Source organism: Opisthocomus hoazin, chromosome 3 (genome assembly GCF_030867145.1).
Source record: "Opisthocomus hoazin isolate bOpiHoa1 chromosome 3, bOpiHoa1.hap1, whole genome shotgun sequence".
NCBI lineage: Eukaryota > Metazoa > Chordata > Aves > Opisthocomiformes > Opisthocomidae > Opisthocomus > Opisthocomus hoazin.
In genome coordinates this window covers 526,625-594,604 of record NC_134416.1, presented here as the reverse complement: position 1 = coordinate 594,604, position 67,980 = coordinate 526,625, and the positions used below count along the sequence as shown (strand labels likewise).

Sequence of the window (67,980 nt, the reverse complement as noted above, 5' to 3'; positions counted from 1 at the left end):
CACGGGCGGCCTGGCCCTGCCCGGGGGGGGGGCCAAATCCTGCCCGCAAGGTGCCCGGGGCGGAGGGGGCTCCCCACGAGGAGGAGCCCCGCGGCCGGGGCCCGAGCCGAGCTGTGCCGAGCTGTGCCAAACCAGACCCAGCTCTGCCGGGCCGGGCCGTGCCGTGCCATGCCAACCCATGCTGTGCCATGCCATGCTGTGCCAAACCAAACTTGGCTCTGCCATGCTGTGCCGTGCTGTGCCATGCCAACCCATGCAGCGTGTGCCAGACCCAGCTCTGCCATGCCATTCCATGCCATGCCATGCCATGCTGTGCCATGCCAACCCATGCTGTGCCATACCACGCTGTGCTATGCCATGCCATGCCAAACCATGCCATGCCATGCCGTGCCAACCCACGCAGTGTGTGCCAGCCCAGCTCTGCCATGCCATGCCGTGCCGTGCCGTGCCATACCACGCTGTGCTCTGTGCCATGCCGTGCCACACCATGCAGTGTGTGTGCCAGCCCAGCTCTGCCATGCCATGCCATGCCAAACCAGACCTAGCTCTACCAGACATTGCCATGCCGTGCCATGCTGTGCCATGCCGTGCCAACCCATGCAGTGTGTGCCAGCCCCAGCTCTGCCATGCCATGCCATGCCGTGCCATGCCGTGCCATGCAGTGCATGCCAGACCCAGCTCTGCCATTCAATACCATGCAGTGCCATGCCATGCTGTGCTGTGCCAAACCATATGGTGTGTGCCAGACCCAGCTCTGCCATGCCATGCCGTGCCAAACCATGCAGTGCATGCCAACCCAGCTCTGCCATGCCGTTCCATGCCATTCCATGCCATGCTGTGCTGTGCCAAAGCATGCAGTGTGTGCCAGACCCAGCTCTGCTGTTCTGTGCTGTGCCATGCTGTGCCGTGCCATGCTGTGCCGTGCCGTGCTGTGCCATGCAGTGCATGCCAGCCCAGCTCTGCCATGCCATTCCATGCCATTCTATGCCATGCTGTGCTGTGCCAAACCATGCAGCACGTGCCAGACCCAACTCTCCCATGCCATGCCGTGCCATGCCAAACCAGACCCAGCTCTGCCATGCCGTGCCATGCCAACCCATGCAGTGTGTGCCAGACCCAGCTCTGCCATGCCATGCCGTGCCATGCCGTGCCAAACCATGCAGTGCATGCCAACCCAGCTCTGCCATACTGTTCCATGCCATTCCATGCCATGCTGTGCTGTGCCAAAGCATGCAGTGTGTGCCAGACCCAGCTCTGCTATGCTGTGCCATGCCATGCTGTGCCGTGCCGTGCTGTGCCATGCCGTGCCAAACCATGCAGCATGTGCCAGACCCAGCTCTGCCATGCCATGCCATGCCATTCCATGCCAAACCAGACCCAGCTCTACCACGCATTGTCATGCCATGCCTTGCTGTGCTGTGCTGTGCCAACCCATGCAGTGTGTGCCAGACCCGGCTCTGCCATGCCATGCCATGCCATGCCATGCCATGCCATGCCATACTATACCATGCCATACCATACCATGCCATGCCGTGCCAACCCATGCAGTCTGTGCCAGACCCGGCTCTGCCATACCATACCATGCCATACCATGCCATGCCAAACCCCACAGTGTGTGCCAGCCCAGCTCTGCCATACCGTTCCGTGCCATTCCATGCCACGCTGTGCTCCGCCGCGCCGTGCCAACCCGTGCAGCGTGTGCCAGACCGAGCTCTGCCGTGCCGTGCCGTGCCGTGCTGTGCCTGGTGGCCCGGCAGAGCCCGGTCCCGGTGCGTGGGGCTGGGGGCTGCCCACCCCCGGGGCTGGGGGCTGCCCGCTGCCCGCTGCCCTGCAGGAGTTCAAGAGGGAGCTGTACCAGTGCAAGGTGGACGTGGAGAGCCTGCGGCACCAGGCGGGCCCGGGGGGTGCGGGGCAGGGGGACCCCCCGGCCCCGCTCAGCGACTTCCGCCGGCGCTGGGACCGCCTCGAGGAGGAGATCGTGGGCCGCCAGGTGGGCAGGGGTCCCCGGGGTGCCCTGGCAGGGCTGGGTGGGCACAGCTGGCCGGGGCACGGGGGCATGGGGGTCTGGGAGGCGGTGGTGGCACCCAAGCTGGCAACCGGGTCTGCCACCGGCACCAGGCAAGAGCCACAGTGCACGGGGCGCTGGGTGGGCGATGCGGGCGCTGGGTGCACTGTGCCATGCGGTGCTTGGGGCACTGTGGGCGCGTGGGGCCATGCGGGTGCTGGGTGCACGGTGCTGGGTGGGTGCGTGGGGCACTGTGGGCGCGTGGGGCCGTGCGGGTGCTGGGTGCATGGTGCTGGGTGGGTGCGTGGGGCACTGTGGGCACTGGGTGTTTGGGTTGGGTGGGTGCCTGGGACCATGCAGGTGCTGGGTGCGTGGTGCTGGGTGGGTGTGTGGGACCATGTGGGCACTGGGTGTGTGGTCCCTGGGGCACTGTGGGCGCGTGGGGCCATGCGGGTGCCGGGTGCACGGGGCTGGGTGGGTGCGTGGGGCACTGTGGGCACTGGGTGTTTGGGTTGGGTGGGCGCGTGGGACCATGCAGGTGCTGGGTGCGTGGGGCTGGGTGGGTGCGTGGGGCTGGGTGGGCACATGGGTGCAGACACTGGGTGCATGGTGCTGGGTGGGTGCGTGGGGCACTGTGGGCACTGGGTGTGTGGTCCCTGGGGCACTGTGGGCGCGTGGGACCATGTGGGCACTGGGGCACTGTGGGCGCGTGGGGCCATGCGGGTGCTGGGTGTTTGGGTTGGGTGGGCACGTGGGACCATGTGGGTGTTGGGTGCGTGGGGCTGGGTGGGCGCGTGGGACCATGCGGGTGCTGGGTGCATGGTGCTGGGTGGGTGCGTGGTGCTGGGTGGGTGCGTGGGGCCATGCAGGTGCTGGGTGCACGGTGCTGGGTGGGTGCGTGGGGCACTGTGGGCACTGGGTGTGTGGTCCCTGGGGCACTGTGGGCGCGTGGGACCATGCGGATGCTGGGTGCACGGTGCTGGGTGGGCGTGTGGGGCTGGGTGGGCTCATGGGTGCAGACACTGGGTGCGTGGTGCTGGGTGGGCGCGTGGGACCATGTGGGTGCTGGGTGCATGGTGCTGGGTGGGTGCGTGGGACCATGTGGGCACTGGGTGTGTGGTCCCTGGGGCACTGTGGGCGCGTGGGACCATGTGGGCGCTGGGTGCACGGTGCTGGGTGGGCGCGTGGGGCACTGTGGGCGCGTGGGGCCATGTGGGCGCGTGTGGCCGTGCGGGTGCTGGGTGCGTGGAGCTGGGTGGGCGCGTGGGGCACTGTGGGCACGTGGCGGGGTCCCCCGCCGCTCTCCCCGACCGGCGCCGGCGTCGCCGCGGGCAGCACCAGCTGGAGGCGGCGCTGCTGGGGCTGGGGCAGTTCCAGCACCAGCTGGAGGAGCTGCTGGCGTGGCTGCGCCGCGCGGGGCGAGCAGCTGCGGGGCCCGACGCCGCTGCGCCCCGACCTGCAGAGCTGCGAGATCGAGCTGGCCAAGCACAAGGTGAGCGCGGCCGCGGGACCCCCGTGGCGTGGGGACGTGCCCCGGGGTCTCGCCGCGGGGACCCGGCATGGGGGGTCCCGGTCGCGGTCGCGGTCGCGGGGTGCTGCCCGCCATCGAGCCCCCGCGGTGACGGCAGCCGGGTCGGGCAGGCTGCGGCTTGGGGCGGGCGGCGTGAGAACGCGTCCCCTCCCGCGGTGACAGCATGGAAGGAATGAGGTGTCCCCACGCCTGGCGGGAGGCAGCCGAGGCCGCAGCCGGCCCCGAGCCGCTTCCCCGTGCCCGGGCACGCTCGCGCTGGCGCGGGCGAGCTGCGGCGAGCTGCACGCTGGCGACCGGCCCGCCGCGGCGCATTCGGTGCCAACGCTGCGGAGCAGAGCCAGGCTGGCGGCCCTGGGTGCCACCCCCGTGTCCCCAGCCCCCGGGGCGCGGGGCTCCGCACGGCATCGCCGTGACAGCGGCGCGGTGCCCGCAGGTGCTGCGGAACGACGTGATGTCGCACGCCCGCACGGTGCAGTCGGTCAGCGAGGCTGGGCAGGGGCTGCTGCTCGGCAGCGCCGGCGACAGCGCGGAGGGGCTGCGGCGCAGCCTGCAGCAGCTCGCCCAGCGCTGGGACCTGGTGCGCAGCCAGACCGAGAGCCGGCAGCTGGAGCTGGAGAACAACCTCAGCCAGGTGCGGGGCCGCCGCCGCGGTGCTGAGCCCCCCGTGCCGGGTGCCGAGCCCCCCGTGCCGGGCGCCGAGCCCCCCGTGCCGCCCGCAGGTGCAGGACATCACGCTGGAGATGACGGAGCTGCTGCAGTGGCTGGAGCAGGTGGAGCTGCAGCTCTGCTTCTCCAAGCCGGCGTGGGGCCACCCCGAGACCACCAAGGAGGAGCTCGCCGCCCACCTGGTGAGCAGCGGGGCCGTGCCGGACCCCCACGCTGCCCCAAACCCACCCAGGCGCCGCGGCGCTTCCCTGCGTCCCCCCACCGCGTCCCCTCTCGTCCCGTCCCGGTCCCGCCGCGGCCGGTGACGCTGGGACCCCCGCGGCCCCTCGGCAGGAGCTGTGCAGGGAGATGGAGGCCAAGCAGGCGGCGTACGGCGGCGTGCGGGAGCGGCTGCGGCGGCTGCTGGGCTCCTGCCGCAGCGGCCGGCCCTGCAGCACCGAGCACAGCCTCCGCATCCTGGAGCAGAAGTGGGACAGCGTCCACGCCGAGGTCCAGGAGAGGAAGGTGCGCGGGGCGGCGCGGGGCTTGCCGCCGGCACGGGGGGTGCTGAGCCTGCGCCGTCTCGGCGTTCCGCCCGCGCCCGCGCCCGCCCGCGCCAGCGCGTCCGCCCGCCCGCAGGAGCGCCTGGCCGAGGGGCTGACGGTCACCACCGAGTTCCACGGCACCGCGCAGGAGCTGCTGCGCTGGGTGGCTCACGCCGAGGAGCTCCTCGGCTCGCCCGCGCCGCCCAGCTTCGTCCTCGACACCGTCACCGCGCAGATCCAGGAGCACAAGGCAAGCGTCCGCGCGCCGGCCGGGGGCTGGGGTCAACGAATCACAGAATCACAGAACGTTCAGGGTTGGAAGGGACCTCTGGGGTCACCCAGCCCAGCCCCCTGCCCAAGCAGGGTCACCCAGAGCAGGGGGCACAGCACCGCGGCCAGGCGGGGCTGGAATATCTCCAGAGAAGGAGACTCCACAGCCTCCCTGGGCAGCCTGGGCCAGGGCTCCGTCACCCTCAGAGGGAAGAAGTTCTTCCTCGGGTTCAGCTGGAGCTTCCTCTGCTCCAGTTTGTGCCCGTTGCCCCTTGTCCTGTCGCTGGGCACCACTGGAAAGAGCTTGGCCCCATCCTCCTGACCCCCACCCTGCAAATATTTGTAGGCATTTATAAGGTCCCCTCTCAGCCTTCTCTTCTCCAGGCTGAACAAGCCCAGCTCCCTCAGCCTCTCCTCGTAGGGGAGATGCTCCAGTCCCCTCCTCATCCTCGCAGCCCTCCGCTGGACTCTCTCCAGTAGCTCCTCATCATTCTTGAACTGGGGAGCCCAGAACTGGACCCTCTCCAGTAGCTCCTCATCTTTCTTGAACTGGGGAGCCCAGAGCTGGACCCTCTCCAGTAGCTCTTCATCTTTCTTGAACTGGGGGGCCCAGAACTGGACCCTCTCCAGTAGCTCCTCATCTTTCTGGAACTGGGGAGCCGAGAACTGGACCCTCTCCAGTAGCTCCTCATCTTTCTTGAACTGGGGGGCCCAGAACTGGACCCTCTCCAGTAGCTCCTCATCTTTCTTGAACTGGGGAGCCGAGAACTGGACCCTCTCCAGTAGCTCCTCATCTTTCTGGAACTGGGGAGCCCAGAACTGGACACTCTCCAGTAGCTCCTCATCATTCTTGAACTGGGGAGCCCAGAACTGGACCCTCTCCAGTAGCTCCTCATCTTTCTTGAACTGGGGGGCCCAGAACTGGACCCTCTCCAGCAGCTCCTCATCTTTTTCCATCCCAGCCTGTCCTGGTGCCTGGGGTTGTTCCTCCCCAGGTGCAGGACCCTGCCCTTGCCCTGGTTGAACCTCATGAGGTTCCTCTCTGCTCAATTCTCCAGCCTGTCCAGGTCTCACTGGATGGCAGCACAGCCTGCCGGGGTGTCCACCGCTCCTCCCAGTTCTGTGTCACCAGCGACACAGGGGTCTGCCCGGGGGGTCCCGCGTGGCAGCGGTGGCAGTGCCGGCAGGGGACATCCCCCCGCAGCCGCAGCGCGGCGTCGCTCACCGCGGCGGCCGGGCGCGGCGGCTCTGCACCGCGTGCCACCGCAGGCTGCTCCTCGCGGCTCCGCGTCCGCCCCCAGCCGCCTCCGCTCCCCGCAGGCGCTGGAGAAGGAGGCGAGCACCCGCGGCGAGACGCTGAGCGGGCTGGAGGCCGCGGCCGCGCGCCTGCAGGACTTCAGCCGGAAGCGGGACGGCGCGGCCATCCAGAACCTGGTGCTGACGGCCAGGGAGCGGCTGGGCAAGGTGCTGCAGCGGGCGTCGGAGCGCGGCGCGGCGCTGGAGGAGGCCCGCAAGCGCACCAAGCAGGTACCGGCGCCGCGGGACGCGCGTCCTGCGGGAGCGTGACGCCGTGGACCCGCGGTTCGCCCCGCGGCGACGCGCGGGCCGCGCAGCTCCGCTCGTCGCCCGCGTCGCCGCGGCCCCTGCGTGGGGCTCATGGCCCCCCGCGTCCCCCTCCCCTCCGCCGCAGTTCTGCGAGTCGCGGCGGCTGCTCCTGGACTGGATGGAAGAGGTGGAGCAGGGCCTGGAGGGGCCGCAGGACGCGGCCACGAGCCAGGAGGAGATCAAGTGCCAGCTGGCTGAGCACAAGGTGGGGGCTCGCCCCGCGCCGTGCCCAGACGGGGGTCCCGGTGGGGCGGCTGGGCAGTGGGGTGCAGAGCTGGGGGGCGGCGGGGCGGGACGGCGGTGCCCCGATGCGCTCGCTGCGCTCCGACACCGTTCCGGGGCGGGGGGAGCCACGGCTGAGGGGCATCGGCACCACGAGCGGCCCCGCGGTGGGGCGCGGGTGGGCTCACGCCCGCTGCCCGCAGGCGTTCCAGAAGGTGCTGCGCTCGAAGCGGCCGGTGTACGAGGCCACGCTGCGGAGCGGGCGGGCGCTGCGCGAGGGGGCCCGGCTCCCCGAGGACCTGCAGCCGCTGGAGGAGCTGCTGGGGGAGCTGAAGGAGCGCTGGGACGCGCTCTGCAGCCGGGCGGTGGAGAGGTGCGGGGCGGCCCGGGGCGGGGTAGGGTGGGATGGGGTGGGATGGGATGGAAGGAGATAAGGTGTGATGGAATGGGATGGGATGGGGTGGAATGGGATGGGATGGGATGGGATGGAAGGAGATAAGGTGGGATGGAATGGGGTAGGGTGGGTTGGAATGTGGGATGGGATGGGATGGGATGGGATGGGATGGGATGGGATGGGGTAAGGTGGGATGGGGTAAGGTGGGATGGAATGGGGTAGGGTGGGATGGGGTGGGATGGGATGGAAGGAGATAAGGTGTGATGGAATGGGATGGGATGGGGTGGAATGGGATGGGATGGGATGGAAGGAGATAAGGTGGGATGGAATGGGGTAGGGTGGGTTGGAATGTGGGATGGGATGGGATGGGATGGGATGGGGTAAGGTGGGATGGGGTAAGGTGGGATGGAATGGGGTAGGGTGGGATGGGGTGGGATGGGATGGAAGGAGATAAGGTGTGATGGAATGGGATGGGATGGGGTGGAATGGGATGGGATGGGATGGAAGGAGATAAGGTGGGATGGAATGGGGTAGGGTGGGTTGGAATGTGGGATGGGATGGGATGGGATGGGATGGGGTAAGGTGGGATGGAATGGGATGGGATGGGATGGGGTGGAAGGAGATAAGGTGGGATGGAATGGGGTAGGGTGGGATGGGATGGGATGGGATGGAAGGAGATAAGGTGTGATGGAATGGGATGGGATGGGGTGGAATGGGATGGGATGGGATGGGATGGAAGGAGATAAGGTGGGATGGAATGGGGTAGGGTGGGTTGGAATGTGGGATGGGATGGGATGGGATGGGATGGGATGGGATGGCGTAAGGGGGGATGGAATGGGATGGGATGGGGTGGAAGGAGATAAGGTGGGATGGAATGGGGTAGGGTGGGATGGGATGGGATGGGATGGGATGGAAGGAGATAAGGTGGGATGGAATGGGGTAGGGTGGGATGGAATGGTATGGGATGGGGTGGGATGGGGTAAGGTGGGATGGAGTGGGATAGGGTGGGATGGAATGGAATAGGGTGGGATGGAAGGAGATATGGTGGGATGGAATGGGATGGGATGGGATGGGATGGGATGGGATGGGATGGGATGGGATGGGATGGGATGGGATGGGATGGGGTAAGGTGGGATGGAATGGGGTAGGGTGGGATGGAATGGGATGGGATGGGATGGGGTAAGGTGGGATGGGATGGGGTAGGGTGGGATGGAATGGGATGGGAGGGGATGGGATGGGGTAAGGTGGGATGGAGCTGGATAGGGTGGGATGGAATGGGGTAGGATGGGATGGGGTGGGGTTGGATGGAGTGGGGTAGGGTGGGATGGAATGGGGTAGGATGGGATGGGATGGGACAGGATGGGGTGGGGTAGGATGGGATGGGATGGGGAGGGGATGGGGAGGGGATGGGATGGGACAGGACGGGGTGGGGTAGGATGGATGCTTCTCTTCTGCTTGCCATGTGGGTCCCGGGCTTGGGGCACGGGGCACTGCCCTTCCTCCCTGGGCGTCCCGCTCCCCGCTTCAGGACCCCCTGCCCCAGCTCTGCCGGGCTCCGGCCCCTCGGGGTGCAGCCAGGACCCGTCCCTGGCAGTGACAGAGCCCGGGCGCTCCCCGCAGGCAGCACAAGCTGGAGGAGAACCTGCTCTTCTCGGGCAAGTTCACGGACGCGCTGCAGGCCCTCCTGGACTGGCTGTACCGGGCTGAGCCGCAGCTGAGCGAGGACGTGCCCGTCGGAGGGGACCGGGACCTGGTCGGAGACCTGATGGACAAGCACAAGGTGGGTGTCCCCCGCCGCAGGGAGGTCCCTGGGGAGCCCCGGGCTCTGCCCTGGTGGCCCGTGCCCACCCTGGGGCAGGGCAGCAGCCGGGCGCAGGACGGGGCTTTCGCCTGCGCTGCCAGCGCTCGGGGCAGCGCTGGGGCTCCCCGGGTACCCCACTGCTGCGAGGGGGTCTGGGGTCTGCGGGGACCCCCCGGCGTCTCCCACCCCGTCCTGCCCTCTCGCCAGGTCTTCCAGAAGGAGCTGGGCAAGCGCGCCAGCTGCATCAAGATGCTGAAGCGCTCGGTGCGGGACCTGACGCGCGGCAGCAGCAGCGTCGACTCGCAGTGGCTGCAGCAGCAGATGGAGGAGCTCAGCGCCCGCTGGGACCTGGTCTGCAAGCTCTCCGTCTCCAAGCAGGCCCGGCTGGAGGCTGCGCTGCGGCAGGTGAGAGCCCGCGAACCGGGGGGCAACGGGGGGCGACGGGTGGCCCAGGGCCTCCCTGCGTGGAAAGGTCGGGGTCTGCAGCCAGAGCATCCTCTGGAAGCATCTTCTGGAAGCATCTTCTGGAAGCATCTTCTGGAAGCATCCTGGGGAAGCATCCTAGGGAAGCATCTTCTGGAAGCATCTTCTGGAAGCATCCTAGGGAAGCATCCTAGGGAAGCATCCTAGGGAAGCATCTTCTGGAAGCATCCTGGGGAAGCATCTTCTGGAAGCATCTTCTGGAAGCATATTCTGGAAGCATCCTAGGGAAGCATCTTCTGGAAGCATCTTCTGGAAGCATCCTGGGGAAGCATCTTCTGGAAGCATCTTCTGGAAGCATCTTCTGGAAGCATCCTGGGGAAGCATCTTCTGGAAGCATCTTCTGGAAGCATCTTCTGGAAGCATCCTGGGGAAGCATCTTCTGGAAGCATCTTCTGGAAGCATCTTCTGGAAGCATCCTGGGGAAGCATCCTAGGGAAGCATCTTCTGGAAGCATCCTAGGGAAGCATCCTAGGAAAGCATCCTAGGGAAGCATCTTCTGGAAGCATCCTGGGGAAGCATCTTCTGGAAGCATCTTCTGGAAGCATCCTAGGGAAGCATATTCTGGAAGCATCCTAGGGAAGCATCTTCTGGAAGCATCTTCTGGAAGCATCCTGGGGAAGCATCTTCGGGAAGCATCTTCTGGAAGCATCCTAGGGAAGCATCCTAGGGAAGCATCTTCTGGAAGCATCCTAGGGAAGCATCTTCTGGAAGCATCTTCTGGAAGCATCTTCTGGAATCATCCTGGGGAAGCATCCTAGGGAAGCATCTTCTGGAAGCATCCTAGGGAAGCATCTTCTGGAAGCATCTTCTGGAAGCATCTTCTGGAAGCATCCTAGGGAAGCATCTTCTGGAAGCATCTTCTGGAAGCATCTTCTGGAAGCATCCTAGGGAAGCATCTTCTGGAAGCATCTTCTGGAAGCATCCTGGGGAAGCATCTTCTGGAAGCATCTTCTGGAAGCATCTTCTGGAAGCATCCTGGGGAAGCATCTTCTGGAAGCATCTTCTGGAAGCATCTTCTGGAAGCATCCTAGGGAAGCACTGGCTGCAGGAGGACAGAGGCGAGGCTGGTGGGGGGCTGGAGAACAGCGATGAGGAGCGACTGAGAGAGCTGGGGCTGCTCAGGCTGGAGCAGAGGAGGCTGAGGGGAGACCTTCTCGCTCTCTCCAGCTCCCTGAGAGGAGGGGGCAGGGAGGGGGGGTTGGGCTCTGCTCCCCAGGAACCAGCGCCAGGACGAGAGGCGATGACCTCGAGCTGCGTCAGGGGAGGTTCAGATGGGAGATGGGGACAAATGTCTTTCCTGGGAGAGGGTGCCCAGGGCAGTGGGGGAGTCCCCAGCCCTGGGGGGGTTCAAACCCATCTGGAGGTGGCCCCTGGGGACAGGGTTTAGCAGGCGTGGGGGGCTTGGGGTGACGGCTGGACTTGGTGACCTCGGAGGCCTTTGCCAACCTGGATGACTCTGGGATTCCAGGATTCCGTGATCCTCGTGGGAAGGCTCTGCCGGTGGCCGTGGGTTCCCGGGCTCCGCGTGTGGCCGCGCTGCGGGGTGCAGCGTGGGGTGCCCCGGGGCTCTCCGTCACCGCGCTGCGGGGTGCAGCATGGGGTGCCCCGGGGCTCTCCGTCACCGCGCTGCGGGGTGCCATGCGGGGTGGCCGGGCTCGGTGTGTGGCCGCGCTGCGGGGTGCCATGCAGGGTGGCCCGGGGCTCTCCGTCACCGCGCTGCGGGGTGCAGCGTGGGGTGCCCCGGGGTTCTCCGTCACCGCGCTGCCGGGTGCCACGCAGGGTGGCCCGGGGGTCTCCGTCACCGCGCTGCGGGGTGCAGCGTGGGGTGCCCCGGGGCTCTCCGTCACCGCGCTGCAGGGTGCAGCGTGGGGTTCCCGGGCTCCGTGTGTGGCCGCGCTGCGGGGTGCCGTGCAGGGTGCCCTGGGGCTCTCCGTCACCGCGCTGCGGGGTGCCACACAGGGTGCCCTGGGGCTCTCCGTCACCGCGCTGCGGGGTGCAGCGTGGGGTGCCCCGGGGCTCTCCGTCACCGCGCTGCGGGGTGCCATGCGGGGTGCCCCGGGGCTCTCCGTCACCGCGCTGCGGGGTGCAGCGTGGGGTGCCCCGGGGCTCTCCGTCACCGCGCTGCGGGGTGCCATGCGGGGTGCCCCGGGGCTCTCCGTCACCGCGCTGCGGGGTGCCATGCGGGGTGCCCCGGGGCTCTCCGTCACCGCGCTGCGGGGTGCAGCGTGGGGTGCCCGGGCTCCGCGTGTGGCCACGCTGCGGGGTGCCGGGCGGTGGGTGGCCCTGTGTTTCAGGGCTCCGCGTGGGGCCGTGGGTCGCCGCGCGGCCGTGTCGCAACGCGCCGTGGCCGGGTGCCAGCCCGGGCGCTGCGGGTGCCTGCCGTAGGTGTGCCGGGCGCCCGGGGCGGGACGGCCGCGCGTTCTGCGGGGTGCGCTGCGTGGGGTGCCCTCCTCGGCGGGGAGGTGGTCCCAGGTCCCCGGCGGGGTGCAGAGCACCCGCTGCGTCCCGCCGCGGGTCTGAGCGGGGCCGGCAGCCGCTCTGCCCGTGCTGGGCTGTCCCCGGGCGCAGTGGCCGCTGCGGGGCTGGGGGTCTGCCCGGGCGCCCTGCGGGTGGGTGCTGAGCGGGTGCCCGGCTCTCTGCGGCAGGCGGAGGAGTTTCACACCCTGGTGCACTCCTTCCTGGGTCGCCTCTCCGAGTCGGAGAAAACCCTCAAGTACGGCGTCGTCCCCGAGGAGGAGCTGGCCGTGCAGGAGTGCCAGAGCCAGCTGCAGGTCAGTGCGTGGCCCGGCAGCCCCCCCAGCCCCCACCTCCCGGCTGGCTCCGACCTCGCCCCGGGTCATCCCGCTGCTGGGACCATCCAGCCCTGGCCAGGCTGTGGGGTGCAGCACCCCGAGACGCGGGGCGTCAGGTCCCATCACGCCAAGACGTGGGGTCTGAGGTCCCAGAGCACCCGGAGGCTTGGGGGTCTGGAGTTCCAAAGCACCCTGAAGCTGGGAAGTTTGGGGTCCCAGGTACCCTGAGGCTTGGAGGTCTGGGGTCCCAAAGCACCCTGAAGCTGGGAGGTTTGGGATCTCAGGTACCCTGAGGTTTGGGGTCCCAGGCACCCTGAGGCTTGGGGGTCTGAGGTCCCAGAGCACCCGGAGGCTTGGGGGTCTGGGGTCCCAGGCACCCTTAGGATGGAGGTTTGGGGTGCCAAGCACCTTAAGGTCTGGAGGTCTGGGGTCCCAGGCACCCTGAGGCTTTGGGGTCCCGGGCACCCTGAGGCTTGGAGATCTGGGCTCCCAAACACCCTGAGGCTTGGAGGTCTGAGGTCCCAGAGCACCCTGAGGCTTGGGGGTCTGGGGTCCCAGGCACCCTGAGGATGGAGGTTTGGGGTGCCAAGCACCTTAAGGCTTGGAGGTCTGGGGTCCCAAACACCCTGAGGCTTGGAGGTCTGGGGTCCCAGACACCCTGAGGTTTGGGGTCCCAGGCACTCTGAGGCTTGGAGGTTTGGGGTCCCAAAGCACCCTGAGGCTTGGAGGTCTGGGGTCCCAGGCACCCTGAGGCTTGGAGGTCTGGGGTCCCAAAAACCCTGAGGCTTGGAGGTCTGGGGTCCCAAAGCACCCTGAAGCTGGGAGGTTTGGGATCTCAGGTACCCTGAGGCTTGGAGGTTTGGGGTCCCAAGAACCCTGAGGCTTGGAGGTTTGGGGTCCCAAGCACACTGAGGCTGAGAGGTTTGGGGTCCCAAGAACCCTGAGGCTTGGAGGTCTGGGGTCCCAAAGCACCCTGAGGCTTGGAGGTTTGGGGTCTCTAGAACTCTGAGGTTTGGGGTACCAAGCACCTTGAAGCTGGGAGGTTTGGGGTCCCAGGCACCCTGAGGTTTGTGGTCCCAGGCACCCTGAGGCTTGGAGGTTTGGGGTCCCAAGAACCCTGAGGCTTGGAGGTTTGGGGTCTCTAGAACTCTGAGGTTTGGGGTACCAAGCACCTTGAAGCTGGGAGGTCTGGGGTCTCAGGCACCCTGAGGCTTGGAGGTTTGGGGTCCCAGGCACCCTGAGGTTTGGGGTCCCAGGCACCCTGAGGCTGGAGCCCGGTGCCTGCGGCGCTGGGCACGCGGTGCAGCACCGCGGCTGCGACCCGGCAGTGCCACGGTCCCTGCGCTCCCCCAGGAGCTGATGCAGTCCCTGCAGTGCCAGCAGCTGGAGCTGGAGTGCATCACCTCGCTGGGGGAGGAGATCCTCGCCACCTGCCACCCGGACTCCGTCGTCACCGTCAAGTCCTGGGTCACCGTCGTCAAGAGCCGCTTCCAGGAGGTGAGCTGGGTGCCCCTTCTCCGTGCCACCGCGTGCAGGGAGCAGATCTGCACCGAGGAGCAGCGCGGCCCCGCGCCGATCCCACCGCAGACCTGGACCCTCTGCGAGCCGCTGGCACGCACCGCCCCGGCCAGCCCTGTCCATCCCCTCGCTCCCGCTCCGGCTCCCCCATCCTGGGGCCACTTGGGGTCACCTGGGGCCTCTCCGGTCCCACCTGGGTGGTGGTGGCTCGTTCCTGAGTGACGAGACCCCCCGGGAGTCCTGCGTCCAGGGAGGTTGTGGAGTCTCCTTCTCTGGAGATATTCAAGACCCGCCTGGACAAGGTCCTGTGCAGCCTGCTCTGGGTGCCCCTGCTTCGGCAGGAGGGTTGGACTAGATGACCCATAGAGGTCCCTTCCAACCCTGACCATTCTGTGATTCTGTCCAGCTCTGGAGCCCTCAGCACAGGGCAGAGCTGGAGCTGTGGGAGCGGGGCCAGAGGAGGCCCCAGCAATGACCCGAGGGCTGGAGCCCCTCTGCTGGGAGAGCTGGGGCTGCTCAGCCTGGGGAGGAGAAGGTTCTGGGGAGACCTTAGAGAGGTCTTCCAGAACTTCATGGGGGCCTAGAAGAGAGCTGGAGACGGGGTGGGACAAGGGCCTGGGGTGATGGGACAAGGGGTGATGGCTTCAACCAGAAAGAGGGGAGATTTAGACTGGAGAGAAGGAAGAAGGTCTTTATGGTGGGGATGGTGAAACCCTGGCCCAGGTTGCTCAGAGAGGTGGGAGATGCCGCATTCCTGGAAACATTCCAGGCCAGGGTGGATGGAGCTTGGAGCACCCAGATCTGGTTGGAGATGTCCCTGCGCGTGGCAGGGGGTTGGGCTGGATGACCTGCAAAGGTCCCTTCCACCCCAAACCATCTGATGGTTCCATGAGTCCCTGATGGCCACCCAGCCCAGGCAGGGAGTGCCCAGGGAGCAGCGTCCCGGGGGTCCCCACCCCGGGCCCCGCTCCCCCCACAGAGCGAGGATGTGGCACAGCCCCACGGCGAGGGGTCTGCAGGGGGGTCAGCAGCGGGGTCTGCAGGGGGGTCTGCAGGGGGGTCAGCAGGGGGGTCTGCAGGGGGGTCTGCAGCGGGGTCTGCAGCGGGGTCAGCAGCGGGGTCAGCAGTGGGGTCAGCAGCGGGGTCTGCAGGGGGGTCAGCAGGGGGGTCTGCAGTGGGGTCTGCGGTGGGGTCTGCAGCGGGGTCTGTGGTGGAGTCTGCATTGGGGTCAGCAGTGGGGTCTGCAGTGGGGTCTGCAGTGGGGTCTGCATTGGGGTCAGCAGAGGTGTCTGCAGCGGGGTCAGCAGCGGGGTCAGCAGCGGGGTCAGCAGCGGGGTCTGCAGCGGGGTCTGCATTGGGGTCAGCAGAGGTGTCTGCATTGGGGTCAGCAGAGGTGTCTGCATTGGGGTCAGCAGCGGGGTCAGCAGCGGGGTCAGCAGCGGGGTCTGCATTGGGGTCAGCAGCGGGGTCTGCAGCGGGGTCAGCAGCGGGGTCAGCAGCGGGGTCTGCGTTGGGGTCTGCATTGGGGTCAGCAGCGGGGTCTGCAGCGGGGTCAGCAGCGGGGTCTGCAGCGGGGTCTGCGTTGGGGTCAGCAGCGGGGTCAGCAGCGGGGTCTGCGTTGGGGTCAGCAGCGGGGTCTGCAGCGGGGTCAGCAGCGGGGTCTGCAGCGGGGTCTGCGTTGGGGTCAGCAGCGGGGTCAGCAGCGGGGTCTGCGTTGGGGTCAGCAGCGGGGTCTGCAGCGGGGTCAGCAGCGGGGTCAGCAGCGGGGTCTGCATTGGGGTCAGCAGCGGGGTCTGCAGTGGGGTCTGCGTTGGGGTCAGCAGCGGGGTCAGCAGCACAGCCCCCCCCCCGCAGCCCCCCGTCCACCTCCCCTCGCCCCCGCAGGTGCTGGGCTGGGCGCAGCAGCAGGGCGAGCGGCTGCGGGCGCAGGCAGCCAGCCTGGCGGCCGAGCGCGAGGAGGCGGCGCAGCTCGGGGACTGGATCGCGGCCGCCGAGGAGGCGCTGGGGCTGCGGGACCGCGAGCCGCTGCCGGAGGAGGCCGAGCAGCTGGAGGAGCTCAGCGCCCAGCACGCCGTAAGGGACCCCGCGCCCCGCCTCGCCGGGGGTCCGTGCCGGGGTCCCCCCACCCTGCCTGGCCCCCGGCGAGCGCCCGACCCGATCGGGGACGCTCGGGTGCCGCAGGCTGAGGCCGTGGCTGCAGCTCCTGCGCGCAGCAGCGACGCAGCAGCACCCGCAACCCGAGCCCACGGGGTCTGCGGCTGCAGGAGGGTCCTGGGGAGGGGGACAGCAGCGCTGCTCCGCGGCAGGGTCCCATCCGGGGGTCCCGCCGGCGCGGCTGGCGGCCGCTCAGCGCCGCGCTCTGCCGCAGGTGTTCATGGAGGAGCTGAACCGCAAGCAGCCCGACGTGGAGAAGGTCACCAAGAGCTGCAAGCAGAAGCTGGCCGCGGAGCTGGGCCCGCCGGCTGCCCGCCGCCTGGCCACACGTAAGGACCCCCGCACTGCGCCGTGCCCCGCGAGCCGCGGCCGAGCCCTCAGCGCCCGCCTCGCTGCCCGCAGGCCGCCGCAGCACCGGGAAGGCGCAGGGCGCGTCGGCGGTGCCGCTCGGGGGGCTGGAGCCCCAGACGCCCCTCACGGCCCAGCTCCTGCACCGCTGGCAGCAGCTCTGGCTCCTCGCCCTGGACCGGCAGTACCGGCTGGAGACGGCCACGCGGCGCCTGCGCGAGGTAGGAGCGGCCTCGGCGGTGCCATGGCCACGGCGGTGCCACAGCCACGGCGGTGCCACAGCCACGGCGGTGCCATGGCCACGGCAGTGCCACGGCCGCAGCGGTGCCACGGCCACGGTGGTGCCACGACCGCAGCGGTGCCATGGCCATGGCGGTGCCACGACCGCGGCGGTGCCACGGCCACGGTGGTGCCACGGCCACGACGGTGCCATGGCCACGGTGGTGCCACAGCCACGGTGGTGCTACGGCCATGGTGGTGCCACGGCCACGGCGGTGCCACGGCCATGGTGGTGCCACGGCCACGGCGGTGCCATGGCCACGGCGGTGCCACAGCCACGGTGGTGCTACGGCCATGGTGGTGCCACGGCCGCGGTGGTGCCATGGCCATGGTGGTGCCACGGCCTCGGCGGTGCCACGGCCATGGCGGTGCCACAGCCACAGCGGTGCCATGGCCACGGTGGTGCCACGGCCACGACGGTGCCACGGCCGCAGCGGTGCCATGGCCATGGCGGTGCCACGGCCGCAGCGGTGCCACGGCCACGGCGGTGCCACGGCCACGGTGGTGCCACGGCCACGGCGGTGCCATGGCCATGGTGGTGCCACGGCCACGGCGGTGCCATGGCCACGGTGGTGCCACGGCCGCAGCGGTGCCACGGCCACGGTGGTGCCACAGCCACGACGGTGCCACGGCCGCAGCGGTGCCATGGCCACGGCGGTGCCACGGCCGCAGTGGTGCCATGGCCACGGAGGTGCCATGGCTGCTGCGGTGCCACGGCCACGGTGGTGCCACGGCCGCAGCGGTGCCATGGCCGCAGCGGTGCCACGGCCGCAGCGGTGCCATGGCGGCGTGCGGGCAGCTCGCCGCACCTTGTGCCGCGGGACCCCTGGCCCCGGGTCGGGTGAGGATGGGGACAGTCCCCAGGGCTGGTGGGATGGGGCGGGCAGCGCCCGGGAGCGTTCCCAGACCCCGTCCCTGCAGCCAGGACCCCCGCGCGTCTCTGCGGCGAGCGGCTCCGACCCCCGGGGTCTCCCCTCGCAGCCCGGACCCGGGCGTCCTGCGCAGAGACCCCCGTTGCCCGGCTGAGCGGGGTCGGGGTGGGAGGGAGCCGGCCGCGCGGCGGCAGCGTGGTCCCCGGGGCTGGCGCGGAGCGGGGGTCTCGGGGCGGCTCTGAGCTCCCGTCCGTGCCCCTCGGAGCTGGAGGAGTTCGCTCACTTCGACTTCGGGGTCTGGAGGAAGCGCTACGTGCAGTGGATCGGCCAGATGAAGTCCCGCGTGCTGGACGTCTTCCGAGGCATCGACAGGGACCAGGACGGGCGCATCAGCCAGCGGGAGTTCATCGAGAGCGTCCTCTCCTCCAGTGAGTGCCCCGGGTGGGCTCCCGGGGCTGGTGGACCCCAGCTCCGCGGGGCAGGGCTGCCCGGGGGGCTGAGGGTCCCCTTCCCCGCCCAGAGTTCCCCACCAACGTCCTGGAGATGAACGCCGTGGCGAGCATCTTCGACATGAACGGCGACGGCTTCATCGACTACTACGAGTTCGTCAGTGCCCTGCACCCCAACCGGGACCCGCTGCGCCGGACCGCCGACGCCGACCAGATCCAGGATGAGGTGCGGCGGGGGGCCGCGGCGGCGGGGGCCGGCGGGTCGGGGGGCTCCACCGCGGGCCTGAGCCCACCGTGCCGTCCCCAGGTGAACCGGCAAGTGGCCCAGTGCAACTGTGCCAAGCGCTTCCAGGTGGAGCAGATCAGCGCCAACCGGTACCGGGTAGGTGCCGACCCGCCCTGCCGCGGCCCCCCGCAGCCCCCCTGCCCCGGCCCGGGGTCCCGGGGGCTGCTCGCCCTCCCCCCGGCCCCGAGCCCCTCCGCCGTCCCTCTCGCCCGCAGTTCGGGGAGTCCCAGCAGCTGCGGATGGTGCGGATCCTGCGCAGCACCCTGATGGTGCGGGTCGGCGGGGGCTGGATCGCGCTGGACGAGTTCCTGGTGAAGAACGACCCCTGCAGAGGTGGGCACGGGGGTCCCGCGCCAGGCACAGGGTGCCCGCGGCTCCGCGGCCGAGCGCGGTTCGGGAAACGCAGACGTGGCCCTTGGGGACGGGGTTTAACAGCCATGGTGGGGGTGGGGAGGCGGTTGGACTTGGTGACCTTGGAGGTCTTCTCCAGGCTGAGCGGTTCTGCGGTTCCACGCCACGCGGTGGGCTGAGCGCAGGAGAGCCCTGGCGTCGGCGCGGCGGCCAGCGCTGTGCCCGGGCGCGATGCCCGCACGGCCGTGCTGCCGCCGCGCTCCCCGGGCTCTGCGGACCCCCGGCCCCGCTCACCGCCTCTTTCCCTCCCAGTGAAGGGCAGGACCAACCTGAAGATCAACGAGAAGTACCTGTCCCCAGACGCCTTCGGGGCCGCCGCAGCCAAGTGCGCGGGGACCCAGCCGGCCCCCTCCCCCAAAGCGCTGTCCCCCAGCCGCTCCAGCTCCAGCCTCAGCCTCTACAGCAGCGCCTCGGCCCCCAGCAGCCCCCTGGCCAGGAAGGTGAGGGCTGGGCAGCCCCCCGGGAGTCCTGACCCCCCCTACCCACCCCGCAGACCGCGGCGGGTGCTGACCCTCTCCCTCCGCAGTCGGTGCTGCGGCGGACGCGCTCCGGAGACCGGTGCCCGCGCTCCCGCGGCTCGCTGCTGCCCGACGGCGCGGAGCTGCCCCTCGCCGCGCCCGAGGAGACCCCGGCCGTGGCACCCCCAGGTGAGGGTCGTGCCGCTGCGGGGGGTCCCCTGCCCGCCCCGGGCATCCCGCTGCGGGCTGCAGCCCGCCTGCCTGCCCCATGGGCCGGGGGTCGGGGGGGGCTGGCGTCGGTGGGGCGGTGGGGGGCAGGGCAGCGGGGCCGATGCCAACCCCGGGAGCAGCGGTGCAGGGGAGCCCCCCGCTCCAGCCCCTCCGCACCCTCGCAGAGCCGCCCGAAGGGTCCCCCCCGGAGCGCCGCAGCCCCTGCCGCTGACCCCCCCCCCAGCCGCCCGCCCTGCGCCCAGCACCCTCGGCCGGCCCCACTCAGGACTCTCCTCGACGGGGCGGGCGGCCGCGGGTTCCCGGCCCGACGCTGCGGCCCCCCGAGCGGGCGCCCACCCGCGAGGGCTGAGCCGTGTGTCCGTCACCGCTCCGGCTGGGCCCGGCCCCAGCGTATATGCAACCCCCCCCCCCCCGACACACACCGAACCGCCCCGGGGCGGACCCCAGCCCCACCATTCACCGGGCAGCGCCTGGGGGTCTGCGCCCCGACGCCACGCTCCGAGCGCCCGGGGCGGCTGCAGACCCCAGGGTCAGCCCCGGGGCTGGGTCCTGCCCTTCTCGGGGCGGCTGCAGACCCCGGGGTCAGCCCCGGGGCTGGGTCCTGCCCTTCTCGGGGCGGCTGCAGACCCCGGGGTCAGCCCCGGGGCTGGGTCCTGCCCTTCTCCGGGCGGCTGCAGACCCCAGGGTCAGCCCCGGGGCTGGGTCCTGCTCTTCTCGGGGCGGCTGCAGACCCCGGGGTCAGCCCCGGGGCTGGGTCCTGCCCTTCTCATGGTGGCTGCAGACCCCGGGGTCAGCCCCAGGGCTGGGTCCTGCCCTTCTCGGGGCGGCTGCAGACCCCGGGGTCAGCCCCGGGGCTGGGTCCTGCCCTTCTCGTGGCGGCTGCAGACCCCGGGGTCAGCCCCGGGGCTGGGTCCTGCCCTTCTTGGGGTGGTCGCCGGAGCCCCTGGGCGCCCGGCGGCACTGGCGGGGGTCCCCTCGTCCTGCCGGGAGGTGGCTGGTCTGGGGACCCGGGCGCGGGACCCTCGCCGGACGCAGAGCCCCATTTCTGGTGCTACCCCTCCCCCCTCGGGCCGTCGGTGTGTGTGTCCGCGCGCGCGGGGCCCCGGCCGCAGCTGCCCCCCACCCCGGCAGCGCGGGGGCTGCCGCGGGCAGGGGGTCCCCGGCGCCACGGGACCCCTGCCCTGCTGCCGCATGCTGACGTCGCCCCGCTAACTGGAGAGCAGTAGAGCTGAATGTAACCCCGGGCGGGCACGGCCCCGCCAGCCTCAATAAAGAGTAGGTTTGTTTTTCTATGAGCACCCGGGGCTGGCCGCCGTCTGTCCGTCTGTCCGTCCGCCCGCCCTGCTGCCGAGCCCGGGGCGTCGCGGCGGGTGCCAGCGGGAACCGCGCCGCGTTGCCTCCTTTCCGAGGAAAGCGTCGCTGGGATCGTGGGGTGCGTGAGGAGGAGTGTGGGCAGCAGGGCGAGGGGGGGTCTCCACCCCCTCTGCTCTGCCCTGGGGAGGCCCCATCTGCAGTGCTGGGTCCACTACTGGGCTGCCCAGTTCAAGAAAGATGAGGAGCTACTGGAGAGAGTCCAGCGGAGGGCTACGAGGATGAGGAGGGGACTGGAGCATCTCTCCTGCGAGGAGAGGTTGAGGGAGCTGGGCTTGTTCAGCCTGGAGAAGAGAAGGCTGAGAGGGGACCTTCGAAATGCCTCTAAATATCTGCAGGGTGGGGGTCAGGAGGACGGGGCCAGACTCTTCCCAGTGGTGCCCAGCGACAGGACAAGGGGCAGTGGGCACAAACTGGAGCAGAGGAAGCTCCAGCTGAACCCGAGGAAGAACTTCTTCCCTCTGAGGGTGACGGAGCCCTGGCCCAGGCTGCCCAGGGAGGCTGTGGAGTCTCCTTCTCTGGAGATATTCCAGCCCCGCCTGGCCGCGGTGCTGTGCCCCCTGCTCTGGGTGACCCTGCTTGGGCAGGGGGTTGGGCTGGGGGACCCACAGAGGTCCCTGCCAACCCCCACCATGCTGGGATTCTGTGGGATTCCCGCTGTGCCCACCGCCGGGAGCCCACGCCCACGGCAGGCAGCACCGGGAGACACCGTGTCCCCGTCCCCACATGCTAGTGGCCCTTCGGCCTCCCCGCAGCCCTGCGGGCACCGGCAGCGTCCACGCGGTCCCCAGCCAGCACCGTCCCTGGCAGCAGCGCGTCCGACCCCCTGCCCAGTGCCACGCCGCTGGGGACGGCCAGGAAGGGGCACGGCTGCAGGTCAGGGTGGGACGGGGTGTCTGGGGACACGGGCTGTGTCCCCACTCCGGGAGGTGGGGACGCCGCTGCCCTTGCCCGGGTGCTCCAGGTCCCCCGTACCGGGGCTGCTGCGGACCCCTCTGATCCCCCCGAGGGCTGGGGCTTCTCCTGGCTGCCGCCCCCTCGTCTGGGTCCTGCTGGCTGCCCGGCCGTGCCACCGTGGGTTTCAGTCCCCTTCCTGCACCGTTGTCCTCGGAAACGGGCTCCACACTCATTGATTTTTCTGAACGGACACTTCCGCATCGGGCAGCAGCCAAAGGGGTCCCGGTCTGGCAGCCTGTGCCAGGGCACGTCCCCCATCCACGCACGGGGGGACCCGCGGACCCCTCGCCTGTGGGTCAGGGCCCCTCGCTGCTGGTACCACCAGCAGCCCCCCTGCAGCAGCTCCGAGCCCCCCACCCTCCACGGAGCAGAGCATCCACCAACACACCCCGGGATGGTCCACGCGGCATCCACCAACACGTCCTGGGACGGTCCAGCGGAGGGCTACAAGGATGGTGAGGGGACTGGAGCATCTCCCCTACGAGGAGAGGTTGAGGGAACTGGGCTTGTTCAGCCTGAAGAAGAGAAGGCTGAGAGGGGACCTTAGAAATGCCTACAAATATCTGAAGGGTGGGTGTCAGGAGGATGGGGCCAAGCTCTTTTCAGTGGTGCCCAGTGACAGGACAAGGGGCAACGGGCACAAACTGAAGCACAGGAAGTTCCAGCTGAACACGAGGAAGAACTTCTTCCCTCTGAGGGTGACGGAGCCCTGGCCCAGGCTGCCCAGGGAGGCTGTGGAGTCTCCTTCTCTGGAGATATTCAAGACCCGCCTGGACAAGGTCCTGTGCAGCCTGCTCTGGGTGACCCTGCTTCGGCGGGGGGGTTGGACTAGATGACCCACAGAGGTCCCTTCCAACCCCTACCATTCTGTGATTCTGTGATCCGCCAGCACGCCCCGGGACGGTCCACGCGGCATCCGCCAACACGTCTGGGATGGTCCACGCGGCGCTGCCGGCGCGGGCTGGGGCCGCCGACACGCGTTGCGTTGCACATTCCTCTGCCTGTGGAAATCTCACCCACCACTCCCAGCTGGCGTAACACGCCCGGCACCACCGGCACCACCGGCACCGCCGCCTGTGTCAGCCGCTTCCAGAGCCCCGGGCGCAGACTCTGGCCCGGGAAGCAGAGACAACAGGAGCGAGGGGGCCGCGCACCGAAACCGTTCCTGAAATGTTTGCACGGCCGCAGAAACCCTGGAAACCAGGGGTGGGGGTGATGCGGGGGCAGAGACGCAGACCCGGCGCGCTCGGACGGGGACACGGGGTCCGAGTGAGACCGCACCGTCCCCAGGGAGACGCGTGTGAACCGCGGGGGTCCCAGCCCGCAGAGCGACCCCTGCCCGTGCCGGGGCAGCCCCTCCAGCCCCGGGGTGCCCAGCCCCAGCTCCCTCCGCTCTGCTCCTGGCTTTTTCCCACTCCCAGCCTGTTCCCTGGGCTGCTCCGGCTCCCACCTGCAGGCACAGGGCTCTCCCGCCCGTGGTTTGCACCCGCATCCCCCAAGAATTTTGAATATTTTTGAATAGTAGGGGTTGGAAGGGACCTCTGTGGGTCACCCAGTCCAACCCTCCTGCTGAAGCAGGGTCACCTACAGCAGGCTGCACAGGACCTTGTCCAGGCAGGGCTTGAATATCTCCAGAGAAGGAGACTCCACAGCCTCCCTGGGCAGCCTGTTCCAGGGCTCCGTCACCCTCAGAGGGAAGAAGTTCCTCCTCATGTTCAGATGGAACTTCCTGTGCTTCAGTTTGTGCCCATTGCCCCTTGTCCTGTCACTGGGCACCACTGAAAAGAGCTTGGCCCCATCCTCCTGACACCCACCCTTCAGATATTTGTAGGCATTTATAAGGTCCCCTCGCAGCCTTCTCTTCTTCAGGCTGAACAAGCCCAGCTCCCTCAGCCTCTCCTCGTAGGGGAGATGTTCCAGTCCCCTCACCATCCTCGTAGCCCTCCGCTGGACTCTCTCCAGTAGCTCTTCATCTTTCTTGAACTGGGGAGCCCAGAACTGGACACAGTGCTCTAGATGAGACCTCACCAAGAAGACCTTGCCCAGCACGGTGTACAGTGATGCCGGGCAAGGGGCAAGAGCCCACAGCCCGGAACCCTCCAGGGCCCCCCTCCTGATCTGTGCAAAGCCAGCGGCCGGGCGTGGGGTCGTGGCGCGATGGCGATGGCGTGACCGTGGTGGCACGATGGCGACGGAGGCTGGTGGGGCCAGAGGCTTTGGTGCGGTGCAGGTCGGTGTCGGCACGCCTGCCCTGCTCTTGGGCTGGGACCCACACCCGTGCAAGCACACGCGTGTGAGCGTGCAGAGCCCGTTGCGCAGCAGATGTCTGTGAGCACCCACGTTCGCCCGTGCAAGAGCGTTTGCGTGTGTGGGCGCTGGTATCGGGCAGCAAAGCCCCAGCAGGCGTCTCCCGGCGCCGAGCTCGGCATCTGGCCCGAGCCCTGGCGCGGTTCGTCCCAGCCAGCGATGGGCTGCGCTCCTCCTCCTCCTCACCCTTCCTCAGCGCACACGGAGGGGGGACAGGGAGTGTAGCAACTCGTGTGCAGGCCGGCCCGTCCTCCTCGTGCTGCCACTGCCATCCCACCGGTGCCACCAGCGCGGCTCAGGGACCCCCGAGACCCCAGAGCTGTGGGACCGTGCCCATCGCTGCTGGCCCTGGGCACAGCCGGGCTGGGGCAGGGGCTGGACCCGGGGGTGTCTGAGGGGCTGGACCTGGGGGTGTCTGTGGGGCTGGACCTGGGGGTGTCTGAGGGGCTGGACGTGGGGGTGTTCATGGGGCTGGACCTGGGGGTGTCTGTGGGGCTGGACCTGGGGGTGTCTGTTGGGCTGGACCCAGGGGTGTCTGTGGGGCTGCACCCGGGGGTGTCTGTGGGGCTGGACCTGGGGGTGTCTGTGAGGCTGGACCCGGGGGTGTCTGTGGGGCTGGACCCGGTGGTGTTTGTGGGGCTGGGCCCAGGGGTGTCTGTGAGGCTGGACCCGGGGGTGTCTGTGGGGCTGGACCCAGGGGTGTTCGTGGGGCTGGACCCAGGGGTGTCTGTGGGGCTGGACCCAGGGGTGTCTGTGGGGCTGGACCCGGGGGTGTCTGTGGGGCTGGACCCGGGGGTGTTTGTAACCCCAGACCGCGGGCAGCTGGCACCGAGCGACGCGGCGCAGGGAGGATGTGCCGCCCGGTGATGCCGGGCAGCGTGGGCGAGCGCAGCGGGCTGCCCCACGCCGGTGGCTGCGCTGGAGGTGCTGGATGTCGTGTCCTGGTGGGAAGGGAGCCCGGCCGGCGGCAGCGTGGGCTGCAGCAGGGAGAGCAGCAGCCGCTGGGCCCGGTGATGGCAGCGTGCGGTGACGGCCGCGAGCCCGCAGCCCGGTGCCCATCGCAGCGCTCCGCCAGCCCATCCAAGCCCTGTCACCCCGGCGCAGCCCGGCGTCCCGGCACGGCTGGCTCTGGCACTGCGCCCCGTGGCACCCGGCTCGGTCGGCCATCCCGTGTCCTGACGCCTGCGTCTCTGGGCTTCCTCTTCCCCGCAGCGGCGGCTCCGCGGCCCCGCTGGCTCGGCCGCTGGCACAGCACGGGTGTCACCGCGGCTCCCGGCATCCAGCTGCCACCTCCAGCCCGAGCCACGGCCGCCCGCGGGCAGGGCAGAGGTGCCCGGGCCGGTCGCTCGTCGTCTTTCTGCGTAGCTGAGATGCTTTGGTTGAGCCGCACACAGCGCCGACGCGTTCGCATGAACCGCAACCACGCGTTACCGGTGATCGCCCCAACCAGACCCTGTCCTCTGCCTCCGGGCAGCGTGCCCGAGAAAGCAGGAGCAAAACAGCGTAGGCCGGCGCGGCAGAGAGCAACCCGGCACAGCCCAGTACGGCCCAGTATGTCCCAGCACAGCGTGTGGGTTGCTGTGTGGGCAGCCGCGCTGCCGGGGCAGGGGCCCGCGGTCCCCCTCCTGCCCGTCCCTGCGGCAGGGAGACGATCCCGCTCCCCACCGGCTGCCCCTGCCAGGGTCCCGGCCGCTGGCCGCCACGCTCCCGCCTGGCCCCGCTGCGTCCCCAGGGCCGTCCTCGCTCCCAGCGCTGCTGGCAGGGCCCCGGGGACGCTGCCGGGGGTCACGGCTGGCCCAGAGCCCGCCGCGGGGCAGAGCCGGTCGGCACGCCCGCAGCCTCGCCAGCGGGGAGCTCGGCGGTGACGGCACCGCTCCGGCACGCTGGTGCTGAGCCCTCTGCGGTGGGGGTGACCACATCCCCGTTTGCCCGGGGATTAAGGCTGCTCAGCACCTCCCAGAAGCGGCACCTCTGGAACAGCTCTTCGCACAACCCCGGCGTCACCGAGCGGTTTGGGGGAGAGGCCCTTCAGGGTCACCTCGCCCACCCCTCCTGCCGTCAGCGGGACATCGTCAGCGCCGTGGGGCTGCTTGGACCCCCGTCCATCCTGACCCTGAACACCGGGCTGGTGGCCTCCCGGGGCTCCCTCTGCCCTCCCGGGACCACCGGCTGGGCGCTGCCCGAGCCACGGGGGTCCTGCTGGGCGCTCGGCCACGCCGTTGCTGCGGGGACGCCCGTCCGCGGGGTCTGCACCGCCGCTGCGGGGCCGGCTGCGCCTGCCGCGGGCCGCGTGCCCGCCGCGCCGTGCCGCGGGCTCTCCTGCAGCCCCGCGCCTGGATACCGGCAGCGCTCCAGAAAACACCTTCCCACGCGCCCCGAACGCCTCGCCCAAGCGGCGCGCATCCCGCCCGCAGCGCGTTGCCCCGCGGCGCTGGCGCTGGGGCGGGGGGGCTGCGGCGTGGCCTCGCGGTGCCCAGCGGCCCCCGGATGGCCCCTTCCCCACCTGCAGCGCCCGCTGCTCTTTCGGGGGCCACCGAGCACCCGCGGCGCCGGGGAGAGGAGAGGGGGTGCGCGGGGTGGGGTGCGGAGCTGGGTGTGGGGACAGGGTGTGGGGCTGGCGACGGAGGCAGGGCAGGGGTGTGTGGGTGACTCAGGTGACAACGGGGCGGCTCGGGCGTGTTTTGGGCAATCCAGGCTCCAGGTGCGGGTGGGCAAGGCTGGGGGGGGTGGGGAAGGGTCCCCCTCTCCCCAGCAGCTGCCGCGGTGCCGGGGTCAGGCCCGCAGCTGGGAGCCTGGGGTCCGTCAGCCCCGCACCGGCGTCCCGGGGTCCGGCCGAATGGACGCGGTGGCACGGCCGATCCGAGGGGAAGGGGGCACGTGGCGGGCGTGGGGGGGGAGGGCTGCAGGGGCTGCCGTGGGAGAGGAGCCCCGACCCCCACCCCGACCCCCGCCATGGCCCCGCGCTGCCCGGCGCTGCCCCTCGCCCTCCTCGGGCTCGGCATCGCCCTGGCCTGGCCCGCAGCGGCGGCCCCAGGTGGGACTGGGAGCACTGGGGTGAATGGGGGGGACTGGGAGTGCTGGGAGGACTGGGAAGAGCAGATTGGAGCACCCTGGGATGCCACTGGGAGCACTGGGGGGACTGGAGGGGACTGGGACCACCAGAGAGGAGCAGCTCGGAGCGCCCGTGGTGCTGTTGGGAGCTGGGACTGGGGGGACTGGGAACACTGGGAGGACTGGGAAAAGCAGATTGGAGCACCCCGGGATGCTACTGGGAGCACTGGGGGGGACTGGGAGCACTGGGGAAGAGCGGCTCAGAGTGCCCGCAGTGCTGTTGGGAGCTGGGACTGGGGGCACTGGGTGGGAGCTGCCACCAGTACGAGGTGCGGAGGCTTTGCTGGGGCTGCTGGTGTAGGGGGTGGTTTCGGGGCGGTGGGGAGAAGCCGCTGGGGACGAGAGCAGTGCAGGACGCTGACCCCGCGGGGGTCTCCCCCGTTTCTCTGGCCTCCAGTGCCGGGGGCACGGCCCGAGGAGCTGACGCCTGCGGGGACAGGGTCGGCCGCCCACCCTGCAGCTGCTCCGGGACCGGCGAGCCCCTGGCCTGGAGCATCTCTGCTACGAGGAGAAGCTGAGGGACCTGGGCTTGTTCAGCCTGGAGAAGAGAAGGCTGAGAGGGGACCTTCGAAATGCCCATAAATATCTGCAGGGTGGGTGTCAGGAGGACGGGGCCAGACTCTTTCCAGTGGTGCCCAGCGACAGGACAAGGGGCAACGGGCACAAACTGGAGCAGAGGAAGCTCCAGCTGAACCCGAGGAAGAACTTCTTCCCTCTGAGGGTGACGGAGCCCTGGCCCAGGCTGCCCAGGGAGGTTGTGGAGTCTCCTTCTCTGGAGATATTCCAGCCCCGCCTGGACAAGGTCCTGTGCCCCCTGCTCTGGGTGACCCTGCTTCGGCAGGGGGTTGAGCTGGGGGATCCCCAGGGGTCCCTGCCAACCCCTGACATGCTGGGATTCTGTGATTCCGTGATTCTGTGCCCCCGCTCCCAGCCCTGCCCGGTCCCGCGCCCGCAGGCGCAGCACAAGGAGGGCGGCCATGGGGCTGCCCGCAGCCGGACCCCCTGCAATGGGGGGACCCCGGGCGCGGAGGGAGCGGGGGGAGGGCTGGCCCGTTCCTGGCGGGGCTGGGCCACTGTGTCATCCGCAGGGGCGGGGAAGGGCAAGGTTTTAAATGTGCTGCGGCGCGGGGCGGGAAGCAGCGTCGAGGCAGCGGGACCGCGGGCACCTGCCGGGCGAGCCCGTCCTGCCGCCGCCGCGGGCAGGTAGGAGAGGTCCGGCGGAGCGGGGCCCGGCTGGGCGTCGAGGGGCCGTGCCGGGGGCCGTGGCGGACGGGGGCCCTAACGAAGGCACGGGGTATGCGAGGAATGCGGCGCTGCCCGCGCCGCTGGTCCGGCTGGGCTGCAGCCAGGTGCCGGGGCGGGACAGCGGGCGCGGGGCGGCAGCCGCTTGGTGCAGCCGCACACCGGGCACCGCCGGCTGCCATGGCCAAGCACAGCGGGAGGATGCTGGTCCCCGACCCCGGCACGCCCCGGGAGTGGGACGGGGGACGATGTCGGCTCGCAGGGAAACGCCGGTGCCGCGTCGGGGCTCCGACGGGCGCAGCGAGGCTGGGTGGGGTGGTGGGTGCCGCGGGGGGGCTGGCAGTGGGTCAGGGCACGCGGGGGACCGGCAGCACCGTTCCACGGTCGCGGTGAGCGGGGTGTGGGGGGCTGTGGGATTGCCCCCCGTGGGCAGGGTGTGAGCCCGTCGCATGGCCGCAGCGCGGAGCAGCCCCACGCCGTCGCCTAACGGGGCAGGGCGGCCGGCGGGAGCGCGTCTGCCGTCAGCGGGACCCCGGCGCCGCGTCCCCGGCTCCGCAGCAGCAGGGCCGGCAGCGCTGCCCGCCAGGAGCGCTGGGCTGCCCCCCACCCCGCTCAGAGCGGGACCCCCCATAGCACCCCAGCTGCCCTGCCTGTCCCTACCCCCCCTCCGTCACTGCCCCAGACCGCTCGGCTGCTCTCCCCCCTCCCCAAAACAGCCCCAGCTTCAAGCCCCCACCCCGCAGACCTCCCCCACCCCGCTGGGCTCCCACCCACAGCCCCGGCCCCTCCCCAAGGCTCTGCTGCCCTTTCCCACCAGACATCTCCTCCGCCACCCTCTCGCTCCAGCCATGACCCCACTCCGCCAGTAAAACCGGTCCCTTCTCCCAGTCGCTCCCCAGAGCCCCCAGCAGCCTCCCCCTCCCCAGCCAGCACCGGCCTGCTGGGTCGCGCCGCGGGCGCAGACGTGCGGGACGCGGTGCAGCCGCCGCTGCCGCGCTCGCCCGCGCGCGGGGCGTGGGAGGAAGAGCCTCGCGCCGTGACTCACGCCGGCCCGCGGCACTGCCGGGCGCGAAGGGGCTGCGGGTGCCCGCGTGCCGCCGGCCGGAGCCGCGGCCCACGCCAGCGCCGTTCCCGACGCAGCAGAAGCGGAAGGCGCGGAGCAGCGGTTGCCGCTGGCGGGGAGAGCGGGGAGAGACCGCGGCCCCGGGGAGGGCTGCGGGTGCCAACGCCTGAGCCTCTGCCAGGAATCTCGCCGGCTCCATGGGCAGAGCCGGTTACTAAAAGTTTCCATGGGGCTGACGCCTGCTGACTAAAGCGAGGAGAGTGCTTCCTCCGCCCGCACGCCCGCTGCTGAAGGGCCGGGGGCTCCGCCTCGGCCCCGGGACCCCCAGCCCCGATGGCAACTGGGCTTTCACAGAATCGCAGAATAGTAGGGGTTGGAAGGGACCTTTGTGGGTCATCTAGTCCAACCTACAAGCTGCTGTAGTGCCCCAAGCCCTCTGCGCCCTGGTGCTGGTGGCCGGCCGGGTCTGTGACACACAGGGACCTGCCCGGGGCTCTCCGCACCGACGCTGCCCACCCCTGTGCCCGTGGCACGGCGGTGCCGAGCCCAGCTCGTCCCGAGCGCGGCACAGCCCGCGCCGTCGAACCCGGTGTCTCTCTGCCATGAAGGGGCTGGGGGCTGGGAGCTGCTTTGCCAGCCCTGCGCGGTGGCACGGTCCCAGGGCCGGGGTGGGCAGAGCCGGTGGTGAGGTGCTGCCAGCCCCGTCGCGTGCTTCACGTGCGTGTGGCACCGGGCATGGGGCTGCGTGGCACCGGCACGCGCGGGTGCGTGCTCCCACCACGGACAGGGGAGACAGTCCTGCGAGGAGGGGACCCCTGTGCTCCCAGCCCAAAGCTCAGGACGGTGCTGAATGCACTGGGGTGCATGAGGAGGAGTGTGGGCAGCAGGGTGAGGGAGGTTCTCCTCCCCCTCTGCTCTGCCCTGGGGAGGCCCCATCTGCAGTGCTGGGTCCAGTGCTGGGCTGCCCAGTTCAAGAAAGATGAGGAGCTGCTGGAGAGAGTCCAGCGGAGGGCTGCGAGGATGAGGAGGGGACTGGAGCATCTCTCCTCTGAGGAGAGGCTGAGGGAGCTGGGCTTGTTCAGCCTGGAGAAGAGAAGGCTGCGAGGGGACCTTCAAAATGCCTCTAAATATCTGCAGGGTGGGGGTCAGGAGGCCGGGGCCAGACTCTTTCCAGTGGTGCCCAGTGACAGGACAAGGGGCAACGGGCACAAACTGAAGCAGAGGAAGCTCCAGCTGAACCCGAGGAAGAACTTCTTCCCTCTGAGGGTGACAGAGCCCTGGCCCAGGCTGCCCAGGGAGGCTGTGGAGTCTCCTTCTCTGGAGATATTCCAGCCCCGCCTGGCCGCGGTGCTGTGCAGCCTGCTCTGGGTGACCCTGCTTGGGCAGGGGGTTGGGCTGGGGGACCCCCAGAGGTCCCTTCCAACCCCGAACATTCTGTGATTCTGTGACAGAGCGAATCCCCTGCTCTCAGCCAGCAAAACGGGCCCCTCGCCTCCCCCGCAGCAGCCCCCCAGCCAGGCAGAGCCCCCCGCGCATCCCAGCCCCGCTCTCCTCCTCCCCTCCCGCAGGGCGGCTCCGGAGGGCTCTTCCCGGGCAGGAGCAGCGCCCATGGCCGTCCCGCCCGCCGTCCCCACCTCTTGGCACCGCAGCCAGCTGCAGTCCTGGACCTGCAAACACAAACCGCTTGGGCAGATCCGCGCCCGCGCGACGGGGCGGATGGAGCCGGCGCCTGCCGGGACCTTTACCCCGGGATGGGCAGCGAACCCGGAGCACGTCTGGGACAGCGGAGCCCTTGGAAGGAAAAGGTGCTGGGCTGGGCCGTGGGGTGACCCCGCTCTGCTGTGCCCTCCCAGCCGGGTCCGGAGGTGCTGGCGGGCAGTGCCGCAGCCCAGCTCGGCTGCAGACGCCCGGGCAAGCGGGTCTCAGGCTGCCGCAGCGCTCCGCGCCCAGCCCCGCCGTCTCCCCTGCCTCCGTCGGGCCAGCCCAGCCCGGGCACACCCTGCTCCGCGCTGGTGCCGGAGCAACGCGTCGGGGACGGGTCTCGCGAGGGAAGAAGGAGCCATCCCTGCTGCAGCACTGCAGCCTCCCGCTGCAGGACCAGCCTGTGGAGAGCAGGGTGCGGGGCAGGGGCACCCCGCTGGGCACGGCTGCGGGCAGGGACACCCCACAGGGTACAGCTGTGGGCAGGGGCACCCCGCTGGGCACGGCTGTGGGCAGAGACACCCCACAGGGTACAGCTGTGGGCAGGGGCACCCCGCTGGGCACGGCTGCGGGCAGGGGCACCCCACAGGGTACAGCTGTGGGCAGGGGCACCCCACGGGGCACGGCTGCAGGCAGGGATGCTCGCCACTGGGCACGGCTGCGGGCAGGGGCACCCCACGGGGCACGGCTGTGGGCAGGGACACCCCACAGGGTACAGCTGTGGGCAGGGACACCCCACGGGTCACGGCTGCAGGCAGGGGCACCCCACGGGGCACGGCTGCGGGCAGGGATGCTCGCCGCTGGGCACAGCTGCAGACAGGGGCACCCCACGGGGCACGGCTGCAGGCAGGGACACCCCACGGGTCACGGCTGCAGGCAGGGATGCTCGCCGCGGGACACGGCTGCAGGCAGGGACGCTCGCCGCGGGACACGGCTGCGGGCAGGGGCACCCCACGGGGCACGGCTGCGGGCAGGGATGCTCACCGCGGGACACGGCTGCGGGCAGGGATGCTCACCGCTGGGCATGGCTGCAGGCAGGGGCACCCCACTGGGTACAGCTGTGGGCAGGGACACCCCACGGGACACGGCTGCAGGCAGGGACACCCCACGGGGTACGGCTGCGGGCAGGGATGCTCGCCGCGGGACACGGCTGTGGGCAGGGACGCTTGCCGGCTGCACCCACCCGCTGCAGCTGCGCTGGCCCCCCCTTCCCACGCTTCCTGAGCCAGGCACAGAGGGCAGAGACCCCCCCTCAGTGCAGCGGTGACCACCAGCGAAAGGGCCTCCGGGGCTTCTTCCAGGCGTGTGGTGGCCCCAGCCCTGCTCCCAGCCTGACCGGTGCCGCCGCGGGCGGTGTGCGGGGGGCGCGGGCTGACCCCGGCCCTGGCAGAGGGGAGCAGCCTTTCCGCGCTCGCTCGGGGTTTGCTCGTCTCTGTGCCAGTGTCGGCAGCAGCCCGAGCGAGTGCCGGCACTGCCCGGAGGGTGCTGTCCTTGGCTGGTGCTTTGCCCCAAGCCCAGCTGCCCTCCAGGCCTGGGAAGCGCTGCGCAAGGCTTCTCTGCAGGGACGAGCTCTGCACAGAGTCACACAGAATGCCAGCATGGCAGGGATGGAAGGGACCTCTGGGCATCCCCCAGCCCAACCCCCTGCCCAAGCAGGGTCATCCAGAGCAGGCTGCACAGCACCGCATCCAGCTGGGGTTGGAATATCTCCAGAGAAGGAGACTCCACAGCCTCCCTGGGCAGCCTGGGCCAGGGCTCTGTCACCCTCAGAGGGAAGAAGTTCTTCCTCGGGTTCAGCTGGAGCTTCCTCTGCTTCAGTTTGTGCCCGTTGCCCCTTGTCCTGTCGCTGGGCACCACTGAAGAGTCTGGCCCCATCCTCCTGACCCCCACCCTGCAGATATTTAGAGGCATTTCTAAGGTCCCCTCTCAGCCTTCTCTTCTCCAGGCTGAACAAGCCCAGCTCCCTCAGCCTCTCCTCCTAGGACAGATGCTCCAGTCCCCTCCTCATCCTGATAGCCCTGTGCTGGACTCTCTCCAGTAGCTCCTCATCTTTCTTGAAGTGGGGAGCCCAGCACTGGACACAGCACTGCAGATGGGGCCTCCCCAGGGCAGAGCAGAGGGGGAGGAGAACCTCCCTCGCCCTGCTGCCCACACTCCTCTTGATGCACCCCAGGATCCCATCGGCCTTCTTGGCACCCAGGGCACGCTTCTGGCTCAGGGTCACCCTGTCGTCCCCAGCACTCCCAGTCCCTCTCCGCAGAGCTGCTCTCCAGCAGGGCCACCCCAGCCTGTACTGGTGCCTGGGGTTGTTCCTCCCCAGGTGCAGGACCCTGCCCTTGCCCTTGTTGAACCTCATCAGGTTCCTCTCTGCCCAGCTCTCCAGCCTGTCCAGGTCTTGCTGGATGGCAGCACAGCCTGCCGGGGTATCCACCACTCCTCCCAGTTCTGTGTCATCAGCAAACTTGCTGAGGGTACGCTCTGTCCCTTCATCCAGGTCATTGATGAAGAAGTTAATCAAGACTGGGCTGAGAACTGACCACTGAGGAACCCCACTAGTTACAGGCCTCCAACTAGACTCAGCGCCACTGAGCACAACCCTCTGAGCTTTTGTGTTCTCTGGACACGCTCCAGCCCCTCCATGTGCTGCTCGGAGTGAGGGGCCCGAAACCAAACACAGAACTTAAGGCACGGCCTGACCAGTGCCGAGCACAGGGGCCCGATCCCTGCCCTGCTCCCACTGGCCACCCCATTGCTGATCCAAACCAGGATGCCGTTGGCCTTCTTGGCCACCTGGGCACACTGCTGGCTGCTGCTCAGCCGGCTGTCGACCAGCACCCCCAGGTCCTTTTCTGCCGGGCAGCTCTCCAGCCTCTCCTCCCCAAGCCTGGAGCGTTGTGTGGGGTTGTTGTGACCCAAGGGCAGGACCCGGCCCTTGGTCTTGTTGAGCCTCACACAACTGGCCTCAGCTCATCAATCCAGCCTGTTTTTTATCCACCCCCAGGCAGAGCTCCATAGATTCCAGTTGCTCCCTCACATAAAGAGCAACTCCACCACCTCGCCTTGTTGGTCTGTCTTTCCTGTAAAGCCATCTATGACAGCATTCAGACTGGTGGTCAAATGCATGTGACAATTCATGGGGGGCTTTACTCCTCACAGGAGCCAGGCCTTCCTCAAGCCAGTGCTTCACAGGGCCCACAAGTTCTTCTGCTCCAGTCTCTCTCTCACACGGAGATGTCCTAGCACACCCGTCAAGTCTAGCTCAGAAAGCAGAGGGTGCAGTTCTGGCTCAGCATGGCAGGGACAGGGACCAGCGCACTGCCCTGAACATGCTCAGCCTTTGCCTGTTTCTTCCTTCTGCCTGTGAGGTATTCATTTGTCTTTTTTTCACCATATTTAGCATGCAAACCACAGAAAAGTTGGTTGCTTGCTGAGCTTTCCCATTCTCTCACCTCTCTCTAGATTGTCTCGACAACTGTGAAAGGAGTGCAGCAGAGGATGGAGAGCAAGCCAGCGGTGAACGGCCATGCTGCCCCCATCTCTCCCCAGGAAGACAAGCCAGGAGCAAAGCACTTGTACGAGGACATACTGCCTTGCAAACAGAAAAAAGCAGTTGACGGGGAGGTGACGGTGATGGATGCTTCTAGTCAGCCCTCGGAGGCAGCTGGCAGCATTGCTGGAGTATATGTAGAGGCTTTGAAGAAGACAATGAGCTTTTATGATGCCACCACAGAGCATCTTCTGAGTTTGGATTCAGCACTCTGTCTTCTCGAGGCCCAAGCAGCCACGGGCTTCATCATCGACCCGGTGAAGAACAGGCACGTTTCTGTAGCAGAAGCTGTGCTGCTGGGGCTGGTGGGGCTGGAGCTGAAGGAAAGGCTGCTCTCTGCAGAGAGAGCTGCTACTGGCTTCGTGGACCCCTACACAGAAGAGAAAATCTCCCTCTACCAGGCAATCCAGAAGGACCTGATTGGGAGGGAGCAAGGTACTCGGCTGCTAGAGGTCCAGATTGCAACTGGAGGCATCACTGACCCAGCCACTGGCTGCCGGCTCCCAGCAGATGTTGCCTGTGAGAGAGGATATTTAGATGAAGAGATGAGACAATTCCTCTCTGACCCCAATAACGAGGACAACAAAGGGTTCCTCAACCCCAGTACTATGGAGAGGGTCACTTATAAGGAGCTTATAAAGAGGTGTGTTGTTGATCCAGTCACTGGCTTCCTCCTCTTTCCCCTACAAATCACATTCCAAGGGCTGGGAGGGAGGGTGAGCAGCAGGGACCTGCTGGACTCTGGCATCATCAGCCCTGACACGTTCAGAGGTCTTGAGGAGGGAAGAGTTTCTGCCCAGGAGGTAGCAGAGAATGACTCCGTTCAGCAGTTCTTGCATGGGACGAGGAGCGTGGCTGGTGTTGTCCTGCCTTCCGGTGAGCGGAAAAGCCTTTACCAGGCACTGAGAGAACATCTCCTCATGCCTGGTGCTGCTCTTATGCTCCTGCAAGTCCAGGCCTCCACCGGCAGCCTGACAGACCCCATAAAGAACAAAACCTACTCAGTTGATGAGGCTGTCAGAGTCGGTCTCATCGGCCCAGAGCTTCACGAGAAACTGTCTTCAGCTGAGACGACCATCACTGGATACAGGGACCCTTACACTGGAGAAATGCTCTCTCTGTTCCAAGCCATCAAGAAGGGCTTTATCCCCAAGGATCACGGCATTTGCCTTCTGGAGGCTCAGATGGCCACAGGAGGTATAATTGCTCCAGGCAGGCACCTCCGTGTCCCCACAGAGACAGCTTGCAAGTGGGGGTACCTGGACGAGGCCACAAGACAGCTGCTCTCCAGTCCTACTGATGACATGAAAAGGTTCTTTGACCCCAACTCCAAGGAGAATCTGATCTACGCAGACCTGCTCAAGCGCTGTGTCACTGATCCCAACACGGGGCTCCTTCTGATGCCACTTGGTGGAGACAGTAGAGAAGGATCCGAGGGAGCCCACCTCTTTTTTGACCACAGGACCCAAACAACTCTGGAAAACACACAGGTACCCATTGCTTTAGGTAAATTCAAGGGAAAGTTGGTGTCTCTCTGGAAGCTCCTCTTCTCAGACTGCATCCAGAGTGAGCAAAGAGCTGCTCTCACCCAGCAGTACCTTGCAGGAACGCTCTCTACGCAAGAATTGGGCAAGGCAGTCAGTGCCACCGTTGAGGAAATGGCTTCCACTGCTAATGTCACCTTTGAAGGACTGAGGGACCGAGTGACAGCTGACCAGCTCCTGAGCTCTGAAATCATCAACAAAGATTTGTTTAAGAAACTGAAGGAGGGAGAAACATCAGCCAAAGAAGTTGTCAGCATGGACACTGTCAAAAAGTACCTGCAAGGGACTGGTAGCATCGGTGGGCTCCTACTTCCTGACTCCCAGGAGAAGATCAGCATCTACCAGGCAAAGCGGAAAGGACTTTTAAGGCCAGGAACATCACTGATCCTCCTGGAGGCACAGGCTGCTACTGGATTTATCATTGACCCAGCTGCCAACAAAAGGTATTCTGTGGATGAGGCGTTAAGAGCGAACGTCATTGGCCCGGATGTTTATGATAAGCTACTGACTGCAGAGAAATCCGTCACTGGCTACAGAGATCCCTACTCAGGGAATAAGATCTCCCTCTTCCAGGCCATGAAGAAGGAGCTCATCGTCAGGGAGCATGCTATCCGCCTGCTCGAGGCCCAGATCGCCACCGGCGGCATCATCGACCCCGTCAACAGCCACCGCATCCCCGTGGAGGTGGCCTACCGCCGCGGCTACTTTGACAAGAAGATGAACTTAATCCTTTCTGATCCCACTGATGACACCAAGGGCTTCTTCGACCCCAACACCCACGAGAACCTTACCTACCTGCAGCTGAAGGAGAAGTGCATCACAGAGCCATCCACCGGGCTCTGCCTCCTTCCTCTGAACAGCAGGAAGCGCCAGTTCATTGACGACGCCACCAGACGGGTGTTCAGGAGCTCCTGGCTGCCGGTCAGGTTTGGGCGGTTACGAGGGGAGAAGGTCTCGGTGTGGGACCTGCTGAACTCCGAGTACTTCAGCGAGGCGAGGCGCCGAGAGATATTCAACCACTACCAGCTGAGGAAGCTCACCCTGGAGCAAATTCGAAGCATGTTAGAGGAAGAAATGAAGAAATGGGCCCCCATCAAGTTCCCGGCCATGAGAGGCAGCGTCAGTGCTTACCACCTGATGGAAACAGGCATCATTGACAAGGCCCTGTTTGAGAAGCTGTTGGAGGGATCTGTCACTCCGGAGGAAGTCCTGCGCATGGACTCTGTCAGAAAGTACCTCTACGGCTCTGGCAGCATCGGGGGGATTGTACTCCAGCCATCAAACCAGAGGATAAGCATTTACGAGGCCATGAAGAAAAACATCATGGTACCAGGATCTGCCCTCCCACTGCTGGAGGCCCAGGCTGCCACAGGCTTCATCATCGACCCAGTGAACAACCAGAAACTCTGTGTGGATGATGCCATCAAGGAGGGAGTCATTGGGCCAGAAGTCCACGAGAAGCTGCAGCATGCGGAAGCAGCTGTAACAGGCTACAAAGATCCTTTCACAGGCAAGAAGATACCCCTCTTTCAGGCGATGAAGAAGGGCCTGGTTGCTGACAAACAGGCCATGCAGCTGATGGAGGTGCAGATGGCTACAGGAGGCATAATTGACCCAACATGTGGCCACTATATCCCCATAGAATCTGCCCAGAAACGAGGGTGCCTGGATGAGGACACAAGCAAGGCCCTTTCTAAGCCCGGTGACAGCAGCAGAGCTTTCTGCGTCCCAGACAGCAAAGAGACCGTGACCTACGCCGAGCTAATCAAGCGCTGCCAGAAGGACGAGATCTCCGGCTTCCACTTGCTGCCTCTGCCACAGACAGCTGCTCCTGCCCACACCGACGAACAAATCCAGCGGATTTTTAAGGAAACTGTGGTGAAGGAAAAAGGGGTCTCCTTATGGGAGCTAATCCACTCCGGGTATTTCACTGAGGAGCAGAAGAGCGACTTGGTGGAGAGGTTCCGGTCTGAGGAAATGTCGCTGCAGCAGCTGGTTGCTCTTGTGCTCAGACTTGTTGGGGAGATGGAAATGAAACTCCGCACCCACATCACCTTGGAAGGTTTGCGGGGCAGTGTCCCTGCCGTCTGGCTGCTGGATGCTGGCATCATTACGGAGAAGACGTTTGAAGAATTGGCTCAGGGCATAAGGACTCCCGAGGAAGTGGCTGCAATGGAGAGTGTGAAGAGGTACTTGCAGGGCACAGGCAGCATCGCTGGGGTATTCGTAGAGGCATCCAAAAAGAAGATGAGCTTTTATGACGCCATGAAAAATAATGTCCTCCTCCCTGGGGCTGCCCTGAGGCTGCTAGAAGCTCAGGCAGCCACAGGGTACATCACTGACCCAGCAACGAACCAGAAACTCAGCGTGAGGGATGCCGTGAAAGCAGCTGTTGTTGGTGAAGAGCTCACCGAGAAACTCCTTCTAGCTGAGAGGGCAGTGACCGGCTACACAGACCCCTACACGGGGAGCTCTATCTCCTTATGCCAAGCCCTCAGGAAAGAGCTGATTCCCCTGGAAGATGCTGTTCCCTTGCTAGAGGCCCAGCTGGCCACAGGAGGGGTCATTGATCCCATTCACCACCATCACCTTCCACTCCAGGCTGCATGCAGATACGGCTTCTACGATGAGGACCTGAACCAAACCCTCTCTCAGCTGAATGACAGCACCAAAACCTTTTTTGATCCGAACACAAAGGAGAGCGTGACCTACCAGCAGCTGAAGGATCGGTGCATTCGTGAGCCTGAGTCAGGTCTCTGGCTCCTTCCTCTGTCAGAAAACTCCATGTTCTGTGTGGATGAGCAAACCATGGAGGTGCTGAAGTCTGTGACTGTTTGTGTCAACACAGGGCGGTTCAAAGGACAGACAGTGTCAGTCTGGGACCTTCTCAACTCTGAATACCTCTCAGACAGCAAGAGAAGAGAGCTAGTGCAAAGGTACAAGGATGAGAATATCGAAGCGCTGGATGAAATCGTAACAATTGTCACCACAATCATCAAAGAGACTGAGACACAAGGCAAGGCGTTTGCATTCAAGGGCCTGCGGAAAAGTGTGTCTGCCAGTGACCTCTTCCAGTCTCAACTTATAGACAAAAAAACCCTCGATGAGCTCAAAGAGGGGAAGAAAACAGTCAAAGAAGTCACTGAAATGGACTCTGTCCGCAGGTACCTGGAGGGCAGCAATTACATAGCAGGGGTCCTTATACAGCCGAGCAATGAGAAGATGAGCATCTACCAGGCCATGAGGAAGGGCATCCTGAGGCCAGGGACAGCACTGGTGCTGCTGGAGGCGCAGGCTGCCACTGGCTACATCATTGACCCAGAGAAAAACAAGAAGTTTTCAGTGGAGGAAGCACTAACTGCAGGGCTAATTGGCAGGGAGATTTTTGAAAAGCTACTCAGCGCAGAAAGAGCTGTGACGGGCTACACCGACCCCTACACAAAAGCCCCAATATCCCTATTTGAAGCTATGAACCAAGGACTGATTGTCAAGAGCCACGGCGTCCGCCTGCTCGAGGCCCAGATCGCCACCGGCGGCATCATCGACCCCGTGCACAGCCACCGTATCCCCGTGGAGGTGGCCTACCGCCGCGGCTACTTCAACCAGGAGATGAACCAGATCCTCTCCGACCCCACCGATGACACCAAGGGCTTCTTCGACCCCAACACCCACGAGAACCTCACCTACATGCAGCTCCTGGAGAGGTGTGTCCAAGATTCAGAGACTGGGTTGTACATGCTACAGGTTGTACAGGAAGGAGGAAAGTACTTCTACATTGATGAGTCTACAAAACAGGTTTTGCGCTCAAAGCTCCTTGAAGTGAAAGTTGGAAAGTTTAAGGACCAAGCAGTTTCCATCTGGGAAATTCTCTGCTCTCATTACTTCTCCGAGCAGAAACGGAAAGAACTGGTGATGCAGTACAAAAGCAAAACTCTCACACTGGAAGATCTTATAGCCCTCATCCTCAAAATAATTGAGGATACAGAGCAAAGAGCAGAAGCCCTCAAGGTTAAAGGACTGCGCGGTGATGTGTCAGTATCAGAACTGTTTAACTCCGAGATTATTGACAAGAAAACTATAGACCAGCTGCAGGATGGGAGTCTCACGCTTGCCAGACTCACAAAGAGGGACACCATCAAAAGGTACTTGGATGGCACTGGATGCATCGCAGGGGTTTTAGTCCCATCAAGGAAAGAGAAGATGAGCATCTACCAGGCCCTGAAAAAGGGCCTCCTCACAGAGCAATGTGCACTGGGGCTGCTGGAGGCACAGGCTGCCACTGGTTTTCTCATTGACCCACTGAAAAATAAGAAGCTCTCCGTGGATGAAGCTGTCTCGTCCGGGTTGGTGGGCAGCGAGCTGCACGAGAAGCTCCTGTCAGCAGAGAAAGCTGTGACAGGATACACAGATCCTCATGAAGGAAGCAAAATATCCCTCTTCCAGGCGATAAAGCAAAAGATGATGGTCAAGGAGCACGGCATCCGCCTGCTCGAGGCGCAGCTCGCCACCGGCGGCATCATCGACCCCGTGCACAACCACCGCCTCCCCCTGGATGTGGCCTACCGGCGCGGCTGCTTGGATGACAATATGTTTCTACGACTTTCTGATCCAGATCACGGCAGTAAAGGTTTTATAGATCCAAACACTCGTGAGAAAATCACTTACAGTGAGCTCCTGCACAGATGTTCAAAAGACAGAGATACTGGATTGTACCTGCTGCAGCTCATGGGAGAAGAAGATGACTATTTCTACATTGATGAACAAACGAAAAATGCACTTTTATCGACAAAGGTAAAAGTGCCTGTTGGAAAATACAAAGGACAGGTATTATCGCTGTGGGAGCTTCTCTGCTCTGAGTACATAACTGAGGAGAAAAGAAAAGAACTGGTGAAAAAATATAAAGAGGAATCCCATCACATTCTTCAAGGAATTATTGATACAATACTAAAAATCATTAAAGAAAAAGAAGAGAACAGAAGTGATGTCTGGTTCCAAGGAATCAGAAAACAAATCACAGCATCAGAACTTCTCAGTGCACAGATAATTACAGATGAAACAATGGAAAAACTTCATGAAGGAAAAGAGTCAGCACAAGACATAGCAAAAATGGATAATGTGAGAAGATACCTTGAGGGAACTGGAAGCATCGCCGGCGTGCTGGTGCCCTCCAAGGCCGACCCCGCCAAGATGGAGAAGATGAGCATCTACCAGGCCATGTGGAAGGGCATCCTGAGGCAGGGCACGGCCCTGGTGCTGCTGGAGGCGCAGGCTGCCACCGGCTTCGTCGTTGACCCGCTCAGCAACAAGAAGCTCTCCGTGGACGAGGCCGTCTCGTCCGGGCTGGTGGGCAGCGAGCTACAACAAAAACTTCTTTCTGCAGAGAGAGCTGTGACAGGCTACACCGACCCCTACACAGGACAAAAGATGTCCCTCTTCCAAGCCATGAAGAAGGAGCTCATCGTCAAGGAGCACGGCATCCGCCTGCTCGAGGCCCAGATCGCCACCGGCGGCATCATCGACCCCGTGCACAGCCACCGCCTCCCCGTGGAGGTGGCCTACCGCCGCGGCTACTTTGACCAGGAGATGAACCAGATCCTCTCCGACCCCACCGACGACACCAAGGGCTTCTTCGACCCCAACACCCACGAGAACCTCACCTACATGCAGCTCCTGCGCCGCTGCGTGCCTGACCCAGACACGGGGCTGCTGATGCTCCAGCTGATGGACAAGGGCTCCATGCTCTACCAGCTGACCGAGGAGGCCCGCAAAGCCCTGCAGGCCGCCCGCACCACCGTCAGCGTGGGGCTCTTCCAGGGCCAGAGCGTCACCGTCTGGGAGCTCCTCTTCTCCCGCTACGTCCCCGACCACAGGCGCCAGGACCTCCTCCGGAAGTACAAGGCGGGCACGGTCACCATCTCGGAGATGATCGCCCTCCTCACCGCCATCGTCGCCGGGGCTGAGGGCCAGGGCCACGGCGCTGCCCTGGCCCACAAGCTGACGCAGCAGGAGGCCCCAGCACCGGCCAAGAGTGGCGAGGCCACGGGCTCCCGGCAGGAGCTGGAGCGGGAGCGGGAGCTGGAGCGGGAGCGGGAGCTGGAGCGGTCCCTGAAGTCTCGCACCGTGGAGGTCTCGGTAGAAGGCTTCCACGGCAGGAAGGTCTCCCTATGGGAGCTCCTCTTCTCCAAGTACGTCCCCGAGGAAAAGAGGCAGGAGCTGCTGCAGAAGGTCCGGGCTGGGAGCCTGGCGCTGGACGAGCTGGCAAGGCTCCTCACCATCCTCATCCAGGAGGCGGTGGAGCGGAGCAGCAGCGTGAAATTCACGGGCCTCCGGAGGCAGGTGACCGCCTCGGACCTGGTGGACTCGGGCATCATCGACAAGGACACGCTGGCCGACCTGGTCCAGGGCTCCAAGACGGTGGAGGAGGTGACGGAAATGGCCTCCGTCAAGCGCTACCTGGACGGCACGGGCTGCATCGCCGGCGTGCTGGTGCCCTCCAAGGCCGACCCCGCCAAGATGGAGAAGATGAGCATCTACCAGGCCATGTGGAAGGGCATCCTGAGGCAGGGCACGGCCCTGGTGCTGCTGGAGGCGCAGGCTGCCACCGGCTTCGTCGTTGACCCGCTCAGCAACAAGAAGCTCTCCGTGGACGAGGCCGTCTCGTCCGGGCTGGTGGGCAGCGAGCTGCAGGAGAAGCTTCTGTCGGCCGAGCGGGCCGTGACGGGCTACACCGACCCCTACACCGGCGACCAGATCTCCCTCTTCCAGGCCATGAAGAAGGAGCTCATCGTCAAGGAGCACGGCATCCGCCTGCTCGAGGCCCAGATCGCCACCGGCGGCATCATCGACCCCGTGCACAGCCACCGCCTCCCCGTGGAGGTGGCCTACCGCCGCGGCTACTTTGACCAGGAGATGAACCAGATCCTCTCCGACCCCACCGACGACACCAAGGGCTTCTTCGACCCCAACACCCACGAGAACCTCACCTACATGCAGCTCCTGCGCCGCTGCGTGCCTGACCCAGACACGGGGCTGCTGATGCTCCAGCTGATGGACAAGGGCTCCGTGCTCTACCAGCTGACCGAGGAGGCCCGCAAAGCCCTGCAGGCCGCCCGCACCACCGTCAGCGTGGGGCTCTTCCAGGGCCAGAGCGTCACCGTCTGGGAGCTCCTCTTCTCCCGCTACGTCCCCGACCACCGGCGCCAGGACCTCCTCCGGAAGTACAAGGCGGGCACGGTCACCATCTCGGAGATGATCGCCCTCCTCACCGCCATCGTCGCCGGGGCTGAGGGCCAGGGCCACGGCGCTGCCCTGGCCCACAAGCCGACGCAGCAGGAGGCCCCACCACCGGCCAAGAGTGGCGAGGCCACGGGCTCCCGGCAGGAGCTGGAGCGGGAGAGGGAGCTGGAGCGGGAGCTGGAGCGGTCCCTGAAGTCTCGCACCGTGGAGGTCTCGGTAGAAGGCTTCCACGGCAGGAAGGTCTCCCTATGGGAGCTCCTCTTCTCCAAGTACGTCCCCGAGGAAAAGAGGCAGGAGCTGCTGCAGAAGGTCCGGGCTGGGAGCCTGGCGCTGGACGAGCTGGCAAGGCTCCTCACCATCCTCGTCCAGGAGGCGGTGGAGCGGAGCAGCAGCGTGAAATTCACGGGCCTCCGGAGGCAGGTGACCGCCTCGGACCTGGTGGACTCGGGCATCATCGACAAGGACACGCTGGCCGACCTGGTCCAGGGCTCCAAGACGGTGGAGGAGGTGACGGAAATGGCCTCCGTCAAGCGCTACCTGGACGGCACGGGCTGCATCGCCGGCGTGCTGGTGCCCTCCAAGGCCGACCCCGCCAAGATGGAGAAGATGAGCATCTACCAGGCCATGTGGAAGGGCATCCTGAGGCAGGGCACGGCCCTGGTGCTGCTGGAGGCGCAGGCTGCCACCGGCTTCGTCGTTGACCCGCTCAGCAACAAGAAGCTCTCCGTGGACGAGGCCGTCTCGTCCGGGCTGGTGGGCAGCGAGCTGCAGGAGAAGCTCCTGTCGGCCGAGCGGGCCGTGACGGGCTACACCGACCCCTACACCGGCGACCAGATCTCCCTCTTCCAGGCCATGAAGAAGGAGCTCATCGTCAAGGAGCACGGCATCCGCCTGCTCGAGGCCCAGATCGCCACCGGCGGCATCATCGACCCCGTGCACAGCCACCGCCTCCCCGTGGAGGTGGCCTACCGCCGCGGCTACTTTGACCAGGAGATGAACCAGATCCTCTCCGACCCCACCGACGACACCAAGGGCTTCTTCGACCCCAACACCCACGAGAACCTCACCTACATGCAGCTCCTGCGCCGCTGCGTGCCTGACCCAGACACGGGGCTGCTGATGCTCCAGCTGATGGACAAGGGCTCCGTGCTCTACCAGCTGACCGAGGAGGCCCGCAAAGCCCTGCAGGCCGCCCGCACCACCGTCAGCGTGGGGCTCTTCCAGGGCCAGAGCGTCACCGTCTGGGAGCTCCTCTTCTCCCGCTACGTCCCCGACCACCGGCGCCAGGACCTCCTCCGGAAGTACAAGGCGGGCACGGTCACCATCTCGGAGATGATCGCCCTCCTCACCGCCATCGTCGCCGGGGCTGAGGGCCAGGGCCACGGCGCTGCCCTGGCCCACAAGCCGACGCAGCAGGAGGCCCCACCACCGGCCAAGAGTGGCGAGGCCACGGGCTCCCGGCAGGAGCTGGAGCGGGAGAGGGAGCTGGAGCGGGAGCGGGAGCTGGAGCGGTCCCTGAAGTCTCGCACCGTGGAGGTCTCGGTAGAAGGCTTCCACGGCAGGAAGGTCTCCCTATGGGAGCTCCTCTTCTCCAAGTACGTCCCCGAGGAAAAGAGGCAGGAGCTGCTGCAGAAGGTCCGGGCTGGGAGCCTGGCGCTGGACGAGCTGGCAAGGCTCCTCACCATCCTCGTCCAGGAGGCGGTGGAGCGGAGCAGCAGCGTGAAATTCACGGGCCTCCGGAGGCAGGTGACCGCCTCGGACCTGGTGGACTCGGGCATCATCGACAAGGACACGCTGGCCGACCTGGTCCAGGGCTCCAAGACGGTGGAGGAGGTGACGGAAATGGCCTCCGTCAAGCGCTACCTGGACGGCACGGGCTGCATCGCCGGCGTGCTGGTGCCCTCCAAGGCCGACCCCGCCAAGATGGAGAAGATGAGCATCTACCAGGCCATGTGGAAGGGCATCCTGAGGCAGGGCACGGCCCTGGTGCTGCTGGAGGCGCAGGCTGCCACCGGCTTCGTCGTTGACCCGCTCAGCAACAAGAAGCTCTCCGTGGACGAGGCCGTCTCGTCCGGGCTGGTGGGCAGCGAGCTGCAGGAGAAGCTCCTGTCGGCCGAGCGGGCCGTGACGGGCTACACCGACCCCTACACCGGCGACCAGATCTCCCTCTTCCAGGCCATGAAGAAGGAGCTCATCGTCAAGGAGCACGGCATCCGCCTGCTCGAGGCCCAGATCGCCACCGGCGGCATCATCGACCCCGTGCACAGCCACCGCCTCCCCGTGGAGGTGGCCTACCGCCGCGGCTACTTTGACCAGGAGATGAACCAGATCCTCTCCGACCCCACCGACGACACCAAGGGCTTCTTCGACCCCAACACCCACGAGAACCTCACCTACATGCAGCTCCTGCGCCGCTGCGTGCCTGACCCAGACACGGGGCTGCTGATGCTCCAGCTGATGGACAAGGGCTCCGTGCTCTACCAGCTGACCGAGGAGGCCCGCAAAGCCCTGCAGGCCGCCCGCACCACCGTCAGCGTGGGGCTCTTCCAGGGCCAGAGCGTCACCGTCTGGGAGCTCCTCTTCTCCCGCTACGTCCCCGACCACCGGCGCCAGGACCTCCTCCGGAAGTACAAGGCGGGCACGGTCACCATCTCGGAGATGATCGCCCTCCTCACCGCCATCGTCGCCGGGGCTGAGGGCCAGGGCCACGGCGCTGCCCTGGCCCACAAGCCGACGCAGCAGGAGGCCCCACCACCGGCCAAGAGTGGCGAGGCCACGGGCTCCCGGCAGGAGCTGGAGCGGGAGAGGGAGCTGGAGCGGGAGTGGGAGCTGGAGCGGTCCCTGAAGTCTCGCACCGTGGAGGTCTCGGTAGAAGGCTTCCACGGCAGGAAGGTCTCCCTATGGGAGCTCCTCTTCTCCAAGTACGTCCCCGAGGAAAAGAGGCAGGAGCTGCTGCAGAAGGTCCGGGCTGGGAGCCTGGCGCTGGACGAGCTGGCAAGGCTCCTCACCATCCTCGTCCAGGAGGCGGTGGAGCAGAGCAGCAGCGTGAAATTCACGGGCCTCCGGAGGCAGGTGACCGCCTCGGACCTGGTGGACTCGGGCATCATCGACAAGGACACGCTGGCCGACCTGGTCCAGGGCTCCAAGACGGTGGAGGAGGTGACGGAAATGGCCTCCGTCAAGCGCTACCTGGACGGCACGGGCTGCATCGCCGGCGTGCTGGTGCCCTCCAAGGCCGACCCCGCCAAGATGGAGAAGATGAGCATCTACCAGGCCATGTGGAAGGGCATCCTGAGGCAGGGCACGGCCCTGGTGCTGCTGGAGGCGCAGGCTGCCACCGGCTTCGTCGTTGACCCGCTCAGCAACAAGAAGCTCTCCGTGGACGAGGCCGTCTCGTCCGGGCTGGTGGGCAGCGAGCTGCAGGAGAAGCTCCTGTCGGCCGAGCGGGCCGTGACGGGCTACACCGACCCCTACACCGGCGACCAGATCTCCCTCTTCCAGGCCATGAAGAAGGAGCTCATCGTCAAGGAGCACGGCATCCGCCTGCTCGAGGCCCAGATCGCCACCGGCGGCATCATCGACCCCGTGCACAGCCACCGCCTCCCCGTGGAGGTGGCCTACCGCCGCGGCTACTTTGACCAGGAGATGAACCAGATCCTCTCCGACCCCACCGACGACACCAAGGGCTTCTTCGACCCCAACACCCACGAGAACCTCACCTACATGCAGCTCCTGCGCCGCTGCGTGCCTGACCCAGACACGGGGCTGCTGATGCTCCAGCTGATGGACAAGGGCTCCGTGCTCTACCAGCTGACCGAGGAGGCCCGCAAAGCCCTGCAGGCCGCCCGCACCACCGTCAGCGTGGGGCTCTTCCAGGGCCAGAGCGTCACCGTCTGGGAGCTCCTCTTCTCCCGCTACGTCCCCGACCACCGGCGCCAGGACCTCCTCCGGAAGTACAAGGCGGGCACGGTCACCATCTCGGAGATGATCGCCCTCCTCACCGCCATCGTCGCCGGGGCTGAGGGCCAGGGCCACGGCGCTGCCCTGGCCCACAAGCCGACGCAGCAGGAGGCCCCACCACCGGCCAAGAGTGGCGAGGCCACGGGCTCCCGGCAGGAGCTGGAGCGGGAGCGGGAGCTGGAGCGGGAGCGGGAGCTGGAGCGGTCCCTGAAGTCTCGCACCGTGGAGGTCTCGGTAGAAGGCTTCCACGGCAGGAAGGTCTCCCTATGGGAGCTCCTCTTCTCCAAGTACGTCCCCGAGGAAAAGAGGCAGGAGCTGCTGCAGAAGGTCCGGGCTGGGAGCCTGGCGCTGGACGAGCTGGCAAGGCTCCTCACCATCCTCGTCCAGGAGGCGGTGGAGCGGAGCAGCAGCGTGAAATTCACGGGCCTCCGGAGGCAGGTGACCGCCTCGGACCTGGTGGACTCGGGCATCATCGACAAGGACACGCTGGCCGACCTGGTCCAGGGCTCCAAGACGGTGGAGGAGGTGACGGAAATGGCCTCCGTCAAGCGCTACCTGGACGGCACGGGCTGCATCGCCGGCGTGCTGGTGCCCTCCAAGGCCGACCCCGCCAAGATGGAGAAGATGAGCATCTACCAGGCCATGTGGAAGGGCATCCTGAGGCAGGGCACGGCCCTGGTGCTGCTGGAGGCGCAGGCTGCCACCGGCTTCGTCGTTGACCCGCTCAGCAACAAGAAGCTCTCCGTGGACGAGGCCGTCTCGTCCGGGCTGGTGGGCAGCGAGCTGCAGGAGAAGCTCCTGTCGGCCGAGCGGGCCGTGACGGGCTACACCGACCCCTACACCGGCGACCAGATCTCCCTCTTCCAGGCCATGAAGAAGGAGCTCATCGTCAAGGAGCACGGCATCCGCCTGCTCGAGGCCCAGATCGCCACCGGCGGCATCATCGACCCCGTGCACAGCCACCGCCTCCCCGTGGAGGTGGCCTACCGCCGCGGCTACTTTGACCAGGAGATGAACCAGATCCTCTCCGACCCCACCGACGACACCAAGGGCTTCTTCGACCCCAACACCCACGAGAACCTCACCTACATGCAGCTCCTGCGCCGCTGCGTGCCTGACCCAGACACGGGGCTGCTGATGCTCCAGCTGATGGACAAGGGCTCCGTGCTCTACCAGCTGACCGAGGAGGCCCGCAAAGCCCTGCAGGCCGCCCGCACCACCGTCAGCGTGGGGCTCTTCCAGGGCCAGAGCGTCACCATCTGGGAGCTCCTCTTCTCCCGCTACGTCCCCGACCACCGGCGCCAGGACCTCCTCCGGAAGTACAAGGCGGGCACGGTCACCATCTCGGAGATGATCGCCCTCCTCACCGCCATCGTCGCCGGGGCTGAGGGCCAGGGCCACGGCGCTGCCCTGGCCCACAAGCCGACGCAGCAGGAGGCCCCACCACCGGCCAAGAGTGGCGAGGCCACGGGCTCCCGGCAGGAGCTGGAGCGGGAGCGGGAGCGGGAGCTGGAGCGGGAGCGGGAGCTGGAGCGGTCCCTGAAGTCTCGCACCGTGGAGGTCTCGGTAGAAGGCTTCCACGGCAGGAAGGTCTCCCTATGGGAGCTCCTCTTCTCCAAGTACGTCCCCGAGGAAAAGAGGCAGGAGCTGCTGCAGAAGGTCCGGGCTGGGAGCCTGGCGCTGGACGAGCTGGCAAGGCTCCTCACCATCCTCGTCCAGGAGGCGGTGGAGCGGAGCAGCAGCGTGAAATTCACGGGCCTCCGGAGGCAGGTGACCGCCTCGGACCTGGTGGACTCGGGCATCATCGACAAGGACACGCTGGCCGACCTGGTCCAGGGCTCCAAGACGGTGGAGGAGGTGACGGAAATGGCCTCCGTCAAGCGCTACCTGGACGGCACGGGCTGCATCGCCGGCGTGCTGGTGCCCTCCAAGGCCGACCCCGCCAAGATGGAGAAGATGAGCATCTACCAGGCCATGTGGAAGGGCATCCTGAGGCAGGGCACGGCCCTGGTGCTGCTGGAGGCGCAGGCTGCCACCGGCTTCGTCGTTGACCCGCTCAGCAACAAGAAGCTCTCCGTGGACGAGGCCGTCTCGTCCGGGCTGGTGGGCAGCGAGCTGCAGGAGAAGCTCCTGTCGGCCGAGCGGGCCGTGACGGGCTACACCGACCCCTACACCGGCGACCAGATCTCCCTCTTCCAGGCCATGAAGAAGGAGCTCATCGTCAAGGAGCACGGCATCCGCCTGCTCGAGGCCCAGATCGCCACCGGCGGCATCATCGACCCCGTGCACAGCCACCGCCTCCCCGTGGAGGTGGCCTACCGCCGCGGCTACTTTGACCAGGAGATGAACCAGATCCTCTCCGACCCCACCGACGACACCAAGGGCTTCTTCGACCCCAACACCCACGAGAACCTCACCTACATGCAGCTCCTGCGCCGCTGCGTGCCTGACCCAGACACGGGGCTGCTGATGCTCCAGCTGATGGACAAGGGCTCCGTGCTCTGCCAGCTGACCGAGGAGGCCCGCAAAGCCCTGCAGGCCGCCCGCACCACCGTCAGCGTGGGGCTCTTCCAGGGCCAGAGCGTCACCGTCTGGGAGCTCCTCTTCTCCCGCTACGTCCCCGACCACCGGCGCCAGGACCTCCTCCGGAAGTACAAGGCGGGCACGGTCACCATCTCGGAGATGATCGCCCTCCTCACCGCCATCGTCGCCGGGGCTGAGGGCCAGGGCCACGGCGCTGCCCTGGCCCACAAGCCGACGCAGCAGGAGGCCCCACCACCGGCCAAGAGTGGCGAGGCCACGGGCTCCCGGCAGGAGCTGGAGCGGGAGCGGGAGCTGGAGCGGGAGCGGGAGCTGGAGCGGGAGCGGGAGCTGGAGCGGTCCCTGAAGTCTCGCACCGTGGAGGTCTCGGTAGAAGGCTTCCACGGCAGGAAGGTCTCCCTATGGGAGCTCCTCTTCTCCAAGTACGTCCCCGAGGAAAAGAGGCAGGAGCTGCTGCAGAAGGTCCGGGCTGGGAGCCTGGCGCTGGACGAGCTGGCAAGGCTCCTCACCATCCTCGTCCAGGAGGCGGTGGAGCGGAGCAGCAGCGTGAAATTCACGGGCCTCCGGAGGCAGGTGACCGCCTCGGACCTGGTGGACTCGGGCATCATCGACAAGGACACGCTGGCCGACCTGGTCCAGGGCTCCAAGACGGTGGAGGAGGTGACGGAAATGGCCTCCGTCAAGCGCTACCTGGACGGCACGGGCTGCATCGCCGGCGTGCTGGTGCCCTCCAAGGCCGACCCCGCCAAGATGGAGAAGATGAGCATCTACCAGGCCATGTGGAAGGGCATCCTGAGGCAGGGCACGGCCCTGGTGCTGCTGGAGGCGCAGGCTGCCACCGGCTTCGTCGTTGACCCGCTCAGCAACAAGAAGCTCTCCGTGGACGAGGCCGTCTCGTCCGGGCTGGTGGGCAGCGAGCTGCAGGAGAAGCTCCTGTCGGCCGAGCGGGCCGTGACGGGCTACACCGACCCCTACACCGGCGACCAGATCTCCCTCTTCCAGGCCATGAAGAAGGAGCTCATCGTCAAGGAGCACGGCATCCGCCTGCTCGAGGCCCAGATCGCCACCGGCGGCATCATCGACCCCGTGCACAGCCACCGCCTCCCCGTGGAGGTGGCCTACCGCCGCGGCTACTTTGACCAGGAGATGAACCAGATCCTCTCCGACCCCACCGACGACACCAAGGGCTTCTTCGACCCCAACACCCACGAGAACCTCACCTACATGCAGCTCCTGCGCCGCTGCGTGCCTGACCCAGACACGGGGCTGCTGATGCTCCAGCTGATGGACAAGGGCTCCGTGCTCTACCAGCTGACCGAGGAGGCCCGCAAAGCCCTGCAGGCCGCCCGCACCACCGTCAGCGTGGGGCTCTTCCAGGGCCAGAGCGTCACCATCTGGGAGCTCCTCTTCTCCCGCTACGTCCCCGACCACCGGCGCCAGGACCTCCTCCGGAAGTACAAGGCGGGCACGGTCACCATCTCGGAGATGATCGCCCTCCTCACCGCCATCGTCGCCGGGGCTGAGGGCCAGGGCCACGGCGCTGCCCTGGCCCACAAGCCGACGCAGCAGGAGGCCCCACCACCGGCCAAGAGTGGCGAGGCCACGGGCTCCCGGCAGGAGCTGGAGCGGGAGCGGGAGCGGGAGCTGGAGCGGGAGCGGGAGCTGGAGCGGTCCCTGAAGTCTCGCACCGTGGAGGTCTCGGTAGAAGGCTTCCACGGCAGGAAGGTCTCCCTATGGGAGCTCCTCTTCTCCAAGTACGTCCCCGAGGAAAAGAGGCAGGAGCTGCTGCAGAAGGTCCGGGCTGGGAGCCTGGCGCTGGACGAGCTGGCAAGGCTCCTCACCATCCTCGTCCAGGAGGCGGTGGAGCGGAGCAGCAGCGTGAAATTCACGGGCCTCCGGAGGCAGGTGACCGCCTCGGACCTGGTGGACTCGGGCATCATCGACAAGGACACGCTGGCCGACCTGGTCCAGGGCTCCAAGACGGTGGAGGAGGTGACGGAAATGGCCTCCGTCAAGCGCTACCTGGACGGCACGGGCTGCATCGCCGGCGTGCTGGTGCCCTCCAAGGCCGACCCCGCCAAGATGGAGAAGATGAGCATCTACCAGGCCATGTGGAAGGGCATCCTGAGGCAGGGCACGGCCCTGGTGCTGCTGGAGGCGCAGGCTGCCACCGGCTTCGTCGTTGACCCGCTCAGCAACAAGAAGCTCTCCGTGGACGAGGCCGTCTCGTCCGGGCTGGTGGGCAGCGAGCTGCAGGAGAAGCTCCTGTCGGCCGAGCGGGCCGTGACGGGCTACACCGACCCCTACACCGGCGACCAGATCTCCCTCTTCCAGGCCATGAAGAAGGAGCTCATCGTCAAGGAGCACGGCATCCGCCTGCTCGAGGCCCAGATCGCCACCGGCGGCATCATCGACCCCGTGCACAGCCACCGCCTCCCCGTGGAGGTGGCCTACCGCCGCGGCTACTTTGACCAGGAGATGAACCAGATCCTCTCCGACCCCACCGACGACACCAAGGGCTTCTTCGACCCCAACACCCACGAGAACCTCACCTACATGCAGCTCCTCCGCCGCTGCGTGCCTGACCCAGATTCTGGCCTTTATTTTCTCCCTGTTGTTGGAAAATAATTTTGGATCTTTTTACATCTTTTTCTTTGTTCTGGCTCTGGGTTGGATTTCAGGTATTGTGAATATTTCTTTTGCTGCTTGTATTTTTCTTTTTTTTTTAGATCTTGTTCTTAAATTATAATTCTTATAAAAGAATTTCCCTATTGTTCACTTTTTTTGTCAATAGCATACTCACACCAGGAATAGCTTTTAGGTGATTCCCCTGAATATTGTGGTCTATCGTATGAAGTCTTTTGTCTTCGTAGTCTTTCAGGAACGCAGGAATCAGGCTGGGTTTTCTCAGGTTATTTTGCTGAAATATGTTTGTCCTCATTTTCCTCGTCCAGGTTTAAATGGATTTGTGTCTTTTCGGCTGTATGAGGTACAGTGAGAATAGTACTTTTATTCTCTTTCTAATTTTGTTCTGTATGAAGAACATTTTTTTCTTTAGCAGATTTGCAGCCATTATTAGAATTGTGGGTTTTCAAACCTGAATTTTGCTTGGAGAGCATATTTGCTTTTAGGCACTACGTCAGGGTGGGGTCAGGTGTTGCTGGAACGGGATCCATACCCAGCGTTTGCTCTTCACGTCTTTTTCATTGTTCTGGGGGCGTCTGGACCGCAGACACCCTCGGCTCAGAGTGGTTTGGTCTCTCACTGGTGGGTACGCTCGCGTCACTCCCGTGCTGTGCCGTCCCTCCCCGCAGTTGTCTCCATGGAGCCTCTGCATGGAGCTGTGCCGTGGAGTCCAGGCGAGAGGTGAGAGCCTGCGGTGGACGTTGCTGTGCCATGTTTGTAGTCTGTCCACCCACGGTCAGGGGAGCCAGCAGCGGAGGGTCCGTTCCCTCCAGCCGGGTCATCTGCACGTTTCTCAGCTCCTTGTGCCATCCTGTGTCCTGAGCTGACTCAGCCCACGTGCCACGCTCCTGGAGAGGAGGCCGCCCCAGAGCCACTCTGCCACAGAGTTCAGGGCTGAATAATTCTACTGCTGTTTAATGGAAGGAAACTTACTCTCCTTAAACGCATTACCTTAGGCTATTTGCCTTCATCAACCCAGTAATGTCCCGGAAAACGGATTTATTGCCATAGCTTGTATAGCTGATAGCTGGAAAGAAGTGTAGCTTAGCTCTGGAACTCCCTACCATAACCGGCTGCGTAGCCCGGAGGTTTGCATGGGCTCAGAAGGTGATGGGACAAATCAATGGGAGAGAGGCCCACGAGGGCTGCTGAAGGCAAAGGCAGACCTCTGTCCCAGGAGGTCCCTCAGCTGCAGGCCACTACGAGTTGGAAGACCGGATCAAGGAGGTGTCCGGATGGGCTTGCACCGCTGTTACACACTTAGTGTAGGCTCTGACACTGGACAGGGCTGGCTGCAGCGTAGTGGAGCTACTGGAGAGAGTCCAGCGGAGGGCTATGAGGATGATGAGGGGACTGGAACATCTCCCCTACGAGGAGAGGTTGAGGGAGCTGGGCTTGTTCAGCCTGAAGAAGAGAAGGCTACGAGGGGACCTTATAAATGCTTACAAATATCTGAAGAGTGGGTGTCAGGAGGATGGGGCCAAGCTCTTTTCAGTGGTGCCCAGTGACAGGACAAGGGGCAATGGGCACAAACTGAGGCACAGGAAGTTCCGTCTGAACATGAGGAAGAACTTCTTCCCTCTGAGGGTGACGGAGCCCTGGAACAGGCTGCCCAGGGAGGTTGTGGAGTCTTCTTCTCTGGAGATATTCCAGCCCCGCCTGGACAAGGTCCTGTGCAGCCTGTTGTAGGTGACCCTGCTTCGGCAGGAGGGTTGGACTAGATGACCCACAGAGGTCCCTTCCAACCCCTACTAATCTGTGTTTCTGAGACATGGACCTTTGCTCTGGGCTGGTATAGCAGCGGCCGTCCTACCCCCACCTGCATTACAAACATGGGGAAGCACCAGAAAGGCCACAATTTACCCAAAGTGCCAGAGCGTAACAGGAAAATTTCACAGCTCTCAGGCCTCACCACACTCTTTACTGGGGTTAGTTCAGCTTCTTCCCACATCGACCTGCAGACGCTGTAATGCCATCTCCAGAGGGCCTCAGCAATTTGGGCTCCCATGTCAACCTAGAGGCTTCATATTCATCTTCTAGAGTGCTGGTCTTTCCTGGAAACGGATTAGAAAATGCTTTAGCCGAGCCCAGGGTGAATGGCCAAGCTACGTCTTTCCCACGCTCTGGCCTTGTGTTGTCTCCAGATCCCAGCGCCCTGCATGCCACCGCAGTGCCAGAGGGGCTCGCTACCAGCTGCCGCACGAGACAAAGCGCCCGGCCGGCCGGGCTCTCGTTCTGCTCCATCTCAGCCGTTCCTGCACTCCTGCCCACACCCCTTGCCCTTGGACTCTCTCCTCTTAGTCTCTGGTTCCACATCTCTCAACCTCCACCACACTTTTCACCAGATCTCCGAGTGCCCCGTTGCCCAGCCTTCTTGCTCGTTAGCTCTTTCCTCGCTAGGAGAGCCGTGGAGATCCAGCAGTCCCCGTGGAGCAGGGTGGAGGCTTACAGCCCTCCGGGTCTGGTTTAGCCCTTCCTCTTTCAGGGTTTCTTTTGTGGTGGTGTTTTCCTGACACCCGCCCCGTGTTTGCACTAAACCTAACCACTGTAAGGCCATTTCTTGGTAGGATCTTCAGTCTTCTACACCTAGCCAAAAGCCATGTAACTAAACCTCACTGAAAGCTAGCAGCTTCTTTTTTACGTACCCGCTAAGATGTACAAGAGAAAAGGAACTGAGAGGAAACCTCATAGTGTTACGAAGTTCTCAGTCTCCTAGCCCTGGGCCAGAGTATCTTCGACCAACTGTCAGCTCCTCAAAGCTCGGCTGTTATCACCTTGTGGCACTGGATGCGGACAAAGCCAGTCTCACATAGAGATCAGGAACAAGAGGAGGACCGCACAGGATGAAAAACATGCACTAAGGAAAGGGAGACAGGACAGGGTGGTCCCAGCACTGAAGCTTGGCTGCCCTCCCCACGGTGCTGCTATAGACCCAGCTGAACTGTGCGGGGAGCAGCTCCTGGCTGTCCTCGGCAGGGTGCTGGCAGGCAGCACCAAAGGGTTGTCCCGCGGCTGGAGCATCCTTCCCGGGCGGCCCTGGCGTGGAGGCTGTAGGGCAGGTGCAGGAGCAGCCTGGTTAAAGACAGTCAGTTCTTCCTCGGGCAGGGGAGCAGGGGCCATCATGGACACGCGGACCACCATGGCTCGCTTCGGGAGCCGTGTTGGACAGCCACACGCCGGAACACGCAGGAGCTAGCAGCATCTCTGTGAGAAATTCCTGTCCCGCACCAGGCAGTGACGCCGAGCAGGAACATGGTGGTGGGGATGGTTTTGCTGAGGCAAAACAAACTTTGGGGCTGTCATCTGGAGTCACATCATGACTTGCCTGCAGGGTATGCGGTGGCCTGATCCCAGGAACTTTCTGGAAAGGCTTGTAACAAGTGCTGGGCAGGAGACAGTGACTGTGGGCCCCACACTGAGGAGGGCAGAGGAGGAAGGTTCTGGCATTAAAATGTAAGCTTCAGGCAGGAAGACGAAGGCCAGGCCCTCCATGACAGCATCCCTGAAGTGGTCCAGGTACCATGTGGAGGTCAGATAGTAAAGCAGAGACATGAATTCATAAAATAGGGCCGAGAAGCTGAAAAGATGTTGTCACAAAAGTTTTGCATCTCCAAGCAAACTCACACCACTCAAACACAGTGAAAAAGAACATGGAGAAAAGAAAAAGGGAAGAAGAGTTTAAAGAAGCAGAATACTGTTTAAAAACAATACAGAAAAAAGTAGAGGACCAAGATAAATATGAAATATAGAGGTGAGGAACTGGAATGCCTCATCTTCAACGAAACACTGGCCTGCCGTGGGCTTCTCGGGAGGAGGCTCCCCAGGAGGACGCCGTGACGCTGAAGTACGAAATGCACAGGCGCTGTAGAGGAGGGTGTGCCGGTGGCAGCGTCACCGGAGCGCTTAGAGCCCGGTCAAAGTCACAAACACACCAACAGAGAACCCTGGGCCGAAGTCCCAGCTCCAGGGAGCAGGTCGAGGGGAGGTGAGCAGGCGGACATCGGGGCAGTGGCTGTCTGTGCAGAGTACGAGAGAGGCAAACAGTGTCCTCTGCAGTCAGGAGGAGGGGCAGATCCTGAGCGGGGGTGTAGAAGAGGCATAAAACCATAAATGACATGGAGAAGGCAAGCGTGGAATGAATATTTGCTATTTTCCAGAAGAACTATGTTGTGGGGAAACAGGAGGAAAGATTCTGCACGCAGCTAAACTGTGGCGGTTGCTGCTGGGATGTGGTGGAGGCAGAAGCTACGGATGCTCAAAGGAAAGCAAAGGCAAGAACAAGCGAGCCCTCTTCTCCGTGAGGGAGTCGCCAGCGGGGCCCAGAGGGACCCGTGCTGAGAGCTGGGCTGTTCAACATGTGCAGACGTGGTCTGGGAAGTGCTGCCAACAGGGAAGCAGCAGATGGTGTTAAATTATTCAGCTTAGTAAAGTGCCAGCTGCAAAAACTGCAGGAAGAAGACCAAGCAACATACAATGGCTGGAATAAAAATGGCAGTTTGAGTTCAAGGTAGGTAAAAAGGCACGCACGGGGAGAAGCCACCCTAGTGTCCACAGACCCAGCTCTGAGCTCTCGCTGGTCAGCAGCAAGAATTGTAACAGACTATTCGATGCGTGCTCAGCAGCCGTCAGTCAGATGTTAAGATCAGGGAGGGAACAAGTCCGTTCTAGGATACCGCACACACGCTGTGTCCATCCAAAGGCACCACGTAGCACCCCGAGAGGAGACCGGGCTCCTTGGTGGGCCTGCAACCAGGATCTCAGCAGTAGCCCAGCCTTGGTGGCCAGTGGGGCTTCAGTGGTGTAAGGCAGCGTGGAAGGAGACCACCTGCTCCTCTGAGGGTATCTAGTCAAAGGAGCCATCAACAAGAGCACACAGGGGCAAACCTGATCAACAAACGATCCAGGAGGCGGTGATGGGAACAAACCTGGCCAGTGGCACCGAGGACGCGTGGTGACAGGTTGATAATCTTTTCTGTTGAGATGATAAGGAAATGGAGGGAGGCAAACACAGAGACATAAAACCTGAGCAATTAGTGTTAACGAAGACAATAACCAGAAACAAACCTCATTGGTGGCACTAATTGATGGGCTATCAAGAAACTGCAGGCACACCAGGACTTTGCAGCTGGTACGAATGTAACCCTGAGGGTCTCAGCACCCGCAGCTGGAGGGGCTTCAGCTCTCCATCTGGGGAGGGTCCCACAGACTGTCCCGCAAACCAGCTATGGAGGGGGACTGGTATGGGTGAGGAGCTCCATGCAGCGGCTGGAGCGGGACCATGGGTCAGAGCCCGTGTGCCTGGTGCCGGCTGCTGGGGGTGCAGCGAGTGTCTTCACAGAATCACAGAATCACAGAATCACAGAATAGTAGGGGTTGGAAGGGACCTCTGTGGGTCATCTAGTCCAACCCCCCTGCCCAAGCAGGGTCACCTACAGCAGGCTGCACAGGACCTTGTCCAGGCGGGGCTTGAATATCTCCAGAGAAGGAGACTCCACAACCTCCCTGGGCAGCCTGTTCCAGTGCTCCATCACCCTCAGAGGGAAGAAGTTCTTCCTCATGTTCAGACGGAACTTCCTGTGCCTCAGTTTGTGCCCATTGCCCCTTGTCCTGTCACTGGGCACCATTGAAAAGAGCTTGGCCCCATCCTCCTGACACCCACCCTTCCGATATTTGTAGGCATTTATAAGGTCCCCTCGCAGCCTTCTCTTCTTCAGGCTGAACAAGCCCAGTTCCCTCAACCTCTCCTCGTAGAAGAGATGCTCCAGTCCCCTCACCATCCTCGTAGCCCTCCGCTACACTCTCTCCAGTAGCTCCTCATCTTTCTTGAACTGGGGAGCCCAGAACTGGACACAGTACTCCAGATGGGGCCTCACCAGGGCAGTGTAGAGGGGAAGGAGAACCTCCCTCGTCCTGCTGGCCACACTCTTCTTGATGCACCCCAGGATCCCCTTGGCCTTCTTGGCAGCCAGGGCACACTGCTGGCTCATGGTCACCCTGTCGTCCACCAGGACACCCAGGTCCCTCTCCGCAGAGCTGCTCTCCAGCAGGTCCACCCCAAGCCTGTACTGGTGCATGGGGTTGTTCCTCCCCAGGTGCGTTCACGTGTGTTCACCAGCAAAATTCAGGCTTCCCAGTACAGCAGACAAGGACATAATGGAGACAGTCCAGCAAACAGTCACAAAGACGATGAAGGGAGTGGAGATTCTCCCCTGTGAGAGCTTCCTGCAGAAGAGAAGGCGCAGTGGGTTCTCGTCAGTGTGTATAAATACCTGAAGGGAGGGAGTGAAGAAGATGGAGCCAGGCTCTTCTCAGTGGTGCCCAGTGGCAGGACAAAAGGAAAGTCAGGACAGGAGGTTCCCTTTGAACATCAGGAAACCCTTTTTTACTGTGAAGGTGGTGAAACATTGGCACAGGTTGCCCAAAGACATTGCAGAGTCTCTATCCTGGAAAATACTCAGAAGCCAAATGGACATGGTCCTGAGCAACCTCAGGACCTCCGGCTGGTTGCAGCTGACCCTGCTTTGAGCAGAGGGGGTGGATCTCCGGAGGTCCCTTCCCTCCCCTTGGAGGTGACCAGCACTGATTGAACACAGCCCCGAGCAATCTGATCTGATCAGACATGCTCCAAGTTGGACCAGACAGCCCCTGAAGGTCCATTCCAACCTAAAGTATTCTCAGATCCTGATTTTCTGTTGGTTTTTTTTAAAGTGAGTAGAATGGACTGTGTGGTCCCAGCAGCCCCAGCCTCTACACCTCAGCTGGCCATCACCAAGGCTCGTGCCTTCCAGCCCAGGCATGGCAGCACTCCTGTCACTTCAGGACATGCCACAGCCTTGTCTGGCCATCTTCTCCTCCACCTGGGGACCAGCACGGCCCCGCTCAGCACGCTGAACCAGTGCCTTGGGAAAGACACCCCACCCAGGAACATGCCCAGGGTTATTATTAACACATTGTGGATAATTAGACACCAAAAGTGCGAAGACGAGCATCGCACCCACCTTCCTGCCACATCCCACTTTGGGCTGGAGGGCCCCAAAACGTGTTACTTGTGACCAGGACGGGAGCTGGGTGGCCTTCCTCAGGCCGCCTGTTCAAAGCCTCTCCTCGCTTTCTGCCTGTTTTACCCTTCCTGGAAAGCTGCCTTCCTCTTTCGCAACAGCCAACAGGAACAGCCGGGGTGAGGTCCCCAAGCAGCCGGCCGCATTTCTGGGGGTACATCCAACCACGCTGGCAGCAGCACGGTGACCGCGGCCGTTGCCTGCCCTGGGCTGGGAGAGCCGCGTTGTGCTGCTCCGGCACACCAATGCCCAGGGCACGGCCGCAGGCACGCAGGAACAGTGCACCAGCCACGCTGGGCTCCGGCGGCACCCGGAGCTGGCCCTGGGACCAAAGTGTGCTGAGCTGTGGCCTCCAAGAGGTCCAAGCACCCACCGGCAGCGAGGTGTGCCTGTCCCCTGCCTGCTGCCGCAGCCTGCGTACCTTGCCCTCTGCTGATGACACCAAACTGGGAGGAGTGGTAGATACACCAGAAGGCTGTGCTGCCATTCAGCATGACCTGGATAGGCTGGAAAGCTGGGCACAGAGGAACCTGATGAGGTTCAATAAACCCAAATGCAGGGTCCTGCACCTGGGGAGGAACAACCTCATGCACCAGTACAGGCTTGGGGTGGACTTGCTGGAGAGCAGCTCTGCGGAGAGGGACCTGGGTGTCCTGGTGGACGACAGGTTAACCATGAGCCAGCAGTGTGCCCTGGCTGCCAAGAAAGCCAATGGGATCCTGGGGTGCATCAAGAAGAGTGTGGCCAGCAGGACGAGGGAGGTTCTCCTTCCCCTCTACACTGACCTAGTGAGGCCTCATCTAGAGTACTGTGTCCAGTTCTGGGCTCCCCAGTTCAAGAAAGATGAAGAGCTACTGGAGAGAGTCCAGCGGAGGGCTACGAGGATGATGAGGGGACTGGAGCATCTCTGCTACGAGGAGAGGTTGAGGGAACTGGGCTTGTTCAGCCTGAAGAAGAGAAGGCTGCGAGGGGACCTTATAAATGCTTACAAATATCTGAAGGGTGGGGGTCAGGAGGATGGGGCCAAGCTCTTTTCAGTGGTGCCCAGTGACAGGACAAGGGGCAATGGGCACAAACTGAGGCACAGGAAGTTCCATCTGAACATGAGGAAGAACTTCTTCCCTCTGAGGGTGACGGAGCACTGGAACAGGCTGCCCAGGGAGGCTGTGGAGTCTCCCTCTCTGGAGATATTCAAGCCCCGCCTGGACAAGGTCCTGTGCAGCTTGCTGTAGGTGACCCTGCTTCGGCAAGAGGGTTGGACTAGATGACCCACAGAGGTCCCTTCCAACCCCTACTATTCTGTGATTCTGTGATTCTGTGCCACGCTGGCTCCTGCCCTCCCTTCCTCCCCACCTCCCTTCCTGGTCCACACACTCCTCTTCCCCGAGCTCTCAGCTTCCTTCTTGCCCCCCGTCCCACCCGTGGTCAGATCTCCAGTCCTGCAGTAACCATCTCGCCATACACCGGCAGTGTTTGCCACACACTGACCACTGGCCACCACCTTCAGGCTCCTGGTCCCAGCCCAGGGCTGCGTGTTTGCCGCACAGCTTCGTTCCTCCCACAGCTGTCCTCCTCTTGGCCAGGCGGATCCAGCGATCCTCCCGCTCGGCCATTCGGCTGCCACCCAAGCCTCTCCAAGCTGCCCACGGCCCCGTCACAGGGCGAGCCATGGGCTCTGCTGGTCTCTCTTTTCACAAGGGGAAAGTGATAGAACAAGGGGGAACGGCTCTAAACTAAAAGAGGGCAGATTTAGATCAGATATTGGGAAGAAATTCTTCACCATGAGGGTGGTGAGGCCCTGACCCAGGTTGCCCAGAGAAGCTGTGGCTGCCCCCTCCCTGGAAGTGTTCAAGGCCAGGTTGGATGGAGCTCTGAGCACCCTGGGCTGGTGGAAGATGTCCCTGCTCATGGCAGGGGGGTTGGGACCAGATGATCTTTAAGGTCATTTCAACCCAAACCATTCAATGGTTCTATGATTCTATGATTCTTTCACCTGAAGCCCAGGGGTCACAGCCCCATGTGTGCTCCCTGGACCCTGTGCCTTCATGCCAGCACTTACAAGGCACCCACCTTGCAGGACAAGCTCCATGTGAGTCGGCTGGGAGCCAGCCGGGTGGGATGAGCCATCCTGTCCAGCATCCCAGCACCTCTTCCGCACGAGGGCACGGCAGCTCCTGCACGGGACCAGCCTTCCCCACCCAGCTCAGTCACAGGCATGGCGGTGCCGGGCCACCCTCACTTGGCTGGTCCTGGCAGTGGCACCGTCTGACAGCTCCCTGTGCCCTGCAGCAAGGGCTCGTAGCCATGACCACCTGCGTGGAAGCCACCCATACTGATCCTATGCCACGGCCACGGGGGCTGTGCTTGTCCCCTCCCACCCCCCCGAGCTTGCAGCTCCTGCATCTTCACTGGCCAAAGCCAACAAACCATCGAGCAGCCCTGGGGCTTGGAGAGGGCTCCGTAACCTCGATACACCCAACGCAACCGGCAACCCCGACAGCGCTCAATGGCACATGTGAGGATCAGCTGCTGAGAAATCACAGAATCACAGAATGGTCGGGGTTGGAAGCGACCTCTATGGGTCCCCCAGCCCAACCCCCTGCCCAAGCAGGGTCACCCAGAGCAGGCTGCACAGCACCGCGGCCAGGCGGGGCTGGAATATCTCCAGAGAAGGAGACTCCACAGCCTCCCTGGGCAGCCTGGGCCAGGGCTCCGGCACCCTCAGAGGGAAGAAGTTCTTCCTCGGGTTCAGCTGGAGCTTCCTCTGCTTCATTTTGTGCCCATTGCCCCTTGTCCTGTCGCTGGGCACCACTGGAAAGAGTCTGGCCCTGTCCTCCTGACCCCCACCCTGCAGATATTTATGGGCATATCTAAGGTCCCCTCTCAGCCTTTTCTTCTTCAGGCTGAACAAGCCCAGCTCCCTCAGCCTCTCCTCGCAGGAGAGATGCTCCAGTGCCCTCCTTATCCTCGCAGCCCTCCGCTGGACTCTCTCCAGTAGCTCCTCATCTTTCTTGAACTGCGGAGCCCATCACTGGACAAAGCACTGCAGATGGGGCCTCCCCAGGGCAGAGCAGAGGGGCAGGAGAACCTCCCTCGTCCTGCTGCCCACACTCTTCTTGATGCACCCCAGGATCCCATTGGCCTTCTTGGCAGCCAGGGCACACTGCTGGCTCATGGTTAACCTGTCGTCCACCAGGATACCCAGGTCCCTCTCCGCAGAGCTGCTCTCCAGCAGGTCCGCCCCAGCCTGTACTGGTGCAGAAAGAGGTAAACACCAGAACTGAAGGCCCTGCTGACCGCATAGATGGGTAGAGACCCCCCTCCCTCCCTGCCCGCAGCCAGAAGCAGACCTGCTGGGAAGCCCTGGGAGCCTGCTGATGGAGGGGTGCAGTCAGACCACCCCATGCCCCGGCTCCCCATGGCACAGCAAGCCCCATGTCCCAGAGCACCTCCTGGATTTCCATCCCCCTGGCAGAGGGACATCTGCTTTTGCTTTGAGCGCAGCCCTGGTGGGAGTTTCAGGAGTCCTCAGCGTCAACCAGCACAGCGGCTGCAAGTCCCCAGGGGCTGTGTCTGCGTCTGGTCGGGCAGCAGCAGCTGCGTGCCTGGTGCCACCTTCCTGAGCTCATGGGTGGCCGGGCGTCCCGTTCCGCAGCACGGCTGGCGGCAGGCTGAGAGGAGGGAGCGCGCGCCGGCTCAGCCAGCCCAGGGCCAGAGCAGTCACGTTACAAGGGCCCCATTCGTCCAGCGATGATCTCCAGAGCAGGGGTTTTCCCTTTCACCATCCATCATCTGCGTCCGAGGAGCGGGGAGATGGATCAATGCTTGACTCTCAGAGAATCACAGAATAGTAGGGGTTGGAAGGGACCTCTGTGGGTCATCTAGTCCAACCCTCCTGCTGAAGCAGGGTCACCTACAGCAGGCTGCACAGGACCTTGTCCAGGCGGGTCTTGAATATCTCCAGATATTTGAATATCTCCAGATATTTGAATATCTTGAATATCTCCAGAGAAGGAGACTCCACAACCTCCCTGGGCAGCCTGGGCCAGGGCTCCGTCACCCTCAGAGGGAAGAAGTTCTTCCTCATGTTCAGACGGAACTTCCTGTGCCTCAGTTTGTGCCCATTGCCCCTTGTCCTGTTGCTGGGCACCACTGAAAAGAGCTTGGCCCCATCCTCCTGACCCCCACCCTGCAGATATTTAGAGGCATTTATTAGGTCCCCTCGCAGCCTTCTCTTCTCCAGGCTGAACAAGCCCAGCTCCCTCAACCTCTCCTCGTAGGGGAGATGTTCCAGTCCCCTCATCAGCGCTGCCTGCCCGCTGGGACACAGACCGCAGGGCAGACCCCACCAGCTACACTCTGCTCCGCACAGCGCAGCGGTGCCCCAGGCTCCGCTCTGCGGACGTCCCGGCAGCGGAGGCTCGGCTCTACGTGGGTTGTGACGTGTTGGGGACCCGGTGGCCTCTACCACAGCAGGAGCTGCACGAGCAGGGAGCTGTACTGGTGCCATCGCCCGGTGTGCCCTCAGGGGAAGACAGGAGTGCGGACGGGGGCACCTGGGCCAGCTCATAAGCACGCATCCTTCCCCTCGCTGTGCCCAGGAGTTGTGAAGGGAAGCTGGGAAGCCAAGCGACAAGCAAGTTCCCCAAAAGGGGTGGCAGGAAGCAGCTGCCATCGTGGCACAGCCCTGGCCCAGCCCAGCGCCCCGGCTCGTCCTCGTCCCTGCCCTGCCGTGGGCCGGCCAGCCCGAAGCGCCAGCGAAAGTCTGGCCGATCCCCATTTCCCGGGAATCACGTGTCAGGGTACGAGATGCTTGAGAGCTGCTTTCCCACAGAGATCGGGGTTGTGCAATCGCGTATCTCCCAGCCAGAATAAAAAGGATTTTTGTCTTTTCTGTTTGTCTGTGACTGCCTGCCTGTGCCCGTCCCGTGGGTGCTGGGCTTGGCTGGTTCACCGCAGCTTTTGAAAGAGGAGATTTTTCCTATTCTTTCCTTCAAAAGCACATTGCATTGCTGGGCTCAGCCGAGCGAGAACAGGCGTGGCAGCGCCAGGTACCTGCAGCCGAGGTGAGGCTCCGCGCCGGCTCCGACACCTCCTGCTCACACGGCTCTGCACGCCCTGAACCGGCCCCGCGCCCGCCAGGAGCACCCACACGGCACACGGGTGGCTCCGCGCCTCGGGACACCTCTGCCGCGGCCAACCCCGGCCCGCGAGCTCCACACCGTGGGGCACGTCAGGCAGAGGGGTGCTGGCTGCTGACGATTTTCCTCTGGTTCACATCGTCCCTTCACGTGCCCAGGGGCTGCCCGTGCGTGGATGTCCCAGGTGGGCTACACGAGCACGGGGGCTGCCCTCTCCGCGCCAGGCACGAGGCTGTTGCCTGCCATGCGCATCGCTGCGCAGCGACGCCTGAGCTGGCAACCATACGTCCAGCGGCTCCATAGGGACTCCTGAGCCGGCAGCCATACGTCCAGCGGCTCCGCGGTGACACCTGAGCCGGCAGCCATACGTCCAGCGGCTCCGCAGTGACTCCTGAGCTGGCAGCCATACGTCCAGCGGCTCCGCAGTGACACCTGAGCCGGCAGCCATACGTCCAGCGGCTCCGCAGTGACACCTAAGCCGGCAGCCATACATCCAGCGGCTCCGCAGTGACACCTAAGCCGGCAGCCATACATCCAGCGGCTCCGCAGTGACACCTGAGCTGGCAACCATACGTCCAGCGGCTCCGTAGGGACTCCTGAGCCGGCAGCCATACGTCCAGCGGCTCCGCGGTGACACCTGAGCCGGCAGCCATACGTCCAGCGGCTCCGCAGGGACACCTGAGCCGGCAGCCATACGTCCAGTGGCTCCGCAGGGACACCTGAGCTGGTAGCCATACGTCCAGCGGCTCCGCAGTGACACCTGAGCCGGCAGCCATACATCCAGCGGCTCCGCAGGGACACCTGAGCTGGCAGCCATACGTCCAGCGGCTCCGCAGGGACACCTGAGCTGGCAGCCATACGTCCAGCGGCTCCGCAGTGACACCTGAGCCGGCAGCCATACGTCCAGCGGCTCCGCAGTGACTCCTGAGCCGGCAGCCATATGTCCAGCGGCTCAGCAGTGACACCTGAGCCGGCAGCCATACGTCCAGGGGCTCCGCAGTGACACCTGAGCCGGCAGCCATACGTCCAGCAGCTCCGCAGGGACACCTGAGCTGGCAGCCATACGTCCAGCGGCTCCGCAGTGACTCCTGAGCTGGCAGCCATACGTCCAGCGGCTCCGCAGTGACACCTGAGCCGGCAGCCATACGTCCAGCGGCTCCGCAGTGACTCCTGAGCCGGCAGCCATATGTCCAGCGGCTCAGCAGTGACACCTGAGCCGGCAGCCATACGTCCAGGGGCTCCGCAGTGACACCTGAGCCGGCAGCCATACGTCCAGCAGCTCCGCAGGGACACCTGAGCTGGCAGCCATACGTCCAGCGGCTCCGCAGTGACTCCTGAGCTGGCAGCCATACGTCCAGCGGCTCCGCAGTGACACCTGAGCCGGCAGCCATACGTCCAGCGGCTCCGCAGTGACACCTGAGCCGGCAGCCATATGTCCAGCGGCTCAGCAGTGACACCTGAGCCGGCAGCCATACGTCCAGCGGCTCCGCAGTGACACCTGAGCCGGCAGCCATACATCCAGCGGCTCCGCAGGGACACCTGAGCCGGCAGCCATACGTCCAGCGGCTCCGCAGGGACTCCTGAGCCGGCAGCCATACGTCCAGCGGCTCCGCAGGGACTCCTGAGCCGGCAGCCATACGTCCAGCGGCTCCGCAGGGACTCCTGAGCCGGCAGCCATACGTCCAGCGGCTCCGCAGGGACACCTGAGCCGGCAGCCATACGTCCAGCGGCTCCGCAGGGACTCCTGAGCCGGCAGCCATACGTCCAGCGGCTCCGCAGGGACTCCTGAGCCGGCAGCCATACGTCCAGCGGCTCCGCAGGGACACCTGAGCCGGCAGCCATACGTCCAGTGGCTCCGCAGGGACACCTGAGCTGGTAGCCATACGTCCAGCGGCTCCGCAGGGACTCCTCAGCCGGCAGCCATACGTCCAGCGGCTCCGCAGGGACTCCTGAGCCGGCAGCCATACGTCCAGCGGCTCCGCAGTGACACCTGAGCCGGCAGCCATACGTCCAGCGGCTCCGCAGGGACACCTGAGCCGGCAGCCATACGTCCAGCGGCTCCGCAGGGACACCTGAGCCGGCAGCCATACGTCCAGCGGCTCCGCAGGGACTCCTGAGCCGGCAGCCATACGTCCAGCGGCTCCGCAGTGACACCTGAGCCGGCAGCCATACGTCCAGCGGCTCCGCAGGGACACCTGAGCCGGCAGCCATACGTCCAGCGGCTCCGCAGGGACTCCTCAGCCGGCAGCCATACGTCCAGCGGCTCCGCAGGGACTCCTCAGCCGGCAGCCATACGTCCAGCGGCTCCGCAGGGACACCTGAGCCGGCAGCCATACGTCCAGCGGCTCCGCAGTAACACCTGAGCCGGCAGCCATACGTCCAGCGGCTCCGCAGGGACTCCTAAGCCGGCAGCCATACGTCCAGCGGCTCCGTGGCTGCAGCGACTGACGGTCCAGGGACCAGCTGAAGGCCTCCGTGTCAGCACCCGAGCTCCGGCAGAGGAGGTTTCCCAAGTCAAACACTGAAGGAACACAACGCTCCCCAGGCACCCCAGCACTGGAGCATCCTTGAGAACGCCATCTCCCAGCTCTCTGATGTGGTTCATGGCTGCTTCAGCCGAGGACACCTACACCTTCCAGCGGGTGAGGCCAGCCACGGGGCTGCAGAAATCCAAGCCCAGGTGCCTCCATGCCCAGGTGCCCTCACGCCATCTCCCTGGGAAGCCGCAGGACCCGCTGACGAGTCACTGAGCGCAGCAGAGGACCGGGGCATCCCGTGGGTCTGCACCTTGGCTTTGCTCTCCATAGAGCTGCAGCAAGGGGCGGTTGGAGAGGTGGAGGCAGCGCACGCGTGCGTTTCAGACACTCCCCGAGACCTGCACACTCCTTTGATTTTCTTTACTTCTTTTCAGTGTACAACCCACCCGCCTTCGGAATGCCCGACGGCTTTGCGGGCTGCAGCTGGGAGGCAGCCCAGCAATCCAGTGCCGCCTGTACGGGTCCTGACGGGACACAAGCTCTCCCCAGACGGTGATGTGTTCCCTCCCTGCCTTCTGCTGAGCACAGAGGACTCCAGGCCCCGCACACCCAACCACGCACGGAGCCACGGAGCGCTGGCGGGTGGCACAGCAGCCGTCTCGGGGTTCTGCAGGCAGCGCAGCTCCAGCCACTCGGCGTCCGGCCCAAGGGGAAGGGCGGCAGCCAGCTGTCAGCTCATG

At 64.9% G+C, this 67,980-nt stretch overlaps 2 protein-coding genes across 2 annotated transcripts in view; both read left to right on the top strand.

Moving 5' to 3' along the window:
* PLEC (plectin) overlaps positions 1–19,542 on the top strand; it is a 60,646-nt gene extending 41,104 nt beyond the window's left edge. Inside the window, 24 exon segments of the mRNA XM_075415333.1 lie at positions 1,835–1,990; positions 3,341–3,421; positions 3,423–3,497; positions 3,970–4,167; positions 4,256–4,384; positions 4,536–4,706; positions 4,821–4,976; positions 6,317–6,523; positions 6,687–6,806; positions 7,027–7,196; positions 8,838–8,997; positions 9,226–9,423; positions 12,147–12,272; positions 13,647–13,790; positions 15,696–15,884; positions 16,180–16,294; positions 16,368–16,534; positions 17,730–17,892; positions 17,985–18,139; positions 18,221–18,295; positions 18,415–18,532; positions 18,863–19,050; positions 19,137–19,257; positions 19,464–19,542. Coding sequence (XP_075271448.1) covers positions 1,835–1,990; positions 3,341–3,421; positions 3,423–3,497; positions 3,970–4,167; positions 4,256–4,384; positions 4,536–4,706; positions 4,821–4,976; positions 6,317–6,523; positions 6,687–6,806; positions 7,027–7,196; positions 8,838–8,997; positions 9,226–9,423; positions 12,147–12,272; positions 13,647–13,790; positions 15,696–15,884; positions 16,180–16,294; positions 16,368–16,534; positions 17,730–17,892; positions 17,985–18,139; positions 18,221–18,295; positions 18,415–18,532; positions 18,863–19,050; positions 19,137–19,257; positions 19,464–19,510 — 3,429 coding nt within the window. The 3' untranslated portion in view covers positions 19,511–19,542.
* A 14,834-nt stretch (positions 19,543–34,376) lies between these two features.
* Positions 34,377–52,507, top strand: EPPK1 (epiplakin 1). Its single transcript, XM_075415394.1, has 3 exons — positions 34,377–34,416; positions 34,511–48,802; positions 51,497–52,507. The coding sequence occupies exons 1-3, from the start codon at positions 34,378–34,380 to the stop codon at positions 52,505–52,507; spliced, it is 15,342 nt and encodes a 5,113-aa protein (XP_075271509.1). The 5' UTR covers position 34,377.
* Positions 52,508–67,980: the final 15,473 nt, after the last annotated feature.

Bases quoted from the DNA above. Each gene is read 5' to 3' on its own strand.
- EPPK1 (XM_075415394.1), top strand. From the start codon at position 34,378: ATGCTCAGCCTTTGCCTGTTTCTTCCTTCTGCCTGTGAG. The intron at 34,417-34,510 runs GTATTCATTTGT...ACCTCTCTCTAG, and splicing joins TTCTTCCTTCTGCCTGTGAG to ATTGTCTCGACAACTGTGAA. The intron at 48,803-51,496 runs GCCACGGGCTCC...GGCTCCCGGCAG, and splicing joins CACCGGCCAAGAGTGGCGAG to GAGCTGGAGCGGGAGCGGGA.